The sequence below is a fragment of the Saccostrea echinata genome, unplaced genomic scaffold, assembly GCF_033153115.1.
Source record: "Saccostrea echinata isolate AGI-Se365-2 ecotype Australia unplaced genomic scaffold, CSIRO_AGI_Sech_v1 ptg000060l, whole genome shotgun sequence".
Taxonomy (NCBI): domain Eukaryota; kingdom Metazoa; phylum Mollusca; class Bivalvia; order Ostreida; family Ostreidae; genus Saccostrea; species Saccostrea echinata.
Window position 1 is genome coordinate 3499252 of NW_026889809.1, and position 72089 is coordinate 3571340.

The 72089-nt window shown below is 34.3% G+C and overlaps 5 protein-coding genes across 6 annotated transcripts; 1 reads left to right on the forward strand and 4 right to left on the reverse strand.

The window, feature by feature from the left end:
• Positions 1–9680: 9680 nt before the first annotated feature.
• Positions 9681–11728, reverse strand: LOC133174937 (uncharacterized). The gene is made up of 3 exons (XM_061310030.1): positions 11554–11728; positions 10196–10432; positions 9681–9894 (listed from the first exon to the last, which is right to left on the reverse strand). Exons 1-3 carry the CDS (start codon positions 11726–11728, stop codon positions 9683–9685), a joined length of 624 nt encoding a protein of 207 aa, XP_061166014.1. The 3' UTR covers positions 9681–9682.
• Positions 11729–28083: 16355 nt separating this feature from the next.
• On the reverse strand, positions 28084–44751 carry LOC133174938 (uncharacterized). The gene is made up of 27 exons (XM_061310031.1): positions 44740–44751; positions 42195–42290; positions 41863–42024; positions 41466–41745; positions 40970–41114; positions 40354–40414; positions 37262–37367; positions 35870–35961; positions 35640–35766; positions 35423–35554; positions 34795–35061; positions 34293–34496; positions 34026–34169; positions 32637–32746; positions 32422–32543; positions 32172–32293; positions 31925–32051; positions 31730–31848; positions 31507–31641; positions 31180–31359; positions 30900–31056; positions 30494–30600; positions 30292–30396; positions 30058–30189; positions 28848–29030; positions 28490–28703; positions 28084–28396 (listed from the first exon to the last, which is right to left on the reverse strand). Exons 1-27 carry the CDS (start codon positions 44749–44751, stop codon positions 28084–28086), a joined length of 3954 nt encoding a protein of 1317 aa, XP_061166015.1.
• Positions 44752–47975: 3224 nt separating this feature from the next.
• On the reverse strand, positions 47976–53062 carry LOC133174862 (inward rectifier potassium channel 2-like). 2 transcript variants are annotated; one of them, XM_061309968.1, is made up of 2 exons: positions 52655–53062; positions 47976–49350 (listed from the first exon to the last, which is right to left on the reverse strand). In XM_061309968.1, the coding sequence occupies exon 2, from the start codon at positions 49329–49331 to the stop codon at positions 48153–48155; it is 1179 nt and encodes a 392-aa protein (XP_061165952.1). In that variant the 5' UTR covers positions 49332–49350; positions 52655–53062; the 3' UTR covers positions 47976–48152. The 2 variants fall into 2 exon arrangements, with proteins under 2 accessions (XP_061165952.1, XP_061165953.1); XM_061309969.1 differs by lacking the exon at positions 52655–53062 and adding an exon at positions 52020–52127.
• A 1426-nt stretch (positions 53063–54488) lies between these two features.
• LOC133174864 (ATP-sensitive inward rectifier potassium channel 11-like) lies at positions 54489–56106 on the reverse strand. The gene has a single exon (XM_061309970.1). It carries the CDS (start codon positions 56081–56083, stop codon positions 55019–55021), a length of 1065 nt encoding a protein of 354 aa, XP_061165954.1. The 5' UTR covers positions 56084–56106; the 3' UTR covers positions 54489–55018.
• A 3214-nt stretch (positions 56107–59320) lies between these two features.
• Positions 59321–60844, forward strand: LOC133174861 (ATP-sensitive inward rectifier potassium channel 12-like). The gene has a single exon (XM_061309967.1). The coding sequence runs from the start codon at positions 59412–59414 to the stop codon at positions 60639–60641; it is 1230 nt and encodes a 409-aa protein (XP_061165951.1). The 5' UTR covers positions 59321–59411; the 3' UTR covers positions 60642–60844.
• The last annotated feature ends 11245 nt before the right edge of the window (positions 60845–72089 follow it).

Consider the following 72089-nt stretch of genomic DNA (forward strand, 5'->3'; position numbering starts at 1 on the left):
GCAAGTCATGTTAAGTTTGTAATTCCTTGAAAAAGGTCCCATATAAACTTGTTCCTCGGTCATCTGAAGAACCAATCGAAGTACTCGTATAAGATTTGCTGCTGAGGTACTTAAGACAAACTGTCAACTCATCCTTCTTTAGAGAGAATGCATGACATCATATACCATTGCTTGTCTCATAACTTACAACAAACGGGATATACCGTATGAGCAGAATTTTTAGCGAGGAGTCAATTTTGGCATTATAAGCGAGGGTCCTGAGATCGCTAAAATTGAATATTGCTAACAATTTATTCCGTATCGGTTGTAATAGCTATTTCTCTTGACATTATAAAATCGCTAAAATTACTTGTCGCTAAAAATATATACCATTTGTGGGGGATAAATCAATACATTTGCGTCTCGCTAAAATTTCCACTTACACGGTTTTACTGCAAGATATCCTCGATCTTGCTCTTGAGTTACGCCCTCTAGATTCATAGCACTTCGTAAAGATGACACCCATATGAAATAGAGAATTGCTATAAAAATAGGGCGTTTAAAAAAAAAGAACAAAACTCCAGTTGCTGTAGAGGCTATAGAAGAGTTGGTGGAAGAAATACTATGACAGGAGGCAGGAGGAAGTCCACAGCAGTTGCCAGACTAAACTCTCGGATCCGATTCATTGGACTGTCACTACGTGAATTGTGGACTCAGCAAAGTCATTACACCAACGAACAAATTCCTCTGTGGGATCTGTATTTTATTACTCACAGACCCTTCGAGAAGCCAACCATCCTTCTAGTGCTTTATCAAATTCGAAAAGCAACAAGACCCAGCATCAACAGTCACTCAAACTGCTGGGATCATGGATCAAGTCTATCTTAATTGTAATCGTGACAAATGTAGAGCGCGGACCCGTTACATTATCACAGAAATCTACAGTGAATGGCGTTATATTAAAAGAATTCTCTGGGCAAAAAATACATATTTGTACGAAGTTAAACTTGTGGGGAGTTAACGCATTCCTTGTAAAATATCGCAGTCCAAATTGCTTATCAAGTATGAGTATGATGAGTCGAAGCAGAAGATCACAAAAAGGGTACAAGGAAATCTCATTGAAAGTCAGGTTTTCGTAAATTCTATGGTCATTATAATGACTTTGTTGTTAACAAATATAACCTATCATTGGGCCGTATTTAGCTGACGTCTTTCATACCAATTGTTAGGCATTTGTTTTATACTAGATTTGACTACGGAATATTCCGTCTACCTCATTAATACATAGAGCTCAAGGCGAGTGAGACCGGTCACCAGGGATGCTTACTTCTCCTAGGCACCTGATCCCATCTCTGGAATTTCAAGGGGTCCGTGTTTTATGCCCTCTTCACATATTTGTATTGTTTATAGATTTTTTGAGATCGATAAGTGTTCGGTTTTTTCATCTTTTTCATTTTCCATACTGCCACTGAACTTTTCTTTACTATTTACAGAGTTGTTGCCAGGCTTTGAGCTCAAAACTATCAGAACCAAGAACACAATCTGAGATGAATTTTTTATCGAGTAAAACGATGAGTAGAGGTAATGTTATTATTCACTTATCAGTTCTACCAGGCCCCTATATCTCTACGCCTCACGAAAATATTACAAGCAGGGAAGAAGAAAGAACAGAGGTTGTGCTACAACATATTCGATAGATGATGCAAATCAAATGTGAATATTGAACGCGCCCTAAAAACTTTAAGGAAATTTGGAATCGCAAAACTGTTTCAAAATTAGCCAAAGCAAAATGTACGACGTTTGGAAAGATTTAAATGATATATATAACTGCTTCTCTACACAAAACTGCCACTCGGAGGCAGCGCTCCGGGATAATACTAGGGTATGAACTATCTCATTTAAAGTTATCAATTTGCAAAGTCAATGGTAGTTGCTATGATATTTAATTTAAATATCTCATAACCTTTACATGGATTGGATGTTGACTGACTTTTTTCATATTATTATTTCCTTGGATTACGCTTTTTACCAGCTCAAGACAAAGGTTCACTGTGGATGTGACCAGTGGATATGAGATGTTTACTCCTGCGTGACATCTAATCCGAACTCTTGTGTGTCTAGGGGGCTATGTTTACACTGCTTTCAATTTGGCATTTTTACACGATTTTGAATCAGATTTTTGTAATCTTTACATCTTCATAAATTTTTATTAGAAAAAGAAAAACTTTTTGTAATTTTATTACAATTAAATCTTTTTGCAGGTCAGACGTTTTGGATAGGGGTTACTGATATGGTCTTGGAACACAGCTGGATATATGCATCTTCTTTATCTTCTTTGACTACTCAGAATTGGAACTCGGGTGAACCAAACGGGGCTTTGAATGAAAATTGTGCATTTTTGCATCATCGGAATGGGAAGTTTGTTGATCATATGTGTTATACATCATTTAATTTTATCTGTGAAATGGAGAATTTGTAGGTTGCTGTGTGCCTACTTACATAATCTTTGCACGTAGAATGTTGTCCTCTTCCGCCTGGAAGGGGTATTTTTGAATATGATATCTAAATTGCTAGATAACAAAACCTAAGTTTAGTTTTGGTTTGTTTCTCCAACAGCCAACATTGTTGTTGTAGAAGAGATAAAGTAAAAGCTATGTTAATGTTTTTGAGTTTATGGATAAAGCGTTGCAACCCATCTTCTTCTTTTCGAATATCTTAATGTTTAATAATTTTAAAATTTCTAATAATTGAGTAGGAATATTGATATTCATGAGAACACATAATATTGAATAATACACGTAATGATTTTTTTTATCTATTGGATATGATCACCTATAATTCCTAAATCGTTTCCTTGGGATCTTTGGTTCAATGATCTGAGATAAAAAGGATGGACAGCCAGAAGCTAGTTCATTGCATTTTTATGCAGATCAGTGCAGGTAATAGAGATCCTGCTACCATATTCCCTGTCAGGAACCACAAAAATTATTCACCTGATAATATCAAAGCTCTTAATTCTCAAGGAGTTTTCACTAATCAGACATAACTCATAAAGCACTTATGAATGAATGTGGATGAAAACTCTTCATCAAACAATATTTTCAAGGATTATAAGATTTAATACAACAAGTAGGTGTCACTTTACCCTTTACTCTCTGAATCAAAGTAATTTTGAATCATCTAATATTTATTGGTGTCTACATTTAATTCACAATTCCATTCCTCAAAATGAGGAGCTGACGCTGATCATACAGATCATTATAAACAGAGGAAAATTTTTCTTCAATGTCTAGATTCTTAAACCTATACATTACATCCATGATAGATAAATGTCGACATCAAACCTTGATTTTTTATGTCAATGTCTCTTTTTTATTTCGAATGATGAACCGTCATTTTCAAGCAATTGCAAGCTCAAGGGATCATGATATTTTATTTTCTCGCATAATCACTGGTGTTAGATAGACCTGTCCAGTTTGAGACAGCAGTGTGAGATTTTTCTGTCTTACACTTTGTATTACTACGCTGCGAACGTTAACGTAAACATTCCTTCTTATATAATACTTGTAACAATGTCTAAAAAAAATCACATATTCTTAAAATGTTTTTATTTAATTTATTTAATCAAACTTATTTTCATTCAAAAGATTGCCGTATTTTCACTTTCTAAATGGCACTATATTTGTAGTTCGCGGAAGGATTTTTCTAAAATGTTACGCTATCGTTCTTTTAATCCACTTTATATGATTCAGGATAATTTAAGTGGACTGAAGTCTATTTTTTGAATTTACACATATTTTGTAAACCATTTTCAGATACGATTTCTTTGATGGTGTATTCAGATTTTTCATCGGATGCTAACTTAAAAATATAAATTTTTCAACGGTGATGAAATGCCATTATTTTGGATATAATAATGCGAGAAAAATAATAATCATTCATTACATATTCGTGTGGGATGGTGAAATTTCACCTCGGGGCCAAGTTTCACTGTCTAGGACTCGGCAAAGCTTCGTCCAAGACCGTGAATCTTGTCCCTTCGGTGGAATTTCACTATCCCACACTCGTAGTAATGGATGATTCTATTAATCATACCTGTATTAAATAACATACATAAAATTGTTTTCTTGATGATGTCGCGTCGACGCAGTATTTTAGGGAAGTAATTTTATTCTTTCAAAAGTCCTTTACAACGTAAGACGTATTTTCTCCTTTCTAGTATTCTGCTTCCTTTTTCTATAAAAGGTCTAAAATGTCTTTGCAAGTATCCATTCAAATTATTTGAAACCAATTTTATATCAGTTGCTTTCCAAAAAAGTTGACATGGAATTAATATACACTGATACAATGGTAAAATTACGGCGTATATTCAATGTTTCAACTGTATATTTACCTTTAAAAAGCATAAAGTGTCTTGAACGTATTTATATAGAGGTGTGGAAAATAAAATCTCATATATATAAGTATTTCGGCATATATTAAACAAATCCAATCTTTACACGTTTTCAACATATATTCCAAACATTTGATGAACATATATTTAAAATATATGGTAAGCAAAATGATAACGTTCTCATGTTAATCATAATGTTGAACATGCATTAAGCATTATGTCTCTCGTTTTTGTGGTAATTATAACTTACATATCTAACTTATAATGATTTTTTGGACGTCATAATTGTTTAAAACATCGATTTCTCTAAAATTGAACACCTAGTATTTGCCTCACAGTCTTCGTTTGAGTCTCCAGAATTTTTTTTCATTTGAAAATTCTGCAAACAGTCTTTTCATTGCAGGTGTTGATTTACTTTCGATATCTGAAAGATGTTTTGCACATTTTTTTTTTTTTTTTGAGTTATGGCCGTTGTCTCATAAATGTATAAGTAGATTAATTTTCACCTGATTAATAGCGATTCTCTGTAACCACTTAAACTTCTTGCCACGCATGGTCACCGATTTCGATGAAACTTTGCCCATTATTACAACTTGACACCAGAAACATATATCACATAAAAATTGTTGCTATATGTCTTGGTTGCCATGGTAACAGCCAGAAAAGTTGGAAAAATTGAGATTTTCAGCTACTTTGAATCTTTATTAAGCCTTAATAAAGACTAAGAAAAACAAACAAACCATTCTCACATAAACATGACACCATGTTGCCACTTATGCTATAAAGAAACTATTTAGAATTTATCTCTAAGTAAGTGGTAACTATGGGTACATTTGGAATGCATTTTAGATGCTGAAAAACGCTCAATATTCACTAATGTTAGGTGTTACATGATCAAACTCAATCAACAACCTAAGGAAAACAGTAAAAATATTTGACCTTAAGTAATTAGGTATTGGCAATATTAAGTCTAAAAATAACATTCATGGTTGCCATGGTAACACAGTATAACCATGCAAAATCTGTTGCTAAGATTGGGTTAATGCTACATGTAATATCTTGAAGAAAATCAATAAAATTCATGACTGGCACATATACATCCTTAAGACCTTGCAACACCCACAACATAAGAAATATTGGGATTAGTTGTTACTTTGCAGTGTAACCATGGAAACAACGTACCAGTTGTTTAAAGTGATATTTTTTTTGCTGCCTTGGGAATTTACTTACCTTTTAATCAAGGAACATATTATTTGACTCACCTTGAATAGTACTTATCTGGTAGAACTAAAGTTGAATATCAGATATTGATAAAGTTTGTTGAAAAATACAAGACTGTTGCTATGGTTACCAAGAAGTGAAAATGTTCGATTTTGTTAATTTTATATCAATATTGAACCCTATGTGCCAGCTTTTTGCATCCAGTTAGAGATTGGGTGATAGTCAAAATTGAAAGTCAGGTTAGTTGTTCATAAATATCAATCAAAACAGTTTCGGTTATCTACATACACTATGTACAAGAGTTCGTATCCAAGGAAATAGAATATTTTTCAGATTTTTATGCATATTTTTTCGGCTAATTTCCATAGCAACGCTCTATTTAAAGAATTGAATTTGAATTTTTTTAAAATGTGGAAATTAGGTCACACCAATGCCTTTAAAAATTGATCATCAGATGTATAGAAATACGCTTTTTAAAAAGATAGGATAAGACTAAAACACTAAGAGAGTAAATTTAAAATCCCTTCGTGGTATTAAAACCATGGCCACCATGGCCAACCTATAACAAATATCATATTTTGTCCTTGGTATATGTTACAAGGATCTCTTCTCTATTATTTGCTTGCATTTCAACCTATAATTGTTTTTATTCTTAAGTGTATGACTTTTTAAATTAAAATTAAATGAACAAAATTATTACTTTTGAATACTTTGTTTCCATAGTAACGTATGTAATACGTAATTACCAAACATGTTTATCATGCATTCAAGACATCAGGCCTTCAACTTTCAGAAACAGTCATTGCCACTTGTTTGCTTTGCTGCAAACCTTAAGTTGTCATGGTAATCATGACACATAGCAACCAATTTTTGCCTGATTTGAGTTTATGGTATCAAAGACTTTTATCATTGAGAGTTTGGAAAAATTCTGAGACTATGCGTACCACAGCTCCTATATAAAAGTTCAAGTCATTACAGAGAATGGTTCTTAATAACCCTGTCTAGGGACTCCAGCCTTTTCTCAGACTATACAGTCTACCTATACAAAGGAAAAAGAATGCGTTGTATACTTAATCACTCAATAAGTTTGGAATAATTTCTTAAATTCTATTTTGCAACTATATCAGCATTTTTATTATTATGTTTTTCTGAGCATAATAATTCTAGTAGGATAGCAAAGTTAATTCTCTCAAAACAATATTCTGTCTGTGATATGAAGGTGTAAGATAACTCTAAGAGGAAGTTTAATACTATTCACTCTTTACCAAACTTATGTTAGAATTATTTTCGGAGACTGGGTTACTTGATTGTCGACTACTGGTGACGATATGGTTATTCCGATCACTGAATTCAACTGTTGAAATATGGATTGTCATGATTGTCATCTGTTGTTAATGATGAACCAAGAACATTAATCAACTAACATGTTAAAATACTTTGCTCTATTTATAACAAGTGCGCCATATAATATTAAAGTCTAAAAGTTCAATTCACTAAATACTGGAATACTAGAAAGAAGAAAATTATTTGTTCATTTGAAAGTTTTATATGAAAAGGCTAAAGAAAATCCATACTTGGATTCTTCAACATTTGTAGGTTTTTAAGCCACCAGGTTTTACGGAAAACAATAACTCCGAAGAAACCCGTTTGTTCCTTAACAAAAATTTGTCAACAAAGGATGGACGCAGTAAACATTAGTGATATTCTTAATCACAAAAAGGTCAATTCTTGTATTCCAAAACATTTCAAGTTTAAATCCAAACCTTGTATTTCTTACAAATATTCATCGATCATTGCTTCAGGACTTTTTAGTTACAAATGCTTTTCACTCTCGGTCACTAAAGTACAAGTGATGAAATACGGTGTGTCAAAATTTCCACCTGTTGTTAACTATGAATCAAGAACATTAATCAGTTAGCATGTAAAAATCCCTTGCTCCCTTCATTACAGCTGCGGCATATATTATTGGACTGTAGAAGTTCATATTATTTAATACTGAAGACAGGAATACAACAGAAGAAGAAAATCATTTTTTCTTTTGAATGTTTTATATATGCTATATGGAAAGGTTAAAAAAATCCCTACCTGGATTCTTCATTACCAAAATAAACATTTGATTCTGTGATAGCGGACAAGATAAAGATAACGAAGAGTTATCGGTCTCAAAAAAATCTACAACCAATCCAAATCTGTGAAAAGGGCATAAAGCATAGACCCCCGGAAATTCCAGAGATGTGCCCAGCAGTGAGCCATATAAATTGGTCACGAAGACGGAAAATTCCGCAGTCAATTTTTTTCATACAAACGAAGGCCTAACAAATGCTATGGTAAACTTAAACCAAAAGACTATCCAACGATAGGTTCTATTTGTTAGAGTTTATTTAAACGATTATAGAGTTTATGAAATGCTGACATAAAACAAGATTGTTATAATCCCTGCCAAGGAAAAAATAGCTAATTTGTCAGTAGCCTGCCTCTGTTTATAAATTGGTGGTACTCAGAGCATGGTAATTCACATGTATACAGACGGTGTTTGAACTGCAGCGAATAGTTGCATAGTACTAGTATTTGCACAATTTATCCCACCTCTAAATTTTGAGGTCTGTGTTTGCTCTGCTTCAAATTTGTATCGTTTCATTGGACTTTCGAGATTGAATACTGTTCGTTATCTTCGTATTTCATTAACATTTCTAAGTTGATTTTTTTTACTCCAATCTTAAGAAATGAAAAAGGTGAAGATTTCGAACAATCATCGATCTCATAAAATCTATAAACAATACAATGTGAAGAGGGCATAAAACACGGGACTCTGGAAATTCCAGAGGTGGGATCAGGTGTCTAGGAGGAGAAAGCATCCTCTTTTGACTGGTCATACTCGCCGTAAGCCCTATGTACTGAGTATTGAGTATTGAGGTCCAGGAAGATGAAACATTCCCTATTCAAATTCAGTATAAAAACAAAGATCTAACAATTGGGCTGAAACAAGCCACCCAAAATACGACCCAGTGATAGGTAATGTTTGCTAACACGGTCATTATAACGACTATATATATATAATTTACGAAATGCCGACTTAATACAAGATTGTTGTAATCCCTGTAACAAAAACTTATCCGTCAGTAGCCAAACTCATTTTAAAAATTGATCGTACTCAGAGTATGCTCATGAGTATCGAATAAACACAATATGCAAGTGATAGCTGGATATTACTCCAACAATAAGGAAGGTTGAAGATTGAAAAGTTGAAGTCATCTCGTTTGTCATACAATAGTAAGTTAGTCATTATCGTCTTTAGTTTATAGAAGTGTTATTCTTAATCATTTGATTTTTTAGAAAGCAAACCAGAACACTTTTGTTTTTTATATATTCATGCGTCAGCTGACATTTTTAGTTTGAAACATATCAGTATCACTTGCATATTGTCATAAGACGTAATTTATAGAACAACGATGTAATTTATAGAACAACAATATAAATTGGTTAAAAAAAAGACATTTCCGTGTAGTCGTCCTCGTCAAAAAAATTGTTTGCGTGTAAGATTTGAATGTTCATCAATTAAAAGTTTATGGTTTTAGCATTTTTAATTAATATGTTTACAATGAGGAATAAAACAAATTTTCTTCATGCCAAAGCCCTTGCAAAGCAGTGGTTAGAGCGTTTCGTCTAGAGTAGCGAATTAAAAACACATGCGCGGGTTTGAAAAACCATGCAGCTCTTTGAGACAAGTTCTTCGGATGATACCATATCAGTTAACGTCAGATGTCGTAGCAGATGCTGACATAAAAAATCACTGAATGCTACATGCCATAGGATTAAATCCCAGCTTTCTACCAGCAACTACAAGCAACCATAATGAGTGAAAGAATTATCAGTGAGGCGTAAAGCAAACAACCAACCAACAAATATGTTTTCAAAAAGTTGTATATTACTTACTTTGCTCACATCCTTATACAATTGACGAATGCTAAACTTAATTTTAAAAAAAAAATTATTTATAAAATACATTCTTTCTTTGATATTTTGCAAATGTAATAGAAAGAAACCCTGCTGTATCTATTAACATGTACATTTTTACAAATTCGTTTGTACTCATGTAGAAATAAAGACTTCAACCTCACATAAGGCAAGGCTGTTATAAGATCCATGTATTATCTGCAGTCTCACAATGTTTCTAAGTACATTATCTTCACATAATATCTCCACCACTTGTTTGGTTATCCCGGGTCCCTTAAAGAATCCACAAGCTGTAAAACTGTAGGCATCCTGGAACACCCACAATGATACGTCGTGAAGGCGCTCTCCTGGAAGGGAATTCAAATGTTGGATTATTTTTTTTGTTGAAATTAAATCAATTAAATTAAATTAATTTTTGTACGCATGTATATATTCATCAAATGAATTTTTACCATTAGTAAACACCATCTATGGTAATATATACAGACATATATATGTTTTAATGGTTAAAAGCAATTAGAACTTTTCTTTATACCATTCATGAACAAGGAATATATAGAGATAACGAACAGCATTTATGTCATTTATTTATTTGTGGTGTCATTGTTTTTTTTTTAAATGTAATTATTAACTTTTAGTGTTACAAACCTGCTCCATCCTGTCGATTGTATAGCCTTACAAAGGAAATGAAATAATATCCATCTAAATGAATTTGAATCCAAGGATGTGTCTCGTAGTTTGAAAGAAAACACTGATGTGCACTTCTATAGTCGGCCACCTTCCCATCTACGGCCCAGCCTGCTGCATACCAACCACTATCATAAGGAAACGTGGACGACGAATGTGCCAGTTGTCGCAATGCAGCGTTTCTCACTGACTGTATTTCTGAAAAGGAGGTTTTGAGAACATTCGTAAAAATATATAATATAATCAGAATTGAATGAAAAAGGTAAAGATAACGAACAATAATCGATCTTAAAAATCTACAAACAATATAAATCTGCAAACATGGCATAAAACAAGGACCTCCAGAAATTCCAGAGATCAGGTGCCAAGGAGGAGTAAGCATCCTGTGTAAACCGGGTTCACTAGCAGTGAACCCTATATATTGATCAGGTAGACGGAAAATCCATGGAATAACTTATTACAAAATGATTTTCCAATTTGATTTTGCAGTACTACATACCATAGTGCTGCCATTCGATGTTAAGAATTTTGAACAAAGTGGGCGGCAGGTTATGGTACAATTCCAATGACAAAACTTTGCTGGAGGAACATAAAAGGTCATACACTTAAACCCTGTTAAAAAACTTGCACATTGTAATAGGCTTTCTACGTTTATACTTCTACAGTCCCTGTAATTGTATTTAACTTTAAACAATATTTTATTCACAGATCTAAAAATGAATAGGATTGGGCAGCAGGCTCACCCTTTTTTAGCCCTCAAATTTATTATTTTAGCCCTGTAATTGTATTTCACAGAAGTTTCTTTCTTAACAAACCACGGGACTGCCATGCCCATTTATAGAGTATAAATAATATGCAATTTACATTGTAGAATTATCATCTTCTTGATGTTGTTTTCAGAAAGTAAAAGAGAGACATCTACGCAGCGAACATTTTCTACTTTGATCACTCTTAAATTCTTTTGATCGATCTACAGCATTGATTTATTAGGAGTTGTTAAGCAATAAAACTTACAACGAGTAAAAAAATTCATGAAAGCATGTTGAAATTTGGAATTCTATACATTATTTAATTACCAGAATCTGTGATTGCTAAAATCATAAACGTGATATTTGCATTCATAAATTAACAAATTTTAACCTACCATACTGCTAAGGTTTTCTGAAATAGTGCACAGTTGGTTATGGTACAATCCAAATCACATTATATAAATGATATGAAGTTTAGGAATCCAGTATAGATAGGATAGATCGAACTCATCTTGGTTGATTGGAATGTTAAAAGTATTAAACAACAATGATTTTGTTTTAGTCACCTACCATAGTGCTTCCATTCTCTGGTAAGGTTTTCTGAACAAAGTGCGCAGTGGGTTATGGTACAATCCCAATGACAAAACTTTGTTAACGGAACATAAAAGAAGGTCACACTTTTACTTTCCTTAGAAAGACTTGCACATTGTAACAGGCTTTCTACGTGTAGATTTCTACAATCCATGTAGTTGTATTTCACAGAGGTTTCTTTCCGAACAAACAACGGGACTGACAAACTCAATGATATGATATAAATGATATTTAATAAACATTTCAAAACTATAATTTTCATGATTTTTTTTTTCAAAATTCAAACAAGGTTTGAATTGGGTTAGAATGTCAAGGTTTAAGTAAGGAAAAAATCCTCAGCATTAACTTGAAAACCTCTTTGTCTCATGAAAAATTAAATAAAAAAGAAGAAAATCACTAAATAATGTACGGAAAATTTGCATTCTTTGAGATAATCTTCTATTATTTTTTGAATCCCTTCTAACCCATTTCTGTTAAAAATCTTGACATCGTTTACCACTAACGTTAATTTTCATTTACTTCATTTATATTCTTGAGCATTTGATATTATCTTTCATGGCATCTTCTTTAAAAGTTGTACATTCTCACAAAAAGGCATATTTGTCCAAAAGCTGCAGAGTTTTGAAAACAAATAACTGTCTAGGAAGTTGTCATTCTTAAGGATCGATGAAGGATGAAATATTCATAATAAAGGTTAGGTTAGTGTAAAGATAAAAAAAAAAACCCTTGGAAACTTGGAGAATCAATTTACGATTTTCATGAGTGCAACGATTAGTCTCTTTGATGGTAGCATAAGAAAGAGAATATGCTAAACCCCCCTTTTTTCTTAAATTTTCTAAGTACCAGGAAAGAACATATTGTAATGAATTTAATCTTGTTTTCAATTACCTCTAATTGTATAAGAGAATGCTTAAATTTAAATGCAAAAAAATATCTGCAATATACACGACCTCTTTGTAAACGTGAATTATTTTACACGTGAACCCTAATTTCTTTAATGGTGGGTTCAAGTCGATGAATTCCGCTGTTGTATATTTGTCGCGGAAGGATTTAAACTGAAAAGAGCGAAAAAAGTTGTCGCCAATGACAATTGATTAACAAGAAATATGCTGATCTCAGCAATGAAATGTTCGTTATCTCCATATATTTCATCCAATAAAAATCAGAAAGCATGTGGGGGTATAATCTAGTTTATAAATATAACTCGTCAAAATTTAACTAAGTGAAGTTCAAGAATACGAAAATAAAACCTAATCTTAAAATTACCCAAATTGAGATCAATTCCTTGCCACCTTTTCTTAGAAACAACCATACTAAAAAGGAATGTGGTCGATGAATGCGTTGCCTATTGCAAGGCAGCATTTCTTGTATATGCCTCTTAAAGTTTTTTTAACTTTTCAGTTATTTTAAGTGTCAATTGTCTGTATTTGTTGAATATAATAAATAATTTCCTGAAAAAAAAATTCATAGTACATGGTGATTTGAAATGCTCAGAATCATAAATACAGCGAACACGCCCTTATTTAACCCTCATTCAATATCAAACCTCTGACTTTCTGCGTTCTGTGTATCAAGAGGCCCATGAGACAAAATGCACACCTGAGTCACCCTAGTCATGCTGCTCTTAAGAAAAATTGAAAAGTTTTGCTCTTTTTTTTAATCATTTTTATTTTAGAACCCATAAATTGGTTCCACGTTAATTTCAAGAGGTCATATCTTTAAAAGTGAAAGTTGAAGATAACAAACAATGATCAATTCCATAATCCTGTAAAGAATAAAAATCGTGAACAGGACAAAAACACAGATCCCTGGAAACACTAGTGATGGAATCAGGTGCTTTGGAATAGTATACATCCCCTGTCGACTGGTTAATACGCCTTGAACCCTCTGTATTGACCAAGTAAACAAAAATTATTCGAAGTCAAATTTGTAAAAAAAAAAAAAAAAAAAAAAAAAAAAAAAAAAATGGCGTAACAAGTGTATGAAAACTGAATGCTATGTATCTTTACTGTGAAACTTGGAATTTCAAAGTTAATGGTTCAAAAACAAATGTAATATTTTCAAAATGTAGACAACCTGAAAATACTTTTTTCATGTACAATGGTGAGAAATTATGAACTGTAGAAGAGTTTCAATACCTTGGCATTATTATTTCAAGGAAGGGTAACTTTCAGAAGAATAAATTAAGACTTGTGCAACAAGCAAGGAAAACTATGTTTGATGTTTTATGTAAATCTAGAAAGCTATATCTGCCAGTTGATATTTTATTACAATTGTTCAATGCAATGGTTGCTCCTATTTTACTGTATGGTTCAGAAGTTTGGGGATACGAGAACAATAGTATTATTGAATCATTACTTTTAGAATTCTGTAAATATATAATGAAAATAAAAAAATATTGTGTATGGCGAACTAGGTAGAGTGCCATTGTCTGTATTTATAAATGTTAGGATGGTTGGCTTTTGGCAAAAAATTGTTTCTGGAAAAAATGTAAAGATCTCTCGAATGATATATGAAATTATGTATAATCTTGATAAAGAGGACATTTTCCAATTCAAGTGGTTGTCACATGTCAGTAGCGTACTGATCAAATATGGTTTCGGAAATTATTGGAATGATCAATTTGTTCCAAAAAATGTTTGCGTATCTAGAAAGGCTAAAGACCAATGTAAAGAAACTTTTATATCAGACTGGAAGTTAAATGTTTTTAATTCTCATAAATGTGTTAATTATAGGATCTACAAAACAAACTTTGGTCTAGAGAAATATTTTTGTTTGTTACCCTTTGATCTTGTTCATAGTTTAATTTCGTTGTGTTAGTCACAGATTACCTATTGAATGTGGAAGGTTTTTAAATATAGATAGAGCAGATAGATTATGTGATCTCTGTAGTGTTGGAGAAATTGGAGATGAATTTCACTATATTTTTAATTGCAATTTTTTCAATGATGAAAGAAAAAATTACATACCTGAAAAAGTTTACAAAGTGAAAATATCAATAGTTTTGCTAACCTGTTTAATAGTGATGACAAATTTACCTTAATTGGCTTGGCTAAATTTTGTAAGATTGTAATGTCTTTATTTCACTCTTGAAATTCCTTCCAATACCTCTAAATTAATACTGTATATATATTTATCCTTTGTTCATTTGTTACCTTTTCATTGTTGATTTATTTCTTTTTGTACTTTTATGCCTCATGTGCGGGCATAAAGTGAATAAAATGTTTCAATGAAAACATGTAAGTCAGCGATATGTTGTACATGTATATGCAAAATATCGTTTTAACAACGATAGAATTTGAGAAATATTGACTTAAACGAGATATTTGAAAATCTTGTAACATTAACTTATTTATCAGTAGCCTTTATTGGTTTAAAAATTGATCATAAATTTATTGTACGGTGAGTTTGCATTATGAATATGAATTTAAACGCATTAAAAAAAAGTGTGTGTCAAGAATGTGTTTAGAAATGTGTCTATCATCTAAACACATTTTTACAGTGTATGAAATTATTAAATCAATCTGTAATCTTGTAAACCTCAAAATTAATTAAAACTATATACGCATGACCTACTGGCAACTTATTTTTATCTATTGCACTAAAAGGTTGAGAACCCGCTTACGCGAGTTTGGTTTTTTTCCTTCAACAGCTGCAACATTGATTTCCATCTACAATGTTTTCTTTTGTAACAACCAAAGAAAGCATTTTATTGTGTAAACAATTAAAAATAGATAAGCAATATAAATACATGTATTTATATTGCTTATCTACTTTGCACTTTAAAACAGCAGTCTCAATATTTTTAAACTACATGAATGAAAAATCACTATTTTCGTGTGGCATACAAAAATAAAGTGTGTCAAAACTGAACTAATAAAAAGTTCCTCACATTCTTATTGAAAAGGTTTTTTTCCTCCATTAATTTGTTTTCGTTTGGGGAATACTCAACATAAAATCACAAATTTTGGAACTAAACAATGAATGAAAAGAAAGCTATCCGTTTTTGTTTTTTAATTATTATTTTTGTTTGTCGTTGTTGTTATTGTTGTGTTCACAACGAAATATTGACCTCTATCTCACATAAACAAAGAATATTATGTGACCCATCTGTAATCTGCAGTCTCACAATGCTTCTAGGCACTTTATCTTCACATAATATCTCCACCACTTGCTTTGTTATCCCAGGTCCCTCAAAGAACCCACAAACTGTAAAACTGTAGCCATCCTGGGAAACCAGCAGTGATACATCATGAAGGTTCCATCCTAAAAGGAAATTTTGGGAACTGAATCATTTAATTTAAAGTTGACTGAATCGTGTACAAAATCAGGTACGAATATACCATGTATACAATTTTGTCTGGTTTTTTTTTCTAGTCAAACGATGATTAAGGCACCTGGGAAGTACAATATTCACCTTGCCCTCCGGGCTCGGTTAATATTGTACATCAAAGGTGGCTTAATCATCGTATTGATTAAAAAAAACATTAATTTTTTTTTATGTTTTATTACATGAGTTAATCATTAAATGAAACAGTCATTCAGCAAAACATATCATCTTGCTTCTTTACATTTGTTGATGTCCAAGCCTAACATATTATATTATACAATAACCAGTTGTTTTTTTTTTTTTTTTTTTTTTTTTTTTGGATGTTTAAATCTTTTAAGATGTGATGTAGAAAAAATAAAGGCACGTATATTAAAGTTGATTTAAGAAGAATGAGCATTACAAGAAAAACAATTGACAACTTACCTTAAAACGTTCTTCGACAACTCCAATCCCCAAGAAAAAGAAAACCCCCAAATCCAAAATTTATTTGGAGATTTTACGGTCCATTAACGGGGGATCCAGCCTTTTAAAGAACATTTAATACTACATGTAAAAGTAAAACTAGAAGTAAAACAAGAGGCCCAGGGGCCACATCACTCACCTGAGCACTTTGGCTACGAAAAAGCAGAAATCTTTCCAGTATTGATAAGTTTAAATATAAAAGTGGTTATGGGTAGAGGGGTATGATTTGAACAAACTTTAATTTACACTTTCTAAGGATGCTTTTGAATTAATATGACACATAATAGTTTTGCTGCTCTTACGAAGAATTTTTTTATTGATATATCCTTTATATTCCTTTGTATAATTATGATCCCCTGTTATGGCCCCCTGTATTCTCCTGGGGGTTATGATTTGAAAAAAAAGTGAATCTGCATTACCAGAGGATGCTTTTATATCATTGTGACTAATCATGGCTTTGCTGTTCTTGAGAAGAACATTTTTAAAGATGTTTCCTATGTATTCCTATGTAAAACTTTGATCGCCCATTATGCCCTCCCCTCCTACCCCTGGGGGTCATGATTTGAACAAACTTGATTCTACATTACCTGAGGATGCTTTCAAATATGACCGATCATGGCTTTGCTGTTCTCGAGAAGAAGATTTTTAAAGATTTTTCCTATGTATTCCTATGTAAAACTTTGATCGACCATTGTGGCCCAACCCTACCCCTAGGGGTCATAATTTGAATAAATTTGAATCTACAATACCTCACATGATTCCACATTAGTTTCATATTTTCAAGCACATTTGTTCTTGAGATGAAAATTTTGAAATGGTGTCATTAATTTTTCACGAATTATCTCCCCTTGGAAGAAGGCGAAGTCCTTCACTGGAACGAACATGAATCCCCTTTGCCCTAGGATACTTTGAAGTAATTTGGTTAAAATTGTCCGAGTAGTTCTTGAGAAGAAGATGAAAATGTGAAAAGTTAACGACGACAACGACCAACAGACAAATTTCGATCAGAAAATCTCACATGAGCCTTCGGCTTAGGTGAGCTAAAAATTTTACGGATCGGGCAGCCAACTACTAGTACAACCCCACCCCCTCCGATCACAAACATGTTAAAGGTGAAGATAAGAGTAGTGGTCAGTCTCAAAAAATCTATAAAGTAAGGTGTTGATCCTTACGTCGCGGGTTCGAATCCCACTGTGGGACGTGGAGACCAGTCCTTCGGATCAGACCGTATAAACCGAGGTCCCGTGTCGCAATAAGTGCTGGCACGAAAAAGACCCCTCACTCCTCAATGGCCCTGAGTGCCGGGCATAGGTCAAAATTTGCAGCTCTCCACCAACAAGTGGCGGCGTTTCCATATGGGTGAAAAATTCTCGAGAGGGACGTTAAACAACTAACAAACAAACAAAAACGGATCGCTTGAAGTTTCAGAGGTGGGATCAGGTGCCTAGGAGCCTATTTGTTATGATTACTTGACTGAAAGTCGGGTGCAAATACAATAACTTTCCAAAACTATTTGTATCATACTGGAATGCACATTTCGACATATGTCTCTTCAGTGATGCTCATGCAGAAACGTATAAAAAAAAATAAAAGACTTTGAAGAGCTAAAGAAAGGAGTGACAAAGACTGGAGCCAAATACGTCGAAGGATCAGAGCTATGCATGAGGGAGATAATTATGGTACGCCGATTGCATCAAAATTATTTTCTGCACAACGATTACGATTTTATACACGAGCATGATGAAAAATATACACGAGTAAAATAAAAATGCATGTATCGGTAAAAATTGCACATAGTTTGAAAGATTTTAACACAAATATACCGAAAAATACACGAATCCGAAATTTTCTACACGATTAAGGGGTATAAAATGCACAAACGTAAAATCAAAAATTGCACGAGCACAGGAAACTAAAAATTACACAAACAATTTTACTGCGCATACAGCTGCGCATATCATTATTATGCACATAGAATATTCATTGTGTTCTTGGTTTTCTGTACTCTTTATCTCTTCATGAATGCTTGATGTAATCGAGATAAAATGGCCTTGACGATTACATGCATATATTTGTTTCCTTCTTTATTTCTTTGCTAAAACTCGATCCGATTTCTAGGTAATGCGAATCGAACGAATGATTTTTTTTTTTAATTTATTATTATTTTTTTTTTTTTTGTGAAGTGTGTGAGAAAAATTCAATAGCTGTTCGGAGATATTAATTATGTTTTATATTGACCGAGATTCTAGTCAAGATATGGAGGTATATTATATGATGCCGGACATAAATTGTGACAAGAAAGGAATCGCATGTTTGTGCTATAATGCAAGGTAAAAAAGTACCATTGCATATGATGCACTCGACTCCGAACTAAAAGTAATATTTAAAGAAAAAACACAGCAAACTCTAAATTCTTAACGATTAACAGTACGGCTGACTATGATCTTCATTCTCAAAAAAAAAAAAAATGATAGAATTACACAAGTGTACCCTATTTAGGTGGTGGTGTTTTTTATAAACGCTATGGCCTTTGAGAATTCTCTAACTTATAGATACAACTTTAATGGAAAGTACTTGTATAAAATAAAATTAACACATGCATAATAAAACGATTAATAATATAGATTCTTCATGAAAATGATGACAGAATTATTGCTGATTATAATCATTAAATTGTAGAATTTATTTTGGTACTTTTCATTTGTACTAATTATGGATTCATTTGGGCAGATTTTTTTTCATTTAGGAATAGGAAATCATTCAGTTGGCCGGATATATTTTTTTCCCCAAAAAGCTTAAATAGTGGGGATAACCAGACCTTAGATACTAGTATACACAGTATATATGTATTTAAAGTCAAACATTACAAAATATTTTATTTCTAATTATACATTGACAGGTATCGATACTTATAAAATATGAGGATATCCATTTTGGTTGGATATGTTATGAATTCCTTCCTTGATATCGTATATTTTCAGTCATAAACTACTCAATAAAAAACAAGACATTCTTAAGCGTAAGCGTTACCTTCATTCGTGATAAATGTTTTCACTTTTAATAAAAAGGTCCAGATTAAGGGAAAATATATATACTTTATGTGTTTTATGTTCATGTGGTTTTGTGTTTTGTTACTTAGAATTTGTCCAAATGAAATAACAAAATTCTACTCAAATGATCCTGGCACCGGGAAAACACATGTTTAGTGGCGGATCTGATTCGTGGATCGATTGGAGTCACAACATTTGAATCTATGTATTTATTAAAGTTTCAAATCGTTGGACCATAATGACACATCAGAAATTTTAAAACATGGTGAATTACTGAATACATCTACGCACAATGGTACAAATAAGAAAATGGGAATGGATATGATGATAAATAGAAAGAACATAGAACGTGTTTTATCGCTCTTGAAAAATGCAAATAAATCATGTTCTTTATGGAACTCGAGGTTTGACAAATATTTTCCAAGATAACAAATTCTCTTTTCGAATTCGTATGCCTAAAATTTTAATTATTTTCCAAATACTAAGTTTCTTGTAATAACACCTATGCCCATTATAAAAAGAACCTGACTATAAGTATAAAATGAAAATAATCGTCATTAACATTCAGGGAACATAATTGATACAAGATTCACTTTTTAAAAGATTATTCATGTGCATATCTTACACTTCTGAAAATTCAGATTATGAGTAAAAAAGCCTAATCTATGCAATTTGTTTTTTGTACGTATATAAAAGGTTTGCGTTATAGCAACATTGTACATGTGTATCAATGGCATCAACCAGGTCTTGTTTTATACTTCGAGCATGACTACGATTAGTATAAGAAAACATTTGATGAATATAAACCTCAAGAAATCTTTGTTTTATTACCATGTGCAAATTTATTACTGTCAAAATCTGCAATGAAAATAAATATACATGTGTAGCCAAGTCCCAGCTTATTAAGTTCATCTTGTATGTCTTCTAAAATTTAGTCTTACAATATCGTTACAGTTCAGTTGAATTTGCAATCCTGATTTCGATAGACTATTTTATGTACCCTTAAATTCTTAGAAAATATTTCAGGCACGTAGCATCAAGAGGGGCCCCCTCTTCTACCAAACACAACCTACTTCTATTGTAAATGTCCACTGAAAACTCGGTTGCCCCCCCCCCTTTTTTTGTTGAAGGATAGTTTAAATGAAAGTAATTTTGGTAATGTGTTCTGAAAGGAAGGTAGAACACCCCCCCCCCCCACACACACACACACACACGAAATAAGATTTCCGAATTTGGATAAATTATTTTTTGCTTGTCAATTTTTTTTCCCAGATATTATCAAAAAAAAATCTAACCCCCCCCTTCCCCCACTTTCCAAACGAAACAACGTGCCTGTATTTTATAATTTTAAATTTTCTTAACTCTTTTAAATGTATTTTACCTATTGAAAATAGACTAAATTAAAAAAAAATCATAAATTAAGCTTTAATTCACATAAATAAAAGGACTGTATAATTTTTCTACATTTTCATGGAGCTTTCTGAAATCACCACACGTTGTTCAAAAATTAAGACTAAATGTATTACTTTGTTACATACATATATCGAAAAGTGAGATATGCGTTTTAATATTAAAATTAAAATTGCACAAATATTTGCTCGATTTTCTTTACTGTTGACTTCCAAACAGTTTTCGGTCAAATTCCACAACCCAGATGATCGCAACATTGCTTTAGAATCTTTGTATGAAATGCTAGTAGTCTTTAATCAAAAGGTATTATTGGTGTGTCAAATAGCTATAAATCGATTAGCGTATAGGTGCCTTTCGTTCCAGAACCAGCAGGGAGGGATTTCTTTATGAAAAGGTCACGCATGCACATCCTTGATAATTACCAAAAGTACACACAGTGGGTGGTGAAGGAGAAGAGTTTGATTTGTTGTTAACTCTCCTGTATTATATCACATGTTTTTATTTATTTTTATTTAGGCCTATATGTCATTGTTTTAAACTTTCAAAAGAAATTGCTCTCTAGAGGAATGACATACTTAAAAAAATCCAACAATTAAACCCACAACGGGTAATATGCATTCCCCTTTTTTACGTTATCTATACAAGTATTGTGTAGAATGTTTTTAATCGGGTGTCATATACTACTTAAGATTGTGTGCCTGTCAATTTATCTACATGTATAATATACGGTGTACATATTCTTGAGAGTCTAGCGGAATTTTAAAAGAATCTTTTTTTAAAAGATTACCAACAGGACGTAAATCATCATTTTGTATTTATAATATGTTTCAAGCATCCAAGCCACACTGACCTGTTCTCTAATTAATATTAATGAAATGTGCGCAATGAGGATGCGTTGCGTATTATGTCGATGTTGTATTCTCACTCGTGCAGTTTTCGTTTTTACGTTTGTGTAATTTCCTCACTATATCGTGTAAATATTTTGTTGATTGTGCAGTTTTTCTATAGTTTGTGTAAATTTCAATAACTTCGTGTGTATTTTCCTCACTTTGTGTAAGTTTTTACTTACTCGTGAAATTTTTGTTTAAGGTCGTGCAGAAAATAATTTTGAAGCAATCGGCGTGCCATAGATAATTCTTAATTTTGAAACAAATTTCTAAATTTTACCACAGCAATTAAATATATATTCGTATCTTCAAGCTAGTACCGAAGTACTTAGCTACTAGGCTGTACACATACCATTTCAATCCTGCCTATTGTACAATCTTATAAAAGATATGAGGTAATTTCCTCCTAAATTAATTTGAATCCAGGGCCTTGATTCGTAATTTGTAAGTGTACACTGATAAGCACTTTGACGGTTTAGAATCTCTCCATCAACAGTATAATGTGCCGCATAAATACCGCTGTCATAAGGAAATGTGGACGAAGATGATGCCGACTGTAGCAATGCAGCGTTCCGTGTTGAGTGTATTTCTAAAAGTTTGAAAAAAAAACCCTTATTCATTTATTTAACTTGTACAAATGACAATTATAACATATAATTTCTATTAAAATAAAATCACGGGTATTTGAATATTCAGACACCTCTTGCTCAACCTAACAAAAATATACTATAGTTAACTATAGTTTCAAAGTTTTCACTATAGTAAATCAAAGTTTTCACTATAGTAAATCAAAGTTTTCACTATAGTGAATCAAAGTTTTCACTATAGTAAATCAAAGTTTTCACTATAGTAAATCAAAGTTTTCACTATAGTAAATCAAAGTTTTCACTATAGTGAATCAAAGTTTTCACTATAGTAAATCAAAGTTTTCACTATAGTAAATCAAAGTTTTTACTGTAGTAAATCAAAGTTTTCACTATAGTAAATCAAAGTTTTCCCTATAGTAAATCAAAGTTTTGACTATAGTAAATCAAAGTTTTGACTATAGTAAATCAAAGTTTTGACTATAGTAAATCAAAGTTTTCCCTATAGTAAATCAAAGTTTTGACTATAGTAAATCAAAGTTTTCACTATAGTGAATCAAAGTTTTCACTATAGTAAATCAAAGTTTTCACTATAGTGAATCAAAGTTTTCACTATAGTAAATCAAAGTTTTCACTATAGTGAATCAAAGTTTTCACTATAGTAAATCAAAGTTTTCACTATAGTAAATCAAAGTTTTCACTATAGTGAATCAAAGTTTTCACTATAGTAAATCAAAGTTTTCACTATAGTAAATCAAAGATTTAACTATAGTAAATCAAAGTATTTTACTATGGATTTCAGATTGTTATATTTTATGTTCTATAGTCCATACATGCATATATTAAATGAAAACATTACTTGGATATCAACACATTATTCACAAATTTTACATCATTGTTATTAAAATTCAGAGATTTTAACCTTTAAAATCTCAGAAAAGTTGTAAAGTTTCATAGTAAATCAAAAAATAAAAGTATTTACCATAGTTAAATGTAGTTAACTATAATAGTAACTATAGTTAACTATCGTACAATTTTGTTAGGGAAGACTCAATAATGTTTGGAGATCTGATAATAAATACTTATACAAATACAAATACGTTTACTTAGAAAATTCACATTTCTGTGGAAAGTTTCCTAAAGAGATCATTGTTTCTGTTTTTCTTTCATCTCTCACTATTAAAAATAGATAAGGTAAAGGGTATCGATTTTTTTTCAAAATTTCGAAACCTTTTCGTCTTTTAATTCTAAGATAAAATATACAGCATGGATGCCAAAGATAAAAAAAAGTACTAAAACAGGTTTTTAAATCTTGTAAAATATTCATAAAGTCAATTGATAGTATATTATAGATTCTTATAATCTCATCGACTCTTTCTTGTTTTAAATTAAACATGTCTAGAAATTGTTGTTAACATTCATGTACACGCAAAATCAGGAATTTACTGTTTGATTATTCTGTGAAAATAAAAAAGGTGAATATAACAAACAATGATCAACCTAAAAAAAAATTCTCTAAACACTACAAACCTGTGAACAGGGCATAAACAGGACCCACGAATTTACAGAGATGGGATCAGGTGCCTAGGAAGAGTTAACATTCCCTGCTGATTAGTCAGCCGGGCCGTGAACCCTTTGTATTGATCAGGTAGACAGAACATTCCCTAGTCGACTTCAGTATAAAAAAAAATGGCCAAACAATTGGTAAGAAACATGTCAGCAAAATATGACACAATGATCGGTTATACTTGCAAACAACGTCCTTAAAGCGACCATAGAACTTAAAAATTGCTCACTTCAAACAAGGTTGTTTAAATCCTTGTAACATCAATTTATCTGTCAGTAGCCTGCCTCGGTTTAAAAATTGATCGTACTCATAGCATGTTCTTGAGTTTTATAAGTTGGGAGACAAATTGGTGATGGCGAAATATTAAAACATAAATAAGGGAAGTTGACGATGGAAAACCTGAAATCATCTCGTTTATCATTAAATATAGTCTGTAAGTTGGCCCTTATTGTCTATAGTCAGTAAAAAAAATCCAGATATGAAACAGAGATGTGGCAGACTCTGTGGTGTCTTTTATTTTGGTGTTTTTTTTATTATGTTTACTTGGATATATGACATATGAATGGCAGTAACTATTGTTAATTGATAATACGTCGTCGGTATATATAAATGTCGAATTGAAGGTATCAGCAAGAGTTTTCGTCTTATTTAGAAGTTTCTAAATAAATTGTGCTTCATAAGAATATAAAAAGAGGTCGGCTAAGGAGCACAATTAGTGCCCATCGGATTTTCAACAGTTTGTTGGAAAACCTGGTCTCCAAAAACTACATAAATATTGTCAGTGAGAAACTCCAGCATACTCTTAATATTAACTTAAAGTACTTTGGTGTAGACTGTGATTTTTAACGATGTAATTCTATTGATGACCAATCACAACATACAAATTGTCAAAAATTATACTTAAGACGCAATGATATCAAAAAGCCTAGTTTTTCATTTATCGTGATGAATGGTTGTATAAATGTAGAAAAGTCGTACGTGTTGATGCTACTGATTTTTGGCAATTTTAAATTTTCTAAAAGTTCTTTAAGTCTTTGAGAATCCACATCTGATTTAAACCACTTCTATAATTTGCTGTAGCAAAGTAAATCTGACATTTCTCCTTAATAGCAGTTAATATTTTGGTATTGAGTGGAGATAGGGAAGAATATTTGCTGGGCCCCGGAATGTATCTTTGTGTGTAAGAATTCTTTTTAAGTTTAGGAATCCAGGATAGGTTGGGTAGATCGAACTCGGTTGACTGGAATGTTAAAAGCATTAAACAAGAATGACAATGATTTTTTTAGTCACCTACCATAGTGCTTCCATTCGCTGGAACGGTTTTCTGAACAAAGTGCGCAGTAGGTTATGGTACAATCCCAATGACAAAACTTTGTTGACGGAACATAAAAGAAGGTCACACTTTTACTTTCCTTAGAAAGACTTGCACATTGTAACAGGCTTTCTACTTGTAGACTTTTACAATCTTTGTAGTTGTATTGCACAGATGTTTCTTTCTTGATAAACCACGGAACTGTCACAGATATGAATAGAGTATAAATGATATGCAATACACTCTGTAGAGTTATCATCTTCAATTTCAAGTGTATATTTTCAAAATACAATGTACATGAATTTCTGGTAAGGAAAAGTTTCTACACAACGATATCACTTTCTAATTTGATCACACTTCTATTTCTTTTGATCGATGCATTACAAATGCCAACATTGACTAAAAAGAGTTGCTAAATAATAAAACTAAAATTGATTTTAAAACTCCAAATAGCATGTTAGAAAGATGAAATTCTATACATTGATTGCATTAACATGATCTTTGTCTGATAAAATCTTTATTATATTTGCATACATTATCTAGATTATTATCAATATTATATTTCATTACTACTATAAATTGCTTATTGTCATTAATAATTATGCATAAATAATTTCGGAGCGAGTGAATTACCTTCATCCTCATCCTTAAATAAATCATTTTAAAGTCGTTATTCATATATTTTGCGAGATCTTCTCTTTGATCTCTTTGAAGGGACTGGGACACAGATTTGAAGTTAATACTTTCTAAAATTTTAACTATAATGTCTTGACCTATATGTTGCTAGAGCATTTCTCGCCGAAATATAATAAAAGCGTATTTGGAAACTTCTTTTATCTAGAGATTTTTAAAACTTTGAATTTCTGGACGCTTTTGATTAATACATATCCTGGCACTTTATCGAAGTAACTTAAAGCTTCATCCTTAATACTTAAGAAAAGTAGAAATCTTGTTGTATTAATGCAAAATATAAAATCTATTATCCAGAAAATTCAGAGTAGAAATTTTAGAAAGCAAATCCAAGTCACCAGTATTGTCAGTCCGTGCTCAGTGATGTGTGCAGAGTAAACAAACTGAATACACCCGTTAAAACGTAAACATTAATAATAACAGAGCTCGTGCCCTGTTTACAAACACAGATGTTTGACGTGATATAAAGAAGAATGTCATTGTCATTGTATTCCAAGAATATTCATGTAAGTTCAATTCATTAAACTGAATTTATTTTTTGAATAAACGTAGAAATTTAAAGTGTAAACAATGCAACTGTGTCCAGGCCCCTTTAAGTTCAAACCCCAACATTGATGGAATCAGCAGAGATTATGAATTTTAGTGATGAACTGATTTGAATTGTTATTTTTGAGTTTTCTCGGGAATTAATGCCTTTACATTGATAAAAGATTTGGAGTCGTTATGTTATTTTGTGTATATAACTACGTTATATGTTATTATGTAAAACAGCCACTGCTATTAATCCTATCTATACAGATATTGATAAAGTGAGAGCCACGTGGAATCAACTATTTCAAGGGTGGCTGTAAGGAAGTCAACTAGAACACTAACGACAACTAAAACTACTACCATTATAATATCTACATTATTTCGCTTCTATATTTAAGGTTTTTAGTTAAATTCTGTAGAATATCAAGACAATCTTGCTTTAATGCTTCAGAGATGCGGAGGGGAGAAAATTTTTACGTCAATGGCCTTGAACATCGACTCATATACTTACATGTATATAAGATCAAGTCGATTATAAAACTATAAAAAGGGGGCACTATTCACTTCGCCTTTCTTGCTCGGAAAATTTTGTTCTGCAATATCTAAATGGTCACAGTAAACAAATAAAACGTATTGAATATCACATTTATGCTGTCAGATATACCCTATTAATTAGAGTTAACATGATACCAGACATGTTTTGTCTATTGCAACATCAAACCAGTGAAATCTATACCATGAAATTTAAGGTGGATTCGATTTTATACTATAATTGCATAAAGAATTTGTTTTTCTTTTTTTTTTTTTTGACTCTGAGAATTTTTTCTGTCCTTCACATCTTCTCTATTAATGATTGCTGGTGAATATAAGGTTCTATCTCCAGTAGGATTTTACAATATAACATCCTCTGATGTCAACTAAAATTCGAAAACTTTACCAATTTCCATCCAGAGTTTTCATTATTTGTCGTCTAAATCTTTTGTTAAATTCTCTATTATAAAACTGGTAAATGAATAAGGAATTACTAATCCTCATATATAGCTTTACCATTTCCTATTTCTTACTAACTAACCATAACATTAATAATGCTAGACTAATTAAACAATCTTCTAGCTGTTTAAATGTCTTCCTTTGTTTTATTGATGCCTGGACTAATTTAGAGATAACAGAGGAGCACATGCGTGACAAAGGAACGACAACTTATAGAAATTGGGTTTATACGACGTAAATTTGAATTTTCTAGGTACAGGTAAATGCAAAGCAACTAGTAAATTCAAATTTTACAAAAAGATAACTACAAAATCCGCTGGTTACAAATTCACTGCCACTTGACTGTATACAAGAACGTTGATTTGATTTGAATGATTTGCTAGTTTACTCCACTCATATCGATTCATCATAAGTAACATGAAAATGACATTCTAAGATGTGCATTATAAGCAGTATACTATTGCCTATGTACCGAGTGGGCAATCATCTAAACAAATCTCGACCAAACGATCTATGGCATTCATCTATCACTGATTTGTAAGCTTGCTTAATTCAGAGAATGTAAAGAAAAAAGATGAATAAAAATATGGACGTCTTATCTAGAGCCTGGTAAATAAGCAAAGACAACTAAAACAAGCATTGCATATGATTTAATTTCTAATTATTTATACTTTAATAACAAATGTCAAATAAATTTCATATCACAAAAGCTTTCATGGAGATAATCTTGCAGTCGGTGCTATCAGGTTTAAATGTGAATGTCTCCCCAACTATCCAGTCGTTTGGAAGCTTTTTACGACCATCATAAACTAACTGGTTTCCATATGTCCGGCCTGAATACTTTTTGTTACATTTATCTAAAGTTATACCACCTTTCAGGTCCTTTGGTAAAAAGAATCCAACAACATCTCCTTTCATAACATTAATCTGTTCCGCGGAAGGGACTACATATCGTCGAATTCTGTGGTTCTTTGAACTTTTAATGACATTTTGACCAACTAACTCAAAACTGCAAAAAAAAAAAAAAAATGTACAAGAATATGTTTTTAGAATCGCAAAAATGCATAACGATGGTTTCCGCATGTTATATATTCATAATTACCTAATCTTTTTTCCAACAGTCTTTGACTTTCGCCACACTTGAAGAGCCAATACACCATCATATATACTGTAAAATTCCCATTTCACAAGACGTCCGTCTTTATGAATGCGCATAGCCTCATTTTGGGCTGTATAAGCACCTCCGTCTGCACCGCCATCGCGACTGCGCTGTCGTAATTCCACGTCAAAATTAGCGGTTGGTAAACTGTGCTCAGCTTTCATTCAAAAATTAGAAATTATTTCAAGACGACGTATTTCACAAAAAGAAAAAAACAATTATAATCTTTAAGGAAAAAGAACATAGAACGATCAATTTGCATGAAAACCAAAAGAAAAATTGTGTTAGAGATGGTACATACAAGTACATTTAGGCGGTTCGCCAGTAAGTTTCCCTGAAGAGAGGCAAGCTCTTCGCAGATTTCCACCAGTAAGTACATACCCCTTACGACAGTCATACTCGATTACATCCCCAGTACTGATAATAGAACCCCTTGATAACTGAATGGCATTTCGTGGATATCTTGGAATCTTGCAATTTTTACCTGGTGAAACAGAAACAACTTTACAAACAAGAAGTCTGTAAGCCAATGCTCACAAATAATACCCCCGCTCTGATGTGAATACACAAGTTCAGTTATGGACAAACACAGTGATAATCAGAAAATTGACATCGGATTTGTACAAAAAATGAATCCCAACATATGGCACGTCTAAACAAAGAGTGTGTTAAAATTTCAAGCACCTGCGATTAGTAGGTGCTGAGAAAACTGCGATCAATATTTGTTACATGTATGTATGGTACGGACAGATGCACGGATAAACAGAAAGTTGACATCGGATTTGTGCAAAAATGAATCCCACCATATGGCACGCCTAAACAAAGAGTGTGCTAAAATTTCAAGCATCTGCGATGAGTAGTTGCTGAGATAACTGCGACCAAAATTTGTTATGTATGGTACAGACAAACGCACGGATAAACAGGAAGTTGACAACAGATTCGTACAAAAATGAATCCCAACATATGGCATGTCTAAACAAAGAGTGTGTTAAAATTTCAAGCACCTGCGATGAGTAGTTGCTGAGAAAACTGCGACCAAAATTTGTTATGTATGGTACGGACAGACACACTGATAAACACAAAGTTGACATCGGATTCGTACAAAAATGAATCCCACCATATGGCATGCCTAAACAAAGAGTGTACTAAAATTTCAAGCATCTTTGATTAGTAGTTGCTGAGAAAACTGCGACCAAAATTTGTTATGTATGGTACGTGCAGATGCACGGATAAACAGGAAGTTGACATCGGATTCGTACAAAAATGAATCCAACCATATGGCATGCCTAAAGAAAGAGTGTCTTAAAATTTCAAGCATCTGCAATGAGTAGTTGCTGAGAAAACTGCGACCAAAATTTGTTATGGACAGACAGACAGAGAGACACACAGACAGACACACAAGGGTAAAACAGTATACCCCCTCTCCTTCGGAGCAGGGGTATAATAATGTGGTTTTCTTCGTTTTGATTCTATGTTTTATGCAGTCTATGCCTGATTTGAAACAATAATACCTTTGTTTTGACATAGACCACAACTTGCTGGACAACTCTGCCATGCAAAATCCGGATATTCTTTACACGTCCCCGGTTCTGATTCTATCTTCTCTACACAATTTGAGGAAGCATCGACACATTTTCTGCGGTCTTTAGATAGTAATTTATTTTTTTTAAAAATACAATATATATCTTTAATTGTTTTTTTAACTGCATCAACATTTTTCATTGAATTGAGGAAAAACATCTTACCTGATGGTATGAATTTGCAGACAACAGCTAAATATTTTGGGACACTACACCTGATACCAGACCATTGGCCGTCTCTATCCATGTACGCACACTCACTACTTTTACCTTTGAAATATGTTTTAAAATAGTTTACATGCAGTTTAAAAAAATTCCAGGAAAATTACAGCAACTAAAAAAACATTTTAGTTTCACTTTTCATTACCCTTTTTCCACTTTGTCCACGTGACTTGAGACATGTCTTCCTGCCATCTATGACGCCCTCTTCCGGCGACTTCCTCCAAACCTAACCAAATAGGTCGCATATCACCCCTGTGTATATATACATATACATTTAAGTTCCTCCAAACCTAACCAAATAGGTCGCATATCACCCCTGTGTATAGATACATACACCTTTATGTTCCTTCAAACAGTTGTCAAACCCAACCTAAGCGTTTGCATATATACATCACATTTCCGGTAATATGATTTATCTGTCCGGTAGATATTTAATTAATTAGTAGGGTTGTTCACAGTTATGTTAAATGTCTTGGTTATTATTTATTATGATTCTTTGAATGAATCATTCCTTTTTTAATGGTCAACATTTTATTTAAAATAAATCTAACCTCATGTGAACTAGGAATTCATCTTCGTCTGCATCTTTTGATGATGTAACAACTGCGTCATAAGCATGACAAAGTTCATTTGCCGCTGTTTTGTTTACTTCTACATCAAAAAACTTATAGCAAGACTTTTTGAATGGAACCCATTTATTTGGACAGCCTGTTAAAGAAATTTTGATACAATGTATCTTAACTAATGGTGTGCTTTAAACAAGCCTGAATTCAGACATTTATGACACAATGAGTCAGTAAGAATATGAAGTAATGTATGAAATATATTCACGTCCACAAACAAAGTTTCCTCCTGACCAAGAGCCATCTGTAAGACACTGTCGGGTTTCTTTCTCCAGTCCGCCATTACAACTGTACGTCACATTCTCCCCTACGCCATACTTTTTCTTCAATGATGACGTAGGTTTAGCGTCATCAATGTCGTTAGGAGTCTTACATTTGACATTGTCAACTATCAGTGGTAGAAAGACATGCAGGTATGATATGTGAAGGTTTTAAAAAAGCACACAATGGGCATGAGTTGTTCTGAAGTCAGAAACGAAAAAACACAATAATCAAACTAAACGAGAGAGCTAGGTTATGCTGGTCATTTTACTACCTGGCAAATCGGGTTTTTCTTTGCAATATCCACAAGACTTCCGGCAGCCATATTTGATGTCGATGTCATGTCCACACACTTGTGTTCCGTTAGAAAGTAACTCCTCACAGTCGAAGTATTTATCAAAGCAATGACCTGTTATGATCACAATTGTTATTAAAAATAATTACAATGCATATTTTATAAAATAATCTTTGCCCTAATTATTTCAAGAAACATTTACCCAGTCCACAGGGGTCGCAGTAGTTCCTCTCACAATTCTCTCGGTGGATGTAACACCAAGGTGAAGTTCCGTCTCCAGGGTTACGACAGAAATTACTGTCAAGGCCATCATCAAGGTCGCTGTAAAAAAAATCGTCATGATATCTGGGTGTTTTAAGATGATTCTTATGGGAACATTTGAGAGAGACTGACTTACTGTGAGTTGAATGTACTGTGTGGGCAGTGTTGGACTTCACTCCAAGGGAGACAAGGCTCAAAGTCTTTTGTAAAATTTACGTTTCCTCTGTAATTCTCTCCCTTTCCAGTGTAACAAAGGTCGTGATCTAGACAAACAAAATATTTTTAGATTTCACAAAAAAGTGAAATGATAACGTAAATGCATACACGTGTATTTATGAGAATTTATCGGGAAATCTTATTACGTGTATGTAAATAAGACGCACCTGTTAAAAGCGATATAGTCGCTTTAAAGCCTTTCTGTACTACATCAGGACCACTAGTGAAAACCAAGCCTAGATAATTCCTTTCTGTAAGAATCGTGGGTTCAAATGTAGAACCACAATAGCTGAAACAAGATCAAACACTAACGTTTATTTCTGTCCCATAAGATGTCAAATTTGGTTGACATGCTGTAATTTCCTCAATAAAAGATTATTCGATAAAATTCCCAATTTTACATTTGTAAAAGCATACTTGATTCCAGGATGACCCGGAAGTGTAAACTTGACCTCAAGATAATCCCCACATTTATCGTCTTCTCTCAGTTCTACCTCAAACTTCTCAAACGTCATTCTCATTCTTGTGTTTTGTGGACTCTATCGATATATAAGATAATACTTCACCTTGTCCACAGTACCTTTTACTTATAATCCAGTAAAGATATTTCTTGTACTTATTATATTAATTACCGTAATTGTCCATTGACAACGCTGGCGTGGATTATATTCATTGGGAAAGTTTGGAGAAGATATTGTCGTACTGGGGTTATCTCTGCTTAGTTCTATCACGTCACCACAGTCTGTATAAATTAAAATGGTTTGTCTTTGTGTTTTTTGTCTTAAGGGGAAGAAGGACCTTTAGCTGAAAAATTCTTGTCATTCAATTTTTTTTTAATTTTGTATATTTCTGATTAAGTATGTCCCACGTATCTTAAAGCAGTTATATCATTAGGTTTCTTACCTTATTTTAGAGATACTGATTGACAAATACTATGCCCTACAGTATCAAAGTGGAGTTTTAATTCTCCACGTTTCCGGGCTCTTTACTCTGTCCATAATGGGATTTTTAAAGCATATATAAAAATATGTAAGTGAACATGTATGTTTTAAAATAATTTAGAGTTTGAATAGGGTTTAAAATTCGAAAAAGCAAGTTTCTTCTATCACACTGCATCTGGATAGGGAAAATTAAGAACTTTTTAAGACAACTTAAACAACAAAAAACGTAATTTACAAAAAAATTCTATCATTCAATATTTTTAAATTTACGTTGAAATGCAAGTCCTTCTAATTACTGATTAACTGTAAAAATTTCGAATGGTGAAGCTGACCTCAATATTGCACAGGACATCGTTAAAGACGACATAAGCAGGACAAAAACTTGTCATGTTTACATTTCGCGAGTACGGGAAAAACCATCTAAATAAGCGAAATAAGATATACCTACATAAGATTTCCGTCATCAGCCATGCAAAAATAATTTTTTGTGTTCCCCGTTTCTCAAAATATTTCATCATTTACTGATTATGACCTGTTTTTACATAATAATACCGCCCCTGTATTCACAGAGTATGATCTTGCTGTACTAACAGATCGTGTATGATGTCACCGACGAATTGGACACGCAGTTTAGGGAAACAGAGGAGTGGATCAATCTTTTTCATAATTTGTTAATGTTTGCAAGAATGTTAAACTTTTCATTTTTTTTTAAATATTAGACGGTAATTAAAGAAAAAAATTGTCAAAAAATTATACAAGAACTGATGCTTTACATGTTTTGCACTATGACGTAGTTAAACAAAGTCATGTGACCATGTGTCCTTCATCCCCTTAAAATGGTTTTTCTCTGCTGATTTTTATTCACATTTTTGTATATATTTACATGAACATGCTGGAAAGGTAGAGGAGATAAATGATATGACCCGTTATATATCATTTATAACACTTATTAATGATGCACATGTATATGAAAACATTAACATTTGGCAGTTATTTAACCAACCTGTGCTGTGGACGTAAAATAGCCAGAATAGAACAGAATTGGTTAATGAGGAAGGATTGATGCCATTTGTTACAAACCATAGTTTATTGGGGTGTAGTAGCAGACGTTGATAAAGTAATTTCTGTCTTGTCTGATGGTTATATCTGGAGCGGATCCAACAATTTTATTTTCTCCAGACAAATCATTCTCAATCATCAACCATTGACTTGACGTCATCATGTCTACAACGGAAGAGGGTCAAAGGTCAACGCTGCATAAATTTACGGTACATCATACAAATAATATCATCTCATACGTACAGTCTTGTAAATGTTTCCTTGATTATAGATATAGAAATGTTTCACCTTTGACTTCTTGACATTCGTATCCTCTTTCAAACAAGAAAAATGGTTGACTACTGGGTAAATAAATCTGATCGAACCAGCTTCCGTCATTACGACAACAGAAATGGAAACCAACATTTTCGTCAACTTTGATATCAGGAACCGGAAGTGACTTGACACGAGGGTTTTTATTGTTGTCAATGACAACAAATCCATCTTCAAATCCTATTGTTAATATAAAAAGAGCCAACATATACAAGTGAGATGGTGAATATTGGATACATTTTTTTTAAAAAGGGGATTTTTACATAAGATGTTATTTGTCTAAAGTTCCTTTCAATTAAATCAAAAGTTCACAATAATTTTTTCTTCAATATCTATGTGTTGGAATGAAAGAAATGATGTTAAATGTAAATATAAGTTATGCATTTCAGTTTTAAAGTTCATGGGGATATGACCTGATCCTTTCTTACCAAGTACACTTATTATGAAGCGCTAACAATGTCATTGTAAATTGATTTACCGCTGGGACACTTGGTGTTTGAGCTGAGTATACAATACTGCCCGGGCTCCCACTGTGTATCTGTTCCGGGGCTTTCCTCTTTCGTACAGAACTTGAGCGTGAGTTCGTCATCACCCGCCTCTGTATCTATGTTGTACAGTTCGGAGTGATCGGAGCTAGGGACACCGAGAGAAAGACTCCCCTCCTTAAATCCCTCGGGGCAGCCATCATTGGGCTTCAGCATTGAAAACCCACTGGACGGCCATGAGGCACTTCGTAATGAAGCGTCTACAGCAGCAATAGACAGACAATTAATTTTTTTTACGTTAATTTTAAATTCCGTTTCTGTTAGGTTTTAGTGATACATTTCTTTGTATTTCATATTCCTATCTATGCCAATAATTTTAGTGTTACATGACCTCACGTTTCAAATATGAATTTATGTTTCAGAAAACATGATATTTTAGGGAAGCTATTGCATATTGAACAAATCCTTATATTTTGAAGATGTGATTATGTCACCTAGTTAAATTAAAAAATGGAAAGTACAAGTCAATCTATAGCGACCTTTTAGGCGGATAAAACTACACAAGTGGAAAATTATGACAACATTGTAATTCCATTCAAACTTAATCATGGGGCACCTTACCTCCACGGTACACAGTTGTACATCCAGTTTTGGGGTCGAGACCCTCCGGACATCGACAGGTACAAATGTCCCGGATGTACGATACATATCCTCCATTCTTACATTGCATGGTGAAATCAGGGCATCGTAATTCTAAAATTTAAAACAAATAATGAATAGATAACTCACAACTTGTTTCTTATCCTCCCCGTAGGTGTGTAAAATAATAAACTTTTACCTTGACATCTGTGTGTTTGAGAGATTTCGTAGAACATGTAATAGTTATAAGGGTCAGGGGTCATCATTAGATACTCAAGGTTGGGGTCTAACACTGTCATCGTCGGCTCAGCGTTAGCGGAGAACATCTTGAAACAAAAAGAAAATGTTAAGTTTATTGTACAGTTTAAAACCATGCCTTTGTTAATTTTCTGGTGTTCTAAGAATAGAATTTTAAAAATCTAGACATACAAATTTATTGTAGTGCATCGATGTGCCGAGGTCATAGTAGCCAAACGTCTTTGAACTTGACGGATCTTCTTCCTCGTATTCTTTCACGCGATCTGAAACAAAAAATAATACAAAAATTACACTAAAGTAGAGGAACTGTGAGCACTGAGCTCAGAAAATGATAACCCCCCCCCCCCCCCGCCTCCCATATGTTTATAATGGCAAAGTCCATGTTTTTCTATGGGAGACCGAAATAAGTGTCCCATCAAAAAGTGAAATAGGAGTTGCACAATGGCACTATGTAATAAAGATTCTCTGAAAGCCTCATTAAATTTCATTCAGTGGTATAGGAGGAGTTGCGGACAAGAGATGGGTACCCCTCAATATTATTGAAAAATGACAGTGTCTATGTTTAGCTATTGGAAACCCGAAATATGTGTCCGATTAAAAAGGAAAATAGAAGATGCACTATGTAACAAAGATTCTTTGAAAATGTCATTAAATTTTATTCAGTGGCATAAAAGAATTGCCGATAAGAGATGTGTACCCAAAAGCGTAGCAGACAGACGGACGGACAGACACCCTTATCACTTTACACCCCCGCTTTTCAAGCAGTGTGGGGGTATAGAAATACTTCATAGTCTTTAGGGACAACCTTAAAGAGTAAACAAAAAATTAACATGTCAAGCCGCATTATTTCTATTTTTAGCTTTGCATTTTTGAAGACATGTCTAACCATAAAAGACTATGCGCAAAATAATGTTTGTATACAAAAAAAAAACCTTTCTGTTAATTATGAAAAATAAAGAAAGGTTTCTGAATCGTTGCTGTAAAAAAAGAATTGTCAATTTCATTATCTTTTGTTTTTCGTTTTCTGTCCAGCTTTTTTTTAAGATTGGGAAATCTTGTAAAATTGTTAAATCGTACGTGAATTAGATCACCTGCAAACTGTCTCTATTGCGTTGAACAGCATATCAACAAATTAAATAAATTAAAATTTTCATTCTATCAATCACAATGACGAGGAAGTACATAGTCCAAAGATTGTAATATAGTTCAACATCCGAAGAAGACGGTAATGAAAACAGCAGAAAAGCAGTGGAATATATAATTTCCAAAGGACAACCAAACAATAGATCCAATCTAGCCATGCTTTTTTTTTTTTTTTTTTTTTTTTTTTTTTTTTTTTTTTTTTTTATTTATTTATTTACTTTTCTATTTATTTATTTATCTTGGTTTGTTTTTACTTTTTTACGTATTACTAAGAATTTGTACTTTTTGAGTCATTGGTTACTATGTTATAGTTTAGTTTAACCCGTTATGCTGCATATTTAGTTTTTGCTCTACAAGGGTTACATAAACTATAATTTTGCTTTATTCTTCTTTTTCAAGTTTAGAAACATCAGGTATTACCTGGCATTACATTTTGAAAGTTAATTCTAATGTAATCGTGGTGTAGGTAACTCTTCTGCTCGTGATGTAAACCCATCGCATGACCAATCTCATGTACACAGGACTCCTACAAATATAAAGCATGACCAATCTCATGTGCACAGGACTCCTACAAATATAGAGCATGACCAATCTCATGTACACAGGACTCCTACAAATATAAAGCATGGCCAATCTCATGTACACAGGACTCCTACAAATATAAAGCATGACCAATCTCATGTACACAGGACTCCTACAAATATAAAGCATGGCCAATCTCATGTACACAGGACTCCTACAAATATAAAGCATGACCAATCTCATGTACACAGGACTCCTACAAATATAAAGCATGACCAATCTCATGTACACGGGATTCCTACAAATATAAAGCACGACCAATGTCATGTACACAGGACTCCTACAAATATAAAGCATGACCAATCTCATGTACACAGGACTCCTACAAATATAAAGCATGACCAATCTCATGTACACGGGATTCCTACAAATATAGAGCATAGCCAATCTCATGTACACAGGACTCCTACAAATATAGAGCATGACCAATCTCATGTTCACAGGACTCCTACAAATATAAAGCATGACCAATCTCATGTACACAGGACTCCTACAAATATAGAGCATGACCAATCTCATGTTCACAGGACTCCTACAAATATAAAGCATGGTCAATCTCATGTACACAGCATTCCTACAAATATAGAGCATGGCCAATCTCATGTACATAGGACTCCTACAAATATAAAGCATGACCAATCTCATGTTCACAGGACTCCTACAAATATAAAGCATGACCAATCTCATGTACACAGGACTCCTACAAATATAGAGCATGACCAATCTCATGTTCACAGGACTCCTACAAATATAAAGCATGACCAATCTCATGTACACAGGACTCCTACAAATATAGAGCATGACCAATCTCGTACACAGGACTCCTACAAATATAAAGCATGACCAATCTCATGTACACGGGATTCCTACAAATATAAAGCATGGTCAATCTCATTTACACAGGATTCCTACAAATATAAAGCATGACCAATCTCATGTACACAGGACCCCTACAAATATAGAGCATGACCAATCTCATGTACACAGGATTCCTACAAATATACAGCATGACCAATCTCATGTACACAGGACTCCTACAAATATAGAGCATGACCAATCTCATGTACACAGGACTCCTACAAATATACAGCATGACCAATCTCATGTACACAGGACTCATACAAATATACAGCATGGCCAATCTCATGTACACAGGATTCCTACAAATATACAGCATGACCAATCTCATGTACACAGGACTCCTACAAATATAGAGCATGTCCAGTCACATGTACACAGGACTCCTACAAATATAGAGCATGGCCAATCTCATGTACACAGGACTCCTACAAATATAAAGCATGACCAATCTCATGTACACGGGATTCCTACAAATATAAAGCATGGTCAATCTCATTTACACAGGATTCCTACAAATATAAAGCATGACCAATCTCATGTACACAGGACTCCTACAAATATAGAGCATGACCAATCTCATGTACACAGGATTCCTACAAATATACAGCATGACCAATCTCATGTACACAGGACTCCTACAAATATAGAGCATGTCCAGTCACATGTAGACAGGACTCCTACAAATATAGAGCATGGCCAATCTCATGTACACAGGACTCCTACAAATATAGAGCATGTCCAGTCTCATGTACACAGGATTCCTACAAATATACAGCATGACCAATCTCATGTACACAGGACTCCTACAAATATAGAGCATGTCCAGTCACATGTAGACAGGACTCCTACAAATATAGAGCATGGCCAATCTCATGTACACAGGACTCCTACAAATATAGAGCATGTCCAGTCTCATGTACACAGGACTCCTACAAATATAAGCATGTCCAGTCTCATGTACACAAGACTCCTACAAATATAAAGCATGGCCAATCTCATGTACACAGGATTTCTTAAATGCATGGCCAATTATTCAAAACAGAACTTCTACAATCATGAAAAGATTGCATGATCTATCAAATATATACACGGGATTCCTTTAATCATAGACTTAGTTTAGTGACACTGGCACTTGTTTCGTATAAAGAACACCCCAGGGTACCTAGCTCAATTTTAGGCATTTCCACTTTAAACTCGTATTTTATTAATTTATCAATCATTACCCTACTTTAACAAGATATAATTCGCATTTGGATACATTTTCCCTGTCTAACGAATCGTTCCAGGCGCTCTTCGTCGAGCATCTTTATTGTAAACCACACATTTTAAGACTTTACAGAGGATACATCAATTTCCGGTTAGGCTTATAGCATGTATAGTGTAGGATAAAACCAGACACTTCTGAGCTTTTCATTCCAAAGTCTTCATTCTGAAGTCTCTGGTTTTATCCTACGCTACACTGTATAAGCCTAACCGGTAGTCGATGTATCCTTTGTCAAGTCTTAAAAAGTGGATTCCAGCAATATATAATGAGACTCATCTTCCGTGCGTCGGAGTTCTCGTGACCTACCGTATATACATGTACAGATGAGACCACAGAAAGACCAATATAATATATACAGGATTTATACAATCATAGACCAATATTATAATCCATCCTCTCTAACCATATTTTCTTTTAGAAAGCAGGAATTATCTTCACATAAGCTTGTCTTGTCATCAAAATCAGGTACTGTACACCAAAAAGTATCCTTTGCAATTACTTTCTTTTGCAAAACTTTTTAATATCATAAGTCATATGGGAAGGAAGTTGGTTTACAGTATCATGTTATGTGTACAATCTACTGCAGGTACTTGGAATTATTTAGTTTAGAAAATTAATGCGCCTAATTATACATTTGCTAATCTGATGTTATTATCACATATCAGATAAAACCTTTATTAAACGTCTTATTTCAGAATCTGAATATAACGGAGCAGAGTACTTTGTTACATGTAAATGTTTTATTTAGTACTGTATTTGAATTCGGCGGAGGACAGGTCAGATGGGTGAAAACATTTCTACTTACATCCATACAACAGGAGATCTTTTGTCCATTTCTTCTTGTGTTTCCTAGGACTGACCAGCATCTGGTAAAATTATAAATGTTTATTGAACACTGATGTCCTACCAGACTTTCCTGGTAAGTATAATATGTAGCTCCATTTCTCGTAAAAGTATGAATAAGAAAAAAGGTGTTTTTCTCTTTTAGCATAATCACAACAACGAATGTATATAGTGTCATCATAAATTACGAAATATTCAAATATAGTTCTTATTTCTTTTGTCTGTCAACCTCCAAACAAATAATTTTTCATTTGCAGGGTGATTTGAAAACCATTCTTTAAATAAATATTCATTTAATTTGAGCAATTGCTAAACAAAAATGTCTGTTTCTGAAAGACATTTCATTTCAAGTATCAACTGGTTTCTTTCGAAGTAAATTCCAAGACAACTACTCAAAAGTATGACAGAAAGAAGTTCAACATAGATACATAAAATGTCAACTTCGGTTAAAATCAGGAAGTGAAATAAGATAAGTGTTTGGAAACAATCATTCATGAATTTTCAAAACAAAAAGAATTCTATCTTGACCATGCACCAACACCCTAACCGACACCAAAACAACGTCATTATGACGTCACCCTTTATTGTCGACGTGTTTTAGATAGTTGTTGTGGTCCAGCCCGTACTCTCTGGCCGTGGTTTTTGTCCAAGGGACAAATCTGATACAGGTCCAGTATTCATATCGTCTATGAGCGCGGAGTCGGCCCAGGCGTTCCTCCTTTGCTATGAATTGCCATAACATTATCATATTGCCATGTTCTTTTTTTCTTTTTTGTATTTACATTCACTCAGGCAAATTTAAAATTTAAACATGACAATATCCACAGATTAAGGAGAAGACATTTTACTTTTTTGAAAATCAGAAATTATAAATTTGGTCTTTATTATTCTTTTCTTTTAGGTTCATTACAATGTTATATCACTTTTAATCAGTACGCCCTCCCTCCACCAGTCTCGAAAAATGAGTCCACCTTTGCACTTGAATACAATTTTTTCTATGTTTATTCATTTTCTAAGAAAGTTTAGTTGTGGATAAATGTCAGTATATTTTTTTCTGTTTTAATTGATACCCACATTTAACTTCGGATGTAAATACGTAAGGGATGATTCCATTGGTCCAGTAACGGTTCTCGTCCCTTATCGCCATACGTTTGCCACGCCCCTTCCACTCTCGATTTCGTCGTCGCCGTCTTCTTCCCTTCTGTCGCCGTCTACCGAATTTTCCTTTCTTTCTGCCTTTTTTATTCTTGTTCAGTTTCTGGATTAACTGCGTTTTCCTTTGTTTATTACTGTTTCTTTGAGCTTGAGATGCTTTCATTTTATCCTGTTTAGATACGTCAGCTCCATAAGCTTTCTGCAATGAAAAATTAAAAAATATTTTTTTATTAGAATTGCGTCCAAAAATTTATATTTAGAGCAATAGATGTTGATTTTTGCGCGTCGTTAACTCATCAACAGTTGTCTTTCCTACCATATACTCTTTTGCTTTCTCTGGTATTTCCACCTCGTCTGGATTCGCCCCTATTTTCTTTGCAATGTTACGCTGATTTATATACTGGTAATAAATCAACTCCTGTTCTTGTATTTTCTCTTCAAATGACCCGTCATCAGGACTTTTTACTTCCTCATACTCCTAAAATATACAACCAACCAAAGTAATCTGTCAGAGAGATAATTTACGGCTGATAAAAAAAGTTTAAAATATTCGTTCTTTGACAGCGAACGGGATTTATATTTTGACAGATCACCACTTTGATCTGATATTTACTATTCCGGCTTATCTCAGAGGATACTGTAACAAACCTCCAAGATCTGGAAGGCCTGTCTGTCCTCGCCTTTGGGTCCCATGATCTTGAAAAATTTTCCTTTTGATTTAAATCCTTTGACACCCTTTGCAACCTAAAAATTGAAGAAAAAAAACATCTTTAGCACATTTATACAATAACATGCAGTCTTACAATAACGTGAACACTATAAGTACTTTTCAGTTTTAATAAATGTATAAAACATTGGTTAATTATTATATTGACTGTTCAATGAAATTAAATTACCAAATCATCTTTGCCGTGCGCACCAAGAAACGAGAATATTATCATCAAAATCGTCAACGTGGCCATGGTTCCTAAATTAAATAGAAACAAAAAAGTTAGTTTGAGAAAGAAGTTACTATTCCTAAGGCAAATTGGGAAAATCTCATTCATTAAACAGGAAAGTTATCATCAGAATTGTTATTAGTACATGTACCATGGCCCCTAAATCAAGTAGAAAAAGGGGGGATAAAGAATATCAGAAAAAATATATATTACATATAGATTATTAGATAAATTTGGAAGATCTACAATATTAGACTGTATCTACTTACATACTGTTAGATTCCGTGCTATTTTTCTGCCATTTTCTCCCCCTTTCTGCTGAGGTCTCCAGCCGATGTCCCTTTATAAGAACTCGTATTGTAATACCCAAATACAGAATCGGGAATGATCCCGGGTTTATGGGGACAGCAGTCCCGTATAATTGTCATCAACCCCTTCATACTATGGGATTACTTCCATTTTATTGAAAGGTATGCAGAATGAAACCTTAATATCTTTAATAAACGAAATGGAAATTGTTGGTGTTATTGAATTTGTCACGTCATTCTCTTTGGATGTTTTCTATGAAATCTATCTCATGACTGCTTTAATTTGCCTATATATGTATTTTCTAAACGATCAGTTACCCTAAAATTGGTGTAAGAGACCCCACCCCTCCCCCATCCCCCTGTTTCCACTTAACAACATTTGATAAAGAAATGAAATGTGGGCTTTATGATATAATTAAATGTTTTAAAAAGTAGTGAATGGATTTCGTTCTGTGAAGGGAATGTTCTCCAACGTTAACACACACCAAATCCTGACCTGATTTTATTCGTATTTTTAAATTCAATGTTTCGAAATTTCATCTTTTACTTTTAAAAAAAATCAATAAATGTGGAAACCGCTACATTTGATATAGGAGAGTTATTTTTCCCCTCAGTTAGCTCAGACAGGGATTGAATCTAATTCCCCTCTCCCTTTCCGATTTATTCATGCAGAATATTATTATTGTTAAACTGTATCTATAAATAGAACTTCATTTCTTTTTATACGTATACGCCATGAGCCTTCTTATCAGTCACTTATGATGAATTATTTCATAAAAATAGCTTACGCTGGAATGGGTACCTTTGAGATAATAAGATATATGCACGTTCGTAAGATAATATACTATAAATAAATATAAAATTAAAGATCCAAATCCGTTGATCTCGGAATTTGAAATATTTGACGTTATCTGATGCCAGCTCTGAAGGCACGTGTCTCGAGTTATCACGCACGGTTGTCTCTATTAGTGCTGGTTTCCCGATATCAAATGTTAGCTTGTCTTTCAGTTTTCAAAGATATCATTATCAATGTTAAGCACTTTTGATGAGGGGAATTTTCATTGATTTGACAAGCCACATGTCAAAATTGGATTTGAAATCTTCAGATTTTTGTGGATTCTTCCTCATTCTAAAAATTGAAAGATTACAGACACTCTTTTGAAAACAAAAATTACAGATAAAGTAGCTTCGAATTATAATCATGTTTATTTGCCTTTTGATGAGAGTAATTTTACATTGATTTGACAAGCCACAAATGTCAAAATTTGATGTGAAATCTGAAAATTTTTGCGGGGCTCTTCTTAATTCTAAAAAATTTAAAACATTACAAACACTCTTTTGCAAACCAATTTACTGATAAAAAAAAAAAAAGACTTCAAATTGTAAAATTTGGAGCTTTGATAATTGGGGGGGGGGGGTCCTGATATCGGAATAAAATCTCGATTACCTTTCTACTGTTTACATGCACATGTACTCTTGTGAGAGTTTGTCGTCAGTGACGAAATGTTCGTAATCAAACACCCCTCACATTTTGGATGTTCTATTTCAGGAGTGAAGTTAATGGGGTCGCCTGTTAATCGATTGGCTTTAAGTTGTTTACAAAACCTTACTATAGTTAACTAAATTACAGTTGGAGTGAGTTGAAGGCTAGCTGATAGCCATTATGTACATTTCCTACTTATTCAATGCATTTTCTGCTATTACTTGCAATTGTCAAAGTATAACGAACATTGAAGATATCGAACATTCTTTCCAATGTAGCTCAAGGCCGTTGCCAAAGAGGGAAGGGGGGGGGGGTATTGCACGCCCTTTAGAAAAAAAACACTCGAAAATATCTTCATTATTTATCAAAGTAATAACTTCAAAAATGCACAAGAACCCACAAGAACCCACAAAATGGTACCTATTTATATATATAAAAAAAATATCGATCAGGGGAGGGGGTACCTTGGCAGACATTTCCCCGTACCCCTTTCCAAAAATATTGCGATGGCCTATGGCTACTTGTAGTATACTCTTGAAATGCCGGTTGAGTTTACTATACATTTCCAAAAACGTGACTCTTATATAGACTGCACATAAACGTAATTTATGATCAAATAATCTTTTAGCAATCCCATGTATGTAAAACATTGTACACTAGTTTGAAAAACAGCCCCGATAGAAAGGTACTACATTTTGTTAAACAGAGCTGGCACTATAGCATCCCTGATCATTTTTCAGTACCTTCAAGACCACCTTTAAAAATTCAAAATAACATTAAACATGGATGCAAAAGCATCTAGGCAATCAGTATCACGGGTGTGGCTAGTGGCTCTCTCCATTGTTGTGCTTCTTTGAATGAAACTTACTGCTGGCTTAAACGTAAGATTTTTTTATCTGGCCCTCCAGCAGCGCCGTATTACTATAAGATAACCTGACCAAATACACTGGGCTGAATGAAATTTCCTCACAACTGGATGACTTACTTCTCCATCAACATCGCCTTAAGTTTTCACAAAAATCAGTAGAAAAAGTATAGAGACGAGAGCGTCTAAAACGGTCAGGTCATCAGTGTAATAAAGAGACCACAAACACCAGCAGATAAAGTCAAGTATAGGGACGAGAACATCTAAAACAGTAACTTCATCAATGTAATGAAGAGGCCACAAACACCAGCAGAAAAGTATAGAGACGAGAGCATCTAAAACGGTCACTTCATCAATGTAATGAAGAGGCCACAAACACCAGCAGAAAAGTATAGAGACAAGAGCATCTAAAACGGTCACTTCATCAGTGTAATGAAGAGGCCATAAAACACCAGCAGAAAAGTATAGAGACAAGAGCATCTAAAACGGTCAGTTCATCAGTGTAATGAAGAGGCAACAAACACCAGCGGTAAAAGTATAAAGACGAGAACCTCTAAAACGGTCACTTCATCAGTGTAATGAAGAGGATGACTAAGTTTCCAAGAACTTTAACAGACAATCCTATCTACAGATGGGGAAGTTTAGTAAATGATATAGGAGAAATAGAGGCTGATAAATGAAAACAAAGATCATAGCACGACCATTTGCAGAGCAACACACGTCAAGCCAAATAAAACATCAGCTTTATAACTATACTCCGCAATGGCCCGAAGACTTGGAAGACAACTAAAGGGTCTTCTTGATAAAGGTCATGTGTTTATTAACGACTGCCTCCGACAAATCTTTTGATACAATGTAAAAATTAGAATTTCGCAGCATATGCATAATCCGAGGAAAAAAGCTTTAATAAACTTTTCACGGATACTTTTTATGACCCACACCCCTGGATCTCAAAGCCTTACTTAAGATTGAGTCTGATCTCCTCAGTCGATACTTTATGAATAAGGTTATTGGATTATCTAATCATGGATGAAGAATTTATTTCATGAATTTTACCAAGCTATCGTGTGGTTGTTCATGAAAACAAACATTTGCTTCCTTTAAAAAAAAATCTATATTTGTAGTCCCATCTAGTAGATCCTGTCCTAAATGAAGACATTCTATGGAAGAGGACATGTACCGCCATCATCCAATCTGGCGAACGGATCAATGTACATGGACTGTCATCATCTAATCCGGAGAACGGATCAATGCCTCATTTCCCTAGACTTGACGGATATTAATTTGCAAATCTGAGCCCGGAAAGGTCTTTAAGTTAGGTATGTGAAATATAATTGATGAATCAACCCAAAAGCAATATACGGTCTAAGCCATTCTTAATAATGGCGAAATATTTTATATAAAGAGCACTCGGGCCACTTCATTATTTGGATTATTGAGGTACGAGTTCCTGACAATAATTCAATTTATTCATGTACAATGGCTAGATGCGGCAGTCATAATTTATTGACAAACTTCAGACAACTTATATACATATACATTTTTCCAATCAATAAGGAAAAATAAAACAAAATTAAGAAAAAAAGGGAAAATGACATCTGATGGAACTTAAAGAAACAAAGAAAGAAAACATACAGAAAACTACAAGTTAAAGACTGAACCACTTTAACACTCAAGACTGGAAAACAAAATAGTTTTCTAATGGACAATTTTGTATAGTAATAAAGTTTCGCATATACCTAGAGTATCTTCTCAAATTCCTTAATTGCAGTCTTCTGCACTATTGTAACCAATGCCAAGAAACATTAATATCCCGTGTCGGTTATTCCTACCTCCTTTTAATAAGATGCTTCTTTAATTCATTTTGTTAACATCAATGCTATGCTGTTCTAACCTACATGTATGTACGGGAGACAGAAAAAAAAGCATGACAAATGACCTTGACTTTTCTTTTTAAAATAAAAATTTAATATTTACCATGTCCTGACGTGATTCAGAGGAGAAGGGGGAATTTTGGAGTTTGGAAGAGAATAGTCTCCTTCTTACTCAAGAATGGAATGGAGAAATGCAGTAATATATCATTCTACTTTTTATGTTTATGATTTAAAATTATTTTGAGAAGTTTTGCTATTACTGATCAACATTGCTATATTTACCCGAAATGCACGAGAGTTTTGGTATTTCGTTTTATGGGAACTGATCTGATAAGTAATTCTAATGACAGTGTATTGTTAGAGCAAGCAATCGATTGGTTATTATGTTATTTTTCAGAAAGCTTATCACCTTTGCGGCGTTACGCCTAGATGTGAGCTGTATTAATTTGGACTGAGACTGTGTGACATTAACAAAAACATCCGGTGAGATAACAAATCTCAAAGGTAGCGAGGACGTTACAGCAATTCAATATCCCAGTATATCTCGTACAGACGGTGTGTGTGGGAGAGGGATTAGGATGCCGGCTTATATAGACCCCAAAACAGAAACTTACCATTCAAATAAAGAACTGATAATTACGACCCGCCATCAAAAGTCTTATCCAACAGGGAGCATACATATCATATTAAAACTGTTTCTGCAATATCAGTGTTGGATCGTTACATAAGCTGTACTCAGGGGGACTCTGTGGGGACGTGTACATGTACCTTTACTGTCCAATGAGGAAAGATTCTAATAGCAGATATTAGGATAATCAAATAACATGAATTTCCAATTATTATCTTGTAACTAAATGTAATTTTAAAAAAAAACATATGAAAACTTAAGTTTATTGTTTGACGTGAGGTTTAGACTTCGATTTTTCTCCAACTTTACCTCATTTTGATAAAAAGAATTCAAAACATTGCATTAGATTTATATAGTTTAGCAAAGAATTTCAGTCAACAGTTTTCACTAAAATATTCGATTTTACTGTATCGTAATTATAATGAAGAAATCAAACTGTTATTGTAAAAAAGATCACAATTTGAGTGCATCAAAACTATTCAGTTATGTACTCTCTCACTATTCAGAATTTCAGATGTGTACTCTATCGTTCGAAGAGCTAAGAGAAGCCTTATTATGTCGGTAATGGAGTATGCGCCCCGGTGACATTTTCTCAACATGGTGCACATTTTTCTTAATTTCAAAATATGACGGATTATTGTTTTCCGGATCTCCACGGATAATACTGTAACCCAACTTCCGGAAGGCGTCAACCTGGTAAGCACTGCAGTCAGACATAGAAACCGGATGTGTTCGATTGAAATTCGCGAAGTCAACAACAAGAGAATCACGATCGTTGTATTTTTTTGCCATAGTATTGAAACGATGTCCCCATAAAATATCCCAGGCCATGTATGAGGTCTGTGTTTGTAGATTGTTACTGGTAGTGGACACTATTCCGTCCAGTATCACAACTAACTCAAAGTCCTCCCTCTGCAAATCCTCCCGAGAAATTTTCCAGAATGGTGACGTATTGTCAATGGTATGGACAAGTTGTGTAGGCCACGCCATGAAAAGCTGCGGACTTCCGTCTTCTCCATTGAATTCCATCGGAAAACACTTAACAGGATGACTACCTCCGTCCGTCGATCGCATCGTCTTGAAGAGATGCCCACGCACATGCGCACCTATGATGTGAGAACGACGCATGTCGCCAATTCGGATGACTAGTTTATATATCCCATCCTCTTCTACGATGCAGGCAACAGAACTAAACATCAAGGTACCTGACCTCTTTTTACCTCGCCGCACTTTAGCCACTACAAGTCCTGCGAGAGCAGCCTGCAAGCCGGCGCCTATAATGTTCTGTAGTAACACGCCTATTACGGCGTAGGGGCATTCCTCTGTAACATATCGGAAACCGTAACCTATGGTTGTCTGTGTTTCAATAGAAAAGAGATAAGCTGTCGTAAAAGAGTCAACATTCTCAAAACAAGGCGTTTTGTCTGTTGCTTTCACGTCACTTATATCACCATGGAGTTTGGAAACTAGCCAGTAAAACAGTGCAAAAAATAACCACGTGATCACAAATCCACTAACGAAAATTAACATATTCCATCTCCACTTAGTATCCACCATTGTGGTGAAGAAGTCATTCATGAGATGTTTTCCCTTACCACGAATTCCGACAGTCTTTATATTATATGTAGAATTTTTGGAAACTAATCGAGGTCGATGTCTGAAAGGCCGATTTTCCTCAACTGTCGCCATTTTAAACTATTCCTATGAACTGAAAAATAATAATAATAATAAATAAGAAGTCCATAGACTCTAACGATTTGAAGATATGTTGGAATCTTAAGTTAAATTTATCTATAATTATAATAGTTAAAGATCAGTTTAAGATTTAACCTTTAAATGTTAAACAAGTAATTCCAAACTGCGGGCTTTTTTAAATCATCAAATATGAACCCATTCAGAAACTCCAAACTAAAGGATGGCAATACTTTTTATGTAGCATGTTTAACTTGTTGTGACGGTCTAATACAGCTCTTTAGAATCGATATCTGAAATTTTTAGAGTTAATTGTCGTAAATATGCAACCTAGAGACGAATGAGCATTTGTTTGACATTTGACATTCGTTGGTAAAAAAAAAACAACAAAAAAACCGCATTTAGCCATATTGTCTCTTGGCAAGAGTACACGTATCCTTCATTATAATACACCCACCTTTGTTCATTAAGCTTTTTTTTCAAATGAATCTTTTTTTATTCAAATTTCTAATAAATATACGGATTAAAACAAATATAGCCTAGCATAAACATAGATGTATCTCGTTATTGTTACATTATCGATAGCATAAACTATTTCACATAATTATGAACAAAGAAACGAGGAATTGTACCATTTACAGAAATGTCTAGATTTCTAAATCGTCTGTAAACATAATTTCTTTGACAAAAGATTCAGTGACTGTCTTGGTGTTATATCTAATTCCCTGATTAAAGAAAAACATTTAAAAAATGACTCAAAAAAATCTCATTACATTCCAGTATACTTAACTAAACTTATTTACCGCCCACTTTCCTTATTTATGTAGCAATATACCGTTATCACCTGTATAATTATGTCTCCCAGTTGATTCGATACGTAAAGGAATGTTCTACTTGCGAACAATTTCTAAAACGAGGCAAGCTACTGGCCAAAAATTAATGATACGGGGTATCAATATACATGTAGTTTAAAGTGAATATTTTGCAGATTCTATGATCGACACAATGACTTTGTTTGCAACTACAATCTGACAGACGTTCTTCATACAAATTCGAAGGTCGTTATTTTCCTAGTGACTACAGAACTGTGCTTCTCGGTTTTCCCGATCATGACAAGCGACTCATTGTGGGTGTGTCCGGTCGACAGGTGATTCTTCCTCCACTATGGCACCTGATCCCAACACTGATGTTTTAATATGCCCGTGTTTGCGCTGCTCCCAGTTTGTACTATTTAAAGTTTGCGCTGCTCCCAGTTTGTACTATTTAAAGTTTGCGCTGCTCCCAGTTTGTACTATTTAATGTTTGCGCTGCTCCCAGTTTGTACTATTTAATGTTTGCGCTGCTCCCAGTTTGTACTATTTAATGTTTGCGCTGCTCCCAGTTTGTACTATTTAATTTGACTTTGAGATTGATTACTGCTTCTTATCTTCATATTTCATTTCATTTTTTTTTAAAATGCGAATCAAGCTGATTGAGACCCTGCTAAACACATTCCAGTTAAAAGTCATTTTTGATTTTAGCATTTTACTTTCTTACATTTGATTTAAGAACTTATTAGTTTGAATAATCCAGGGCTTGGGACAAGCCCTTGCCATAGTAAGAATACGTTCCGTATAGTTGCATTGTAGCAAATCGGAGAGGATCCGCTCCGACACGATCTTGAAGAATACAAAAAGAGTTATACTAAAAATCACTACCTAATCATTACGATAACAATTCTTTTTTTAGCTTGTATATGTCTTCTACCCTAAATAAAAATAATCCATGTAGTGAGGAGATGATCCTTACGTCGCAGGTTCGAACTTGGAGACTTGTCCTTCGAATGAGACCGTATAAACCGAGGTCCCTTGTCGCAGTGGGTGTTGGCACGAAAAAGATACCTCAGTGCTTAAAGGCCGGAAGTGATGAGTACTGGCCTAAATTAGCACCCCCGCCCCACCGCCAAGTAGTGGAGTTTCAATAAGACTGAAAAATCTTCGAAGGGAAACATACGCAGGTACATGACAGGTGCCTTTAGAGAAGTTTTAAATCTAGCAAAGGAATATAAAACAAGAAATCTTTGATTTGTAGATTTTATCTTTATCCCATCTCTCGTGTTCTAATTGTCTTCGATACTTCAAAAGACTTGCTCAACAAATCGGACGATTTTGTGGTGTCTATTCTAAGCATCAGAGGAAATCAATTGGCGTTAACATCTGTATTGATTGATAAGGGTAAACGTTTGTTTACAAATCCTGTAAAAGTATTTATACTAAATCTCAAATCTAAGAATTCCTCTGTGCTGTATTTGCAGGCGAAACTCACCAGAAATGGCATCTATCAAATGGCGAGGCAAACAATGTCGTGCTTTTGTAATCCTAAATTCATTAAATAAATCTGGGATCATGTCAAAAATATTTTGAATTGTTTAAGATATTAGAAAACAAAGCAGTCAGTAATGGTATAGCGATGTTACGGATGAGAATTCATGCGATATCAATGCTGCTTTAATACGTATATGTTTATTAATTACCCAGGTTAACAGTTCTCAGTTTGTTCGATATTCATGCAAGGAGATGAACAATGTTCGTTTGCCGATAAATCATTAAAGGATCATGCAGTGCAGCGATTATTTCATATCACAAAAAAGTTTATTACAACCTATAGATCCTTGATATATAATCTACTGTTCAATGTCGGGCTCACCTGTGTTGTTGTTTATTGACGGTTACCTGTAGAAGCCAGGGGTGCTAGCTACTTCCCTGTTAAGCCATTGTCCGCTTTTATGGATACAGTTATAACTGACGGCGTATAGAAAATAGAAGACAATTTCCTCCTAACGATGAGCGATTGTGACGAAACGCTACAGGTGATAGACAGTAAACTTGTCCTGTACACCGACTATAAACATCCATGTTTTGTGTCGAGGTCGATATACTTTTGTAAACAAAGAATTGATTTAAATCTGATTTATACCGACAGACTTGTTCAGGTGAAATTTCAGAATTTTAAATATCCTCCAGAGCTTCATGGACAATGATTATCGTTGTTTACCCTTCCGTTTCTGTTTCATATCAATTAAATATGCATCTAATGTATAGTAAATACAGTGTACATATGTATGGCTAGTCTCTATTTAATTTTAGGGCCTCGGGATCCCTTTGAGACACCCGTGACCGTTTTATCGTCATCAATTTTTATTTTCTGCTAAAGGAAACAATGATCTGGAAATCCATAAGAAAAAGTAACGTTTATGGTTAAAGTTTAATATCAAAAATTACGAATTCAAGAGTTCAACTGAAGAGAAAGCTATAGCTCTCGTTAATTTTTACACTACTTACCCGGACGGGTGTAATCCTGAGCTGTGTATATACGGGTCAGTGGTATTTACATGACAAATATACATGACCCTCATCCGCTTTCATCGCACCTTTTTATTACGGAATAAATTTCCCTCGGGAGTCATCGCCCTTTGAACGTGCGAGGCCAACAATCCATTGTGTCGTGCAAAATAGCTATACACTTTTGATATGTATGTCGCACAGTAATTTTGTTTTTTGTTTCCTCCAGTTTTCTGGTAATTTGTTGTTTCTAATTATTTAATTCCGTGGTCTTGTCTTTATCCGAGCTTTGGTTAACACAGGCGATGGTACCCCCCAAACATTTCCTTAAAGAACGTAAAAACTGCACGCGTATGAAGACGTTTTAACACTGCAAACTCATAATGTCCTCCACGAGACAATTCCCTTGTAGACGAGGGATATTGTCCGCGTTATTGGCCGCCCGAATGGAGTATTCAGGCAAACTCTCTTATCAAATTTGTAAGATTCAAGGAGATAGACCTTCTATCAATTTGCCAATTTCCCTTCTAGTTAGCCAGCCTAATTGAACAACATAAGGAGCTATCGAAACTTGAAGGAGTTGTTGTGAAAGCTGGCAAATTATCACCAAATGTACAGATATCTTCTCCTGAACTGAGTAGACAACATTATTTTAATCTTCTCCCCATTTTTAATGATTTATTACACACGTGACATTCACTGAACATATATGTTAAAGAATTTATAATATTCCATTATTCATAATACACTTTTCCTTGACGCAGTCGTCATTTAATTGAATTCTCTTTATTTTATACAATTAATATAAAAGACTTGATTTTGATGGGCATATTTGTAATAAAGGCCATCCTTCATTGAGTATAATTTATACAATTAATTAAGAAATTACAAGTTTTATGAAAAGGGTGCGATACATTGGGATTTGAAAATAAACTCCACCACGACCACGTTGTCATCGAATGCAGTGTCATAACTACTTGATTCTTTTTAAATAAAAACAATTGCATAATGCTTCTATCTTTATTTCACATTTTTCTCTGAACTGGAACACTCTATGTCGGGGGAAAAATCGAAAGATTCCGATTAATTTCAAGGAGGAATACCAGAGTTATTCCCCTTGATAAATTCTTAGGTAATAGTCTGACATTTATCGTGTTGGTTTGGATAATCACACAATCAGTTACAGCTTTAATTATATACAGCTACACCACTGTCCATAATCAATTAAGGAAAGTTCGTTAAGACGCTATAAGTTAGTGCAGTTCCTCAGGACTCTTTAAGTTAGTGTCTTTGTCATTAAAATTAATGGAAAAAGAAGCCTCTTAATAACAAAATATATTTCCTTATACCATATACCTTAACTAACAATAGAGGCTTGTGTTCTAAATATATTGGCCTGATGAGAAATATGTCAGAGATCTTTTTTTTTTTTCAGAAAACGACAGGAGTCCTAAAAAATTATCAAGTTCCAAACAGAGAACAGGCAACGACGCCAGTTTATCATATCATTGGACAAGTTTTACACTAGAAACTGAATATAATGATTTAAAATATTTCTTTTTACCATCTAAAGCATGAGGCTAAAATATATTTCTCGCACTTGTTACCATTTATCCATTTTTTTTTAATTTTTATTAATGTTTTTTTCACTTAATCTATCAAGTATCTACTTTAAAGGCGGCTTCAAATTATTACTTGGCCCAAATTAATTCAATTCAATGACGGAGCAGTGATATTTTCACGACAGATATACAGAAATGATATATGGACTCTTTGGGACATTGTAGTTACGAACATCTTAATATTATAATTAAATCAATAAGCATTTTCTCACTTGTACTTTTTTTTTACTATAATAAATTTATTTATTAAATTCTATAACATTTCATAACCACTCTCTAAAAGTTTTCACAAAAATAAAACAAGTAACAAGAATGAAGTGATAATATGGAAGAAATATTGCATAAATAAAACACAGTAAAACTTGACTAACAAGGAGATGTTTCATGTGACAATCACTGCTTTGTAGTGACAGGAATACTACACGATGATTGGACGTACATCTCGCACTGCTAGCTCGATACATCACTAAACCTTATTCTAAGGTAATACTTCAAGTCCAATCAAAAGTCCAATTTCCGTCTGGCTAAAGAAAAACACACAAAAATGCATTTTTGACAGAGAAGTTTCAGGTATCCTTCAATAATCTGTCAACTCGGTGTGTGAACTCCCTTATAAGCACTGAACATGTCAAATCATGGCCGCAAGATAATGTAATAAACGTTAATCCTACATCGCCGATCTAACTGCACATCGGGTTGTGTACTGGGACTTCTTTGCTGATTAACAAATATAATTATTCTGTCACATGTATTGCTCATTGATGTACTCAAACCTCCGCCTCCCTCGCGGGGTGTTCTGCATTATAGGACATACAGTACTGATGTCGAAATAACTGCAATGATATTTCCCATCATCATCTATACCAGGATTAATACTCAGAAATTTACATCCCATAACGATTTCATCCGTAAGGTAGGAGGTTCGAACTTGGATCGCCCTACTGGTAGATTCTATCACGCCCTCTATCGTCACAACCAACTCTGAGAAGTCTCCAAACTGATGGAGATTTTCTGGCGGCCATAATGGACTATTCTCGTCTATAGTGTGATACATAACTGCTGGCCATAACAGAGTAAGTACATCTCCACCACCTTCTGATTTGAAGTCGATAGGGACCTGGTCTAGAAATTCTTGATTAGTGTTGGGAATAGGGGTCCTTTTGATCAGTTTACCTTTACCTATCACGTCCACAAGATGGGAGCGCCGGAAGTCACCTACTCGAACCATAAGCTGCCATTTACCGTCAACAATCCCAATACAGGCCTGCTGACTGAAGATGATAGCATCCCCACGCTTTTTCGACCTCTGAAGCTTTGTGAAAACGAGAGCAGCTGTCAAACACTGTACTCCGATCCCGATAATAAACTGAAGAAATACCAAGAACACGACATGAGGGCAATGTGGGGTTGAGGCTCGAGAACCATACCCGATTGTATGCTGGGTCTCCACCGAAAACAGAAATGCCGTGGTAAAATCATACACGTTTGTGATACAAGGATCGTGGTCATACGAGTCTACAGTATCCCCATTAATGTAACTAAACAGAAGATAAAAACAAGCGAATACCGTCCAGGTCAGTATAAACCCCATCACAAATATCAATAAAATCCACCTCCATTTTGCATCCAGTAACGTTGTGAAGGCGTCTCTGATATAGTTTTTGAGAATGCCTGTGTCCACATTTTCTAGTCGGACACGGTAGTTCCCATGTTTGCTGACCAGTCGCCACTTGTCGTCCCCCATGTCCGACTTAGAGTCCGTGCGAGACCGGACACAACTGTCCATTCTAGTTTTTAATGTTTTCATTACCGGTGTGTTGTGTGGGTCGTACTGACTGACAAGATTGTGACTAGAGGGAAATTCTTCTTGTGTATATTTATACTCCTTCTATGACATCATTCACTTTACCTTGCCACCTGAGTGCGTCTCTTGTCGCGCGTTTTAAGCAACTTTTCTCGTCATCTACAGGTTGTATTAACCTCATGCAAGTCAAAATGTAAAAACATGAATTGTAAATGAATGTTTGCTAAGAAGAAATGTTGAAATTTTGTTCCAGTTATTTTTAATTGAATGAAGAGCGACCTGCCTCTCATTATCATAACCTAAGGGTTTAATTTAGTCTTCTTGAAACAGAATATTATGGTGAATGTCAAATGGCATGCCATACTGCATTAGAGAATTAAGTATAATAATTCGGTTAATGTCACTGTATAAGAGAAAAATTTGAATCAAATACAGTAAGCAACTATTCATTATCCGTAATAACTTTGTGCCAGTGTTAGAGATTACATATTTTCTATTCAATTTATTCACTCAAAAACCATGTAAATGGTACATGAGGTACATAAACGTATAAAAACATATATACATATAATATAGTGGGTCAGGCAAAAGGTGAGATTAATTGAGCTAGCTAAGGAGAACAGACAATACTATTAATTTTAGTAATAAATGTATATAATTTTTTTCCAAAGATTCAACATCTTTTTGGCACATGACTTCACAAAACTTCATCGTATTTGGGTTTGAACAAAATTTTTGGTTCAAAAAATCTTTCCTCAACTGGTTTAAAGCAATACATTCTAAAATATAATAATATTCATCTTCTATCTGTTTACTGTCGCATAAGCTACAAAATTTTTCACTTCTTTGAATACCACTCCATCTACCTGTTTCAATTGGAAGGTGATGGTTTGTGGTTCTAAATTTAACAAAAGTTTTTTTTAATTTATATGATAACAGCGTTAAATATTTTTGGCAACTCAAAATTGGTTTTAAAAATTCTATAATTCAAACTTTTTGAAGATTTTTGAACTTCACTATTCCACTTTTGAATGTATAGATCTTTTAATCTTTGTTTGACTGTAGCAGCTATCCAATTTTCTTTATAGAAATATTGCTCGTACCATGAGTAAATAAAATGACACTTTTTTAATAAATCAAATTAATTCCATGTGTTAATTGGCGTAAATTGTAAGTTTTTTTAAAAAATATTTAAACTGTATCATTTATAAAGATTAACTTAAATGTTTTCTTAAAGCACTAGTTTATATTTTGAAATATATTTACTAAATTTATACTTCAATTTTGAATGGCAATTTTTAGTAGGAATATAAAACGATGAGTATTTTCAAGCTTTGTTTGAAAATTTAGGATTTGTCTGCTTTTTTTCAAGGAGTTTCATGTGATTCCAGATTATATTTTTTCAGTGTAAAGATGTATTGAAGAAACGGAATAACATGTAATTGTCTTTTATGAATTTCTTGATAATCCTGTGTCCTTCAAGATGCCTAATAATCACGAGCTAATAATGGAAAAGTACGGGGAAAATACATGCATAATTTATTAGGAGTAGTAAATCGTAATAAGCAATCGTATGGACAATGCGTCTTTATAAATTTAACCAAATTTGTTATCATTATACGACAGGTAAAACCCCCAAAAAATAAAGAAGATTCTGTTCTCATTGGAATAAGGTTCCTGACCCTTGTTCTAGTTTACGACTCTGGCATTCCTTCACACTTGATCTAGCAAAGGAAGTATTAAAGTCAGACTTGCCGCCAATAAAAGCTAGAAAATAAAAGGAATAACATATTGAAAACATAAAACTTTATTAATTTAATATTTGGCATTCTGAATGTGATCTGTATACACATCTAACCTAATAATGACACACCCGAGTTTTTGATGTAATATTGTAGCGTACTCGCGTGCACGGTATATAACACAGGTCCGCATATGCTGCCTTGCGGTACCGAGAAGTCCAGACATCTAGGCTGTGATTTAGACGCGTTGATGCTTTCCTGAACGAAAGGTATGATTGAAACCAATGAAGAGCCACTTCAGATACTCCGAAAGTAGTTTCTAACACGTTGCTAAGTATGGCATGGTCGACTGTGTCGAATGCAGCAAAGAGATCCAATGCGACTAAGGCAGTAACTTCCTGTTTTTCCATTTTCCACCAGTGATCATTTAGACTTTATTTGATATTTTAACATATGCATTGTTTTTTTTATTATATGTATGTATTTTATTGTATGTACAGCGCCAATGATTGCATACTGTATGTAAATCGAGCGCTTTAACAAATTTTTTAATTTAATTTTTTAAATTTTAACAATTTTTTTTAATAATTAAATATCTCCAAATGTCAGGATGACTTCTGTCTAAGTTTGCAATTATTTTGAAAACAAACATAATTCATATATTTCTGTAATTTTTTAATGTTACTGGAATTTTCCAATCATATAAAAAAAATTTGTGTATGTGCACCAATATTGTTTACAAATTAAAATAGATAGATCATTTCTAAATGATCCGTGGTTATATTGATAGACAATTCGCATACATCTTTGCAAACCAATTAGTGTGTGGTGAGAAAGTACACTTATTCAACCACAGACAAATTATTCATATTTCCTTTTGCTTAAGAAAATAATAATAAAGAAAAACTTTTGAGTGCCTCTTTTGGTCAATGTTGGACGAAAAACATAAAGTGGAAGGATTAAGTTTCATAAAATTTTAACTAAAAATTTTATCTCTCCTTCATGTTTCATTTGGAAATCAAATTATATACAATATTGAAGAAAATATGGTCATTAATTTTCACCTGCGCATGCAATTATTCAGTATTTCTAAAAATAACTGATTTGTAATTAGCAGACTTCTTTCAAAATTAAAATAATTTCTGGCATTTTTAAATTGAGTTGCCGTGCCACATCAGTGATTTAGATCTGAACTCTTGGTTTAGATTTTTTAATGAAAATTGAAGCATATTTTTGCCAAGACTTTTTCGCGTATTTAATGGCGGAAACACGACTGGATGGTATGTTTATTGTCACAAAATAAAATAAATGGAGATAAATCCATCATTTTCTACTAAAAGACACATCATTTTATGTAAATGAGCTGTAGCACCACCCACTTAATTACTAGCACGACATGTGCAGTAAAGCGTGACCAACAACATTTTACATGAAAGGTAATTTGCCGTATTAGAGTGACACGCGCTGATTTTTCTGTGTATATCGTGCACTTACCTGCATAACCAACTACGAATCAGCTGACTGTCTGTTCTTTTACGAACAGTGGCCCAAGAAAACGGACTGTCAATCTTTCACGGTGGTGAAATAAGATGCCAGAAACAATCTCCACGGACATAGACACAGAGAAACCTAGAGCCAAAGTCCGATTTGCCAAAACAACAAAAGTTAATTTAACACGGACCCTACCGAGGCTGATTGAAAAGAATGGGACATGTAACATCGAATCAAGGACAATTCGAGGAAAGAACATTCGATTCATGAGCGACATTTTCACCACACTTCTAGAGACACAATGGAGATTGTTTTTGTCTCTGTTCGCGCTGTCTGTTGTTTTCAGCTGGGTTTTATTTGCTACAGTGTATTTTCTAATCGCTTATTCTAATGGTGACTTTGAAGAAAAAAGCTATGAGGAGGACAGGCTTTTTTGTGTAGAAAACACACCGGACTTTATTTCTATGATTTTGTTTTCCATGGAGACGCAGACGACAATCGGATACGGATCCCGTTACGTCACAGATCATTGTCCCGCGGCCGTGTTCATGGTCACAGTTCAGTCTATTCTCGGAGCTCTTTTACAAGCTCTCTTGACAGGTATCGTTATTGCCAAAGTTCAGAAACCAAAGAAGAGGGGAAATACAATTCTTTTCAGCAAAAGCGTGTGTATTTGTCAAGATGGAGAGGACAAGTATATGTACATACGTGTGGGTGACTTACAGAAGTCTGATATGATTGACATGCATGCACGTGCTGTGTGTGTGAAAGATAAAATTACTAGTGACGGAGAATACATTTCTCATTTTCGCCATGATCTGGATCTTTGTAATGAATTGAACTCCAGCAGAATTTCGTTGAGGTGGCCCGTTGTTCTACAACACAAGATTACGCCAGCCAGTCCTTTCTGGGCCTTGGACGAGGGTGAAATCAAATCTGCAGATTTTGAGCTTTTGGTATTTTTACAGGGAGTTATTGAAAGTACTGGTATGTCATTCCAGGCGCGGACATCATATCTGTCGCATGAAATTCTGTGGCAGCACAAATTCAAGCCGATGTCTACGGTTTGTACTACGTCTGGAGTATTCCAGTTCGATTACAAGCAGTTCAACGAGACAATCAACTTCCCCTCCACGACACCCAGCCCTGGCAAGAAGTTCTTCCGAGCCAAGTACGTTCGTTCCTCCTCTCCTGGGGACCATTCTTTAGGGGGAGAGTCGGGAATCGCAGATATGGATGACGCCCTGTCCACAAACTCTGATAGCAGCACAGATATTTCTAATGATAGTACGAAGTACGGGAAAGTGTCGCTCAATATGTATGACTGATAAATTGTACGTTTTATGAAGACGTTATATGTAGTTTTATGTATATCTGTTTCTTTCATGTCTGTACAAATTTGTTATAAATGTGAGGGTTTGGTCGTAGTAGTGCTGTGACTTTGCTATTAAATGGCGTTATACATATTATTTTTATATAAATTTACAAAGTTTTGATCTTATATAGTGAATTAAAATATTTCAAATCAAGATTTTTTTTGTAATCTACAATTCTAAAGTTGATAACTTTGCTGGATGGTTCCTCTGGATGTACATGTATAGAATATAATTTGTATTCCATCAAGGACCAACAGTCTAGGACATAGTTATAAATTATGTTCTTTATATTATGATAACAGTATAAATGCAATAGAAACATTGCAATCAACAATGTTATCACGATATATGCTGAATTATCTTTCATACAATGGACCAGGAAGAAGAAGACATAACTCAATAATGTTTAGAATGAATTTTAAGTCTTTCGGGGATAGGGTGTAGTACAGCATTACCTTAAGCAACACGGAATTTGTCGTCAGATTTAGTCATCAATGCTTGTTCTTTTGACATGTCAACACCTGGGTTTACCTGTCCATGTTATGTAATGCTGACACATTGATGTTTAACCGTCGCTAACTATCTGCTAATCAGGAAAGGTTTGGTGAGAAACTGTCATTCACCGAGTGGATTACTTACTACGTGGTCACATTGCCAGACATCTGACCAATAGGAACTAGGCTTCTTGTTGTGAAATGAAATTTGCTGAATGAAATACCAGAGCTGGAGTAAGAGAATTATGCACCAAAATTGCAATATTGCTTCATTTTGACGTCATTTGGAATGCTTAAACCGGTTATTACTGGTAGAGACATATTTCTGACAGACGGCTGTCCTGTTCCAGGCATATTCCTACACTCTAATGAATAATCAGCAGTAATGGTTAGTTCGTTTGGGACAGGAAATTTAGTGTTATTTTAGTATGACGTCATAGTATACACGTGGGGTGAGGTATGCTGTGCCCTTTTCATAATTCTCTTCAAACCTGGGATATGAGACGGAAAAAAGTTTGCTGCAACTTGATACATTCATGAGATTTTACACCTAGTATAAACATGATTCAGGCAAATGTCAAAAATATTCGATATCTACTTATCTAGCCTTAAGATTTTTTCCTTGGTATTACATGTATCAATATGGGAGATTTATACCAATTATGACATTTTTACTCTTTTTGAAAATTTTCTAAACACTTTGACTCATCAAAATTTCCCGTGCAACCCTTATTGTACATCAAAATAGTCATAAAATATCTAAATGCAGCTTGAAAAGCGGCCGGGGGGTGTATAGTGATGGGAATGTCCGTCTGTCTGTACGTCCGTCCATCTGTTACGCTTTGGGGTACCCATCTCTTACCCGCAACTCCTCTTATATCACTGAATGAAATTTAAGGAGACTTTCACAGAATCTTTGTTACACAGTCCCATTGTGAACCTCCTATTTTACTTTTTGATTGGACTGGTATTTCAGATTTCCGATAGCAAAACATAGACACTGCCATTCTTTCTATAATATTGAGGTGTACCCATCTCATATCCGAAACTCTGCCGAACAAAATTTAATGATACTTTCACAGAATCTTTATTACATAGTGCCATTGTGCACCTCCTATTTTACTTTTTGATCTGACACTTATTTCAGGTATCCCATATCAAAACATGGACTTTGCCATTTTAATCATATGGGAGACGAGGCGTATCATTTTTAAGCTCAGTGCTCACATTACCTCTAGTTTATGTAAGCACTGACTCTCATTTAATAGATTCAATGGTTTACACACTACTTTTGACTCCAGATTACCCTGTTTACCTAATCAATACGTATCAGTCGGGATTAAGGCGGGTGTGACTCGTCGACTGAAGGGGGGTGGGTTAACTTCTCCTAGCACCTGATCTCACCTCTGTTGGTTGCAGTGTTTTTGTCGAATGTGTTTCATATTGTTTGCAGGATTCATGAGATTGATCACAGTTGGTTATCTTTACATTTTTCATGCATAATTATATACTCACATTCAGTGAAAGAAGATGAGCGTGTTTGGCGTGTGATCTGCTGGTATAAGGCGTACGAAGCATTTATAGTTTAAATGTCTACAATTTGGTCGGTTGACCACAGCTGGACATACTTTATAAAGTTACGCACATGGAGAAATGTTACATTTAGGTTGAAATACTTCGTCAAATTTAATATATATATCAGTCCGCTCATCTTAATATTAAATTACTAAATGTAAGACCTAGTATCGCTTCACATAAATATAGTAAACACATATACATGTAGGATATAGTTAAATGCAATTACAAGTACATGTACATATCAGTAGGTTGGAAGAATTGCTTTCGCTTTCGGTGCAACAGAACCAGAATTTATCTATCTGTAAATAAATCAGTACATAAAATTAAACTGACAAAAGAATTGATTGTTTGTACTAAAAAAATATTATGCGAGGATCGAACCAAAAGTATTTCATTTTTATTGCAGTGGACGGGTAACGCATTTTTTTTTTCTCTTTACGCTTACTACTGAGCTATCACCGCTACACACCCTTTATGGTTTTTAAAGCAATAATGAAGCACCGCATTTACACATTGGATTTTTTTTTTTTTAGGAAAAGTTCATTTTTTTTATCGTCTCTAGGTCTTCTCTCCATTTTTAGGTCACCTGAGTCACTCAGGTGACCTATTGCTATCCGTTCTCGTCCGTCGGCGTGCGGTGTGCGTCGTGCGTCGTGTGTTAACATTTGAACATTTTTAGCTTCTTCTCTGAAACCGCTTAACCAATTTCAACCAAATTTTGCATATAGCATCTATGGGTAAAGGGGAACAATAAGAATTTGAATTTCATGGTCCCTGCCCCCCTGGGGCCTGAGGGGTGGGTCTAAAACCACCAAAAATAATGCAATCTTTAAAAATCTTCTTCTTTACTCCTGGACATCAAGCAGTCAAACTGTTGGCATGATTGTAAATTGTGAAATTCATGGCCCCAGGGTCAGGGGTTCTGGTGCTAGGATGGGGCTATATAGATCATATAGTGAAAAAGCATTAATTCTTTGAAAATCTTCTTCTCTGCTCCTGGGTATTAAATAAACTAATCAAGTACATAGTTATGAAGAGCAAGAGTGCCTCTTCCAAAATTATGAAATTCATGGCCCCAGGGTCAGGGGTTTTGGTGTTAGGGCGGATCTCTGTGGATTATATAGTGAATATGTATTAATTCTTTGAAAATCTTCTTCTCTGCTCCTGGGTATGAAATAAACTAACTAAGTACATAGTTATGAAGAGCAAGAGTGCCTCTTCCAAAATTGTGAAATTCATGGCCCGAGGGTCAGGGGTTCTGGTGTTAGGGCGGGGCTCTATTGATTATATGGTGAAGATGCATTAATTCTTTGAAAATCTTCTTCTCTGCTCCTGGGTATTAAATAAAGTAACAAAGTACATACTTAAGATGAGCAAGAGTGCCTCTTCCAAAATTGTGAATTTCATGGCCCCAAGGTCAGGGGTTCTGGTGTTAGGGCAGGGCTCTATTGATTATATAGTGAAAATGCATTAATTCTTGAAAATCATCTTCTCTGTTCCTGGGTATTAAATAAAGTAACTAAGTACATAGTTATGATGAGCAAGAGTGCCTCTTCCAAAATTGTGAATTTCATGGCCCCAGGGCCAGGGGTTCTGGTGTTAGGTCAGGGCTCTATTGATTATATGGTGAAGATGCATTAATTCTTTGAAAATCTTTTTCTCTGCTCCTGGGTATTAAATAAACTAAGTACATAGTTATGATGAGCATGGTTGCTTCCTCAGAAATTATTAATTTCATGGCCCCTGGGTCGGGGGTTCTGGTGTAGGGCGGGGCTCTATTGATTATATAGGGAAAAGGCATGAATTCTTTCAAAATCATCTTCTCTGCTCCTGGGTATTTTTCAAACAAAGGAAGTGCATGGTTATGATAAGGAAGAATGCCTCTTCCAAAATTGTGAAATTCATGGCCCCTGGGTCAGGGGTTCTGGTGAAGGGGGGGGGGGGGGGCTCTATTGATTATATAGTGAAAATGCATAATTTCTTTTTTCAAAATATTTTTTCTACTACTGGTTATAAAGTAAAGAAACAAGTGTATAGTTATGATGAGAAAGGGTGCTTCTTCCAGAATTGTGAGTTCGTGGCCAATGGGTCAGATGTTCTGGAGTAAGGATGGAGCTTTATTTATTTAATAATATGTTGAAAATGCATTTCTTTGAAAATCTTCTATGCTTCTGGGGATGTTCAAGGCAAACAGAGTAAAAGTTTTAATATGCAAGGGTATTTTTACCAGAATTTTGAACACCTGGACCATTTAGTCAAGTGTTCTGGTCTTGGCCAGGGCTCTATTAACTTGTATTCTGCTCAGCAAAGTTATTCCCCTTTGCCATTCACCTTTGATAATTAATCAATGTAAATAATGTATTTGAAAGCTTAATAGAATAAAAGAATTATGCAAGAAAATTTATTGTATTATTAAAAAAGTACTTTCATAGTTTTAATGACTTGGAAATAAAAGATGAATAAAAATGAGACAAAAATAATTTATCTTTTTAAATGTTCTTCAAAGGCCAAGAGAGGCCATTGTGAGAAGTAATAATATGGGGTTAAATAATAGACATTTTGTTAATAGTCTGCATGGGAATAGTGATAAATGGGGGGGGGGGGGCAGATAGATACTAGACCAATTATTTTGCTGATGCTAATCATACTATTTTTCTTGCCTTTGGGCAACAAAGCTTCATTTATCACTTTATGGATCCTCTAAATTGTTGTATTGTACTCAGGTGACCGTTAAGGCCCTTGGGCCTCTTGTTTACAAATGTTTATTAGCTTCTTTGAAATAAAATGCACACAAATTACGTTTCAAAATCACGGAGAGATGACCCAGAGATAGCAAATTTTTAGAAAAACGTGTTTAAAAATGTAACATTTTATACCAAATGACTCATCTAGCCAATTTTCAAGTTCTTTTTTAGCAAATCAAAATACAATATCTGGAAAATATTTCCCTTTCCTATTTCACAGGAACCCGATACATGAAAAGAATGCTAAAATTTCATGTGACAGATCAATGAAATTTTCACTTTTCAAGTGTGCCCAGATTCCTGATGAATGCCAATCAAAGGTGCCCTCGTTCTTTCTTTATGAAATACATTGGAAATTTACAACATTCAATATTCTTTAACACTCGCTTAAATCTTGCCATTTCTCGGAAGAATACAAAGTAGAAACTATGCATTTTTAATACCTAGCAACACCTAAAATATTTTTATATATTTTTGGGTCAATTTAATTAAAAACTACCCTATTAAACTATTGTAAAATATGTAATAATTTTCGCAGTTGATTCGATACGCAAACGCATGCTCTATGTATGAACAATTTCTAAAACGAGACAAACAAGTTCATAAAACAAGGATATAAGTCATCATTTCGCAAGTTCTATAGTTGATACAATGACCTTGTTAGCAAATACATGTACCTTCTATCATTAAGTCAAATACTGACTGACGTTTTTCATACTAATCGTTAGGCAATTATTTTTACACTGAATTGTCTGCGGATTTTTCCGTTTTTCCCGATTGTGGCAGGGGCGCAAGGAGGGTGTGACCGGTCGGCAGGGGATGCTAACTCCTCCATGGCACCTGATCCCAACTCTAATGGTTTAGAAGGTCCGTGTTTGCTCCTCCTGATTTGTATTGTTTTAATGGACTTTGAGCTTGAATACTCTTCGTTTTCTTCATATTTCACGTTTAAAATTAATTTGTTATTTTTTCCCATCTCAATATTCATTTGCTTCATATAACTTTCCAAGTCACAACGGCTCTTAGTCCATTAAGCACACTAGTTCTGAAATTCATTGTAAAGATTAATGAAATTAACTTTAATGAAGAGAAAAAAAATAGGGAATATAAATATTAGCATTGAATTCTTATTATTGGATGTCGTCGGTCCTATAACAGCATCAGTCCATGCCGACAAATTATCATACCGCGCTAACGCCAGGTGCTGTTATAGGACCGACGGCATCCAAAAACAAAAATTCAATGCTTAATATTGATGCAAAAATGAAAGCTTATGGGAATTAAATATACGTTGAAGCCAAGTCTTTTATCATCTTTTCTCTTTCAACTTGAAAGTGCATGTGGTTGTTGCTGGGTTTTTTTTTCGTCATTCTCATCATTTTGTCACTCAGATGAAAAATCGTTAAATTGGTCAGGTAAATATATTTTAAATGAAGGCCGAAAAATAGCGTCATACAATTACGTATTCGCATCCTATGTGCGTTGTTTATTGTTTTTGTCACTTAGTCTTCATGTTTGTGTCTTGTAATTCAACAAACATAAAACATTCATTTATAATCATTCGGATCAAGTGTAAGAATAAAAAACCAAATCCACAAAGATAAATACGCACTGATGGTGATTTTAATAACCCATGATTAACATATCCGGTGATTAACATCAATTGGTTTTGTTAATTACAGAAGAAACAGAAGAAATACATTCAGACATTGTGTATCAAAAACTAGGTTTTCGGAAATCGAAACCTCGAGATTCAACAAACATTCAACATCAGACTGGTCCAAGAAAATTAGGCTTTATTATGCAAATTTTACTATGAATCAACGAAACAAAATACTGTACGCTTGATGAGAAAGTTGATGATAAAGGACAGTGATTAATCTCTTTAATCCGTTAAAGAATACTGTCACAGAGCTATCCCCCAAGTTGGTTAAATGTAAGTAAATGAGAGAGTTAGAAGCTCTGATAAGGTTGCAGGTGCACGACGCAGGCGTTGTAGCCTTGTTTCCCAGGGGTGTCGTTTTAGCTAGTTAGAGAGAAAGAGAGTTGAGCAAGCATGAATTTATAATTTGTTAGTGTGTCAGTTCTGTTGTCGTTTGTTTATTATGTTTGATAGAGTTCTGAGAGATGAAAGTGAGCATTGGGCATGCCCTGAGAACATGCGAGAAAAGAGGAGAGAATGAGTTCGGAAGTCAATGAGAGTGGATGTATCTTATGATTGTGAACTTTGCGTATTACTATAATTATATTGCGTGTGTTGTAAATATGTAAATAAACTATGTAAATAAAAACAATCGTAATTATTAATCAGTGCCAGTGACAGGGAGGACCCCCGTCACAATACAAACTCTTAAAAAGGCAAATGAAAAAAAAAATCTGGAAACACCAGAGTTGGGATCAGGTGTTAAGAAAGACACAAAAACATCCTTTTTGACCTGTCAAATCCGTCATGAGCTTTCAGTTTTGATAAGGTAAAGTCGTCGTCAAAATTGCTATAAAACAATGGCCTGGCAATTAATGGGAAACAAGCGAATCAAAATAAAACCCAGTGATAGATTGTATTTCAAACAGGGTCATTACAACGACCATAGGATTTGCGAAACACAATTTTACACGAGGTAGTTTAATACGGAAGCCCGTTGAGGCCAGTTCAGAGAAAGAAATATTTTTTATTGCGTTTAAACGCAATAATTATTGCGTTTAAATGCAAAACATTGCGTTTAATCGCAAAAATAATTGCGTTTAAACGCAAAAGATTGCGATTAATCGCAATGTATATTGCGTTTAAAAGGCAAAACACTTTGCGATTAAGCGCAAAATATTGCGATTAAACGCAATCTTTTGCGTTTAAACGCAATACTTTTGCGATTAAACGCAATACTTTTTGCGTTTAATCGCAAATATATTTTTGCGTTTAAACGCAATAGTTTTTGCGTTTAAACGCATTAATTTTTGCGATTAAACGCAATACTTTTGCGTTTTAACGCAATAGCATTGCGTTTAAACGCAATAGTATTGCGATTAAACGCAATAATTTTTGCGATCAAACGCAATAATCTTTGCGTTTAAACGCAATAATCCTTCCTTATAATGATTTGATTTGCATTTAAACACAATGATACTGTAGTTTCAAAATAAAACATGAATTAGTCAAAGCTTATGAATACATGTACATTAAGAAGATCCGATTTGTTCTGTGTCTTTTTGCAAAATTTTCCAGTTTTTGAAAATTATAGTAAAACAATGGCATCCTAACAACCAGAATGTCTTTAATGTATTAGAAACCAAAACTCTTAATGAAGTCTCTGATCAATTGCTTACGTATATCACAACTTATAGAGAATGTTTATGTTGTATTAATAGCACTTGTCAATTTGATACATGTAGTACACATCGATCAATCTGTTTTCATTTGATTTTGATCTCATATAAATCCATCACATATGTTCTTGTGTTTACTGTATGCAACCATAGGAAGGGTTATGAATGTACATTTAAGTCTAAATGCTTCATCATGTTGTACGTAATTCCAACATTTCCTCAGTCCTTTCCACAAATCCCTTTATACATGGATTAAACTTGTGACCGCAACGTAGGTGACAGTTTTTTTTAACAGAGCAACTGACCAAAACTTCTTAAAGAACGTAGAGAATAATAAGCTTAAGACATGTCTCGTTCTTAGGTTGCCTTTGTTTTTACAACTCGACAATTTTTTTTCTCCTCTATCAATTCTTATTAGTGATTTATCCTTTCAGAGAGCGTTTGCTCGGAGAAATCTGATTCTATAAAGCAAGACAATACACAATTTCCTAATAAGTAAAAAGAGAAAGAAATAAAAGATATAAGTATGCGTGTGTCCATTATACTCTGCAAGGTTTGATACAAATGATTGCCTTTAAACACAAAGATTATTGCCTTTGAACGCAAAGATTATTGCGTTTAATCGCAAAATTATTGCGTTTAATCGCAAAATTACGCAATGATTATTGAGATTAAACGCAATGTTTTGCGTTTCAATGCAATACTTATTGCGTTTAAACGCAATAAAAAATATTTCTTTCTCTGAACTGGCTTCAACGGGCTTCCGTAGTTGAAAGCCCTGTACCATAAACTTATTTGATCAACCTATTTGTCGTCGCCCGCGTGGCGCAGTGGTTAGAGCGTCTGCTCTAGAGTCGCGAAGTAAGGAGTTGATCCTTACGTCGCGGGTTCGAATATCACTGTGGGACGTGCAGACCGGTCCTTCGGATGAGACCGTATAAACCGAGGTCCAGTGTCGCAGTAGGTGCTGGCACGAAAAAGATCCCTCACTGCTCAATGGCCGTAAGTGCCGAGTATAGGACAAAATTTGCAGCTCTCCATCGGCAATGGTGGCGTCTCCATATGAGTGAAAAATTCTCGAGAGGGACGTTAAACAACATACAATCAATCAATCAACCTATTTGTCAGAACCCTGCCTTGGTTAATGAATTTATCCTTCTCGGAACATGCCAATCATGAAGTAGATTTGGCATACTCTGTGGTGATTTTTATTTGGAGTTAACTGGGATATATCGAGTCGACATATGAATGGAAATAAATATTGTTATTTATAAAAGGTTGCCTACATTTATCGAAATGATGAAGGTCACTCTGCAAGGCTTTTCTTAGACTGAAGCTAGCAGCCAATAACAGCAGCCATAAAGCCCGTAGAAGCTAGCAGCCACTAAGGAAATTCATCAAAGGACTGAGAGTACTCTGACGCAATACTGTTTAATGCCTCATTTTCGACAATTTATAATTAATAATTAAATAATTAATGCAACACTTAATTATTAATTAATAATTCAAACACTTGGAGGCAGTTAAGCTCACCTGCATAAGGAAAATTATACGGTTTCACAACAAACAAACAAACAAACAAAAAGAAGAAAATGTCACCATCTTTGACCGCTTAAGAATAAAACAGCATTGGATAGGTTAAGTACTTCCGGGAGAATCCCTTTTAGGCTCTTTTACGGGTCTCAGGAACATGATGGTGCCAAGAGGCTAACCTGAAATTTGCTTACTCCTAAAATTTACATTGATAAGGGTTTGAAGGTAATTTAATCTATTTTAAGTTATGATCCTTGAAGTGTGCTTCGAACAATTACTGGCTCAAGGTGAAAGGGTCCACAGGGCTATTATATACGGCCATAAAATTTAGGCTGAAGTGGTACCACCAAGTGGTGCCAAGGGCGGCTTACGTATTTCAAGCAGCTTTTATACCTCTTATCTTATAAGTGTGCTTTAAATCATTACTGTGCAAGATAGAAGATTTCTAGGACTATCTTTCCCGCAATCGGTTTGAGGCTGTAACGGCACCACCAAGTGGTGCCAACGCTGGGAAACATCTTTCATGCTTTCATTTTTCAACCATCATTGACCACTAGAACAAACTAACACTAAACTGGAAAAAAAGTTAAGGGCCTTAGGGAGTATCCTTTGTCAACTTTTTGACAGGTTCCAATGACTAGAAAAGGCCAGTTAGGTAACCTGAACTTTGTTGTTTTTCACATTGTCTATTGATATACGGATTAAAAGTCAGATGTTATACCCCTTATCTTTGAAGTGTGCTTCAAATCATTACTGGGGCAAGGTAGAGGGCCCCTAGGACTATCATTTCCCGCTATCAGAATGTTGCTGTAGTGGTACCACCAAGTAGTGCCATGGGTGGGGGACGTATTTCAAGCATTCATTTTGAAAGCATCTTTGGTTACTAGAACAAAGTTACACTAGTGAAAGGTTAAGGACCTTAGGGAGAACCATTTGCCAGGTTTTGGAAGTGTCCCTAGGAAAGGAAGGGGCCAGTAAGCTAACCTGAAATTTGTTGTTTTTCACTTTGTGTTTTAATATGCAGGTGAAAGGTCACCTATTATACTTCTTATCTTTGAAGTGTGCTTCAAATCATTATTGGGGCAAGGTAGACGGTCCCTTGGACTATCATTTCCCGCTATCAGAATGTTGCTGTAGTGGTACCACCAAGTGGTGCCATGGGTGGGGCACGTATTTCAAGCATTCATATTGAAAGCATCTTTGGCTAGCAGAACAAAGTAACACCAGTGAAAGGTTAAGGACCTTAGGGAGAACCACTTGCCAGGTTTTCGAAGGGTCGTGTTGAAGAAAAAGGGCCAGTAAGCTAACCTGAACTTTGTTGTTTTTCACTTTGTGTTTTAATATACGGGTTAAAGGTCAGCTATTATACCCCCTTAAGTTTGAAGTGTGCTTCAAATCATTACTGGGACAAGGTAGAGGGCCCCTAGGACTATCATTTCCTGCTATCAGAATGTTGCTGTAGTGGTACCACAAAGTGGTGCCATGAGTGGGGCACGTATTTCAAGCATTCATTTTGAATGCATCTTTGACTTCTAGAACAAAGTAACACTAGTGAAAGGTTAAGGACCTTAGGGAGAACCACTTGCCAGGTTTTCGAAGGGTCCTGTTAAAGAAAAGGGCCAGTAAGCTAACCTGAACTTTGTTGTTTTTCACTTTGTGTTTTAATATACGGGTTAAAGGTCAGTTAATATACCCTTTATCTTTGAAGTGTGCTTCAAATCATTACTGGA

Bases quoted from the DNA above. Each gene is read 5' to 3' on its own strand.
- LOC133174937 (XM_061310030.1), bottom strand. From the start codon at position 11,728: ATGGATTGTAGAAATCTACACGTAGAAAGCCTGTTACAATGTGCAAGT. The intron at 10,433-11,553 runs GTAGGTGACTAA...CCTCCTTTTCAG, and splicing joins CAGAGAATGGAAGCACTATG to AAATACAGTCAGTGAGAAAC. The intron at 9,895-10,195 runs GTTTGTAACACT...ATTCCCTTCCAG, and splicing joins CAATCGACAGGATGGAGCAG to GAGAGCGCCTTCACGACGTA.
- LOC133174938 (XM_061310031.1), bottom strand. The intron at 32,052-32,171 runs GTGCGTCTTATT...TTGTTTGTCTAG, and splicing joins GACTATATCGCTTTTAACAG to ATCACGACCTTTGTTACACT. The intron at 31,849-31,924 runs GTAAGTCAGTCT...TTTTTTTTACAG, and splicing joins CACAGTACATTCAACTCACA to CGACCTTGATGATGGCCTTG.
- LOC133174862 (XM_061309968.1), bottom strand. From the start codon at position 49,331: ATGGCGACAGTTGAGGAAAATCGGCCTTTCAGACATCGACCTCGATTA.
- LOC133174864 (XM_061309970.1), bottom strand. From the start codon at position 56,083: ATGAAAACATTAAAAACTAGAATGGACAGTTGTGTCCGGTCTCGCACG.
- LOC133174861 (XM_061309967.1), top strand. From the start codon at position 59,412: ATGCCAGAAACAATCTCCACGGACATAGACACAGAGAAACCTAGAGCC.